This window comes from Peromyscus eremicus, chromosome 5 (assembly GCF_949786415.1).
Source record: "Peromyscus eremicus chromosome 5, PerEre_H2_v1, whole genome shotgun sequence".
NCBI lineage: Eukaryota > Metazoa > Chordata > Mammalia > Rodentia > Cricetidae > Peromyscus > Peromyscus eremicus.
The window spans coordinates 88,610,947-88,666,220 of NC_081420.1; the positions used below are offsets into that span (position 1 = coordinate 88,610,947).

Consider the following 55,274-nt stretch of genomic DNA (forward strand, 5'->3'; position numbering starts at 1 on the left):
AAATGGAAGGTCTGTTTCAAGTAGAGCATCATTGTTTTTAAAGGCAGGCAGCAGCACATGGGTTGACAGTGTCTGTCACATGAGCAGAGCAGCACAACCTCCATGAAGACCCCTGCCAGCCCCCAGGTCCACACTGATGTGCTCCTGCCTGGAAGGGGTGTGTGTGGAGGGGGAGCCGGGGCATCGCATCTTCCCTCCCAAGGGCAGAAGCTGCTTGCCAAACGTATCCCACCAGCTTTCCCGACACACTGACTCCTTCACGGCTCTCTCTGAGTCCTAGGAGACTGGACCCTGGGAACTCCACGGCCAAGCACTACACAAGCTTGCTTTCTGGTTGCACTTGATCAAGGCAGCCATAGCAAGAGGTTGAAGAACAGGATGGGAACGGCCAGGGCGGGAGGGGGGTGCTGGCAAGTGCTTAAGAATCAGCTTTTCAGGGCCAGCAAGATGGCTCAGGAGGCGAAGGTGCCTGTGTCCAAGCCTGATGACCTGAGTTTCATCCCTGGGACCCACATGGTGGAGGAGAGGACAGACTCCCCCACCTGATCTACACACACATGCCACTCCCCAACAATAAATAAAAGTCAATACAAAATTAGAAACGCAAGAACCAGCTTTGGGGGTGATTAGAAAACTGTACTGTGGGCTGCTTCCTGGGGTGCAACAGCCCCTCCACCGCCGATGTCACGGGACCAGAGTGACATCTGGGCCTTCTGAAGGGCACGAGTGGCTGGACACTGCTACTTCAAAGACACACAGCCCCGAGACCTGGAGACCACAGGCAGGGGCAAGGGGGTGTGGGGCCAGCCAGCCTGTCTCATGTTTATGAATGTGCTGATTTCTAGTTGGTACCATTTGACCTTTAATAGCAGGTGTACTCAACAACGGAGTCACAAAAATTCCTAGAAACTTAACAACAGGCCCTGGACGCTGGGCATGAACAGGCGGGCACTCCGTTGGGCCAGGGCACTGTTTCCTCACTTGGGCCTGTCAAGGCTCCCACTGGGGCCAGGCTCAGTGCCGTGGTTCTGTCGACTGTCCTCAGGGTTCATGGCACTTGTTGGACAACCACCCAGGGCAGCTCAAGCTTCCTGCGGCTGCTGTCTTTTGGAATGTCTGTGCCTCTGCCCCTGTTGGGCTTCTTTGAGGGAGCTTGCTGGGGAGCGGATGGATGGACGGACGGACGGACGCCCACCCAGCCTGTCAAACTGCAGCCACTTCCTCCGCAGGTCAGCCTTCCTTGTGAGGCTTCAGAATTTTCAAAATGAATGTCTCTGAGACCAAACAACAGGAAACCGCAGAGCAGGGTGAATTTGAGGACAGGAAGCTGCTGATCAAGGTGACATCAGCCCCCAGCATGGCTGGTAGGTATGACAGTCAGAGGCCCTCTTGGAGGTTACCAGTTAGCCAGGGGGCTCAGAGACAGCCAATCATAGCCTGTGTGCCTGGTTGGGCGTTTGACACACGGACAGACTTTTGGTGACGGCTGTGAGAAGCTATGCACTGTGTGGAGGCCCAATGTGGGCCTCAAGCCAGTGTCAATCATGGAGCCTCATTAAAGAAGCTCTGGCACGTCCTCCTGTTGGAGAATCCCTAAGGCAGGTGGGAAGGGTGCCCAAGGCTGCACGTGAACAGACTGGTGGGTAGAGTATGCCCACTGTGTGAAGGCAGATGATGGGGTGCAGGAGGGGGGCCAGAGGGGATCAAGGGGTCAGTGGCAGCAGATGGGATGGGTGGCCAAGGCTGGTTCATTTTCCAGATCTTTTTTTCTCTAGGTCTTATTACATGGCCCAGGCCGTCCCAACACACGCTCTGTCTGCAGCCTGAGCTAACTTAGACCTTGTGGAGGTTCTCCTGTGCGAGTATGGGAATGGACTTGACTCTCACTTATGCCCTGACCCAACAGTGACACACAGTTTAAACATGGATATTTGATCCCACAACAGGCTGGCTCGGTGGCTCCTTTCCTGGAGAGCCTGTGCAATTTCCACTGCCTGACAGAGGGCATTCCTGGCTTTGCCACTGCCAGCCCTCAGCCCCTACACATGGCTTGTCTGCGAAGCCAGCTTGGGTTCCAGTCTTTCTGCTGAGGGGTGAGTGTCAGGGTAGGAGTGCGAAGGGCTGAAGCTCCATGGGGTGGTGTGGGAGCAGCAACCATTACTTCATTTAACCACGATGAATGATCTCCAAGGTTACACGGGGAGACAAGCCAGCTTAAGGCATGCTTCAGGGAACTCCTGAATATTTATGAGCAGGGGGTAAGGAGAAGGGCCAGGGTAAGATGTGGGTAGATGCAGGCAATAGTGGCGGGGTTAGCGACCTGCCCTGTGGGATGGGTTCCCTGGTGTGCCTTGGTCAGTCCTCAAAGGCAACACTTCACGTGGGCCCCTGAATATAGTTATCAGGTGAACAAGATAGGCTCTAGTCTGGGGAGGATGGAAGGGAGGAGGGCTTTGCCCTGTGGCCTGGAGGACAGCGAAGTTCCAGGGGAGTGCTGGGAACCGCAGGGTGTGCAAAGGGCCTGGGGTAAAGGGGTGGGTATGAGGACCACAGCAGGGCCCCACGGTGAACTGCAGTGGGCTTAAGTGGCAGTGGTGATGACAGAGTTTTCCACTAAGCACGGTGGGGACCTGGGCCTGTCTATCCTGGAGAATCGGCCCAACTACTGTGAGTCTCGGTTTCTGTGTGCCCAGGGAGGAGCTGAGGAGAGGACTGGACGAGGCAAATGCATCAGCAGCCATCTTTATCAGCAGCAGGGAAGAGAGCTGGGTTGAATTCTAGGCCAACTGGGCTGGGTTTCTGGTCTTCTATCCAACTACACCCCCCTCCTGCCTGTACACCCCAGCTTTGGAAGGCACATCTGGCTAAGGCCCTGCCTTCCTATTCAAACCTTTTGTGGTGAGCTGGGTTTCTAGAGCGGGCTGTCTACTACCTTGGCCCAAGGGCTTGGGTCTGCCATCCCCACAGCTGGGTGTACTGCAGGATGCCATGTCCTACTCTGGATAGCAGTGAGATGAAGGAGGGTGGGCTGGGGATGACGAACTTTGCTGGGCTCTGAGGGCACTCAGGGACACAGTGTTCCCTTGATGATCCTACTGCCAGGGCTGCCGACGGCTGGGTATGGCTGGGTGCTGGCAGTGGCTGGTGCTCAGGGCAGATGGGAGGAGAGCAGCTAAGAGCAGAAGGTAGACCCCCAGGAGGCCCAGCAGCAAGCTCCTTCCTTGGGCTCAAACTGCTCAAGGTGTGAGGAAGCTCTAGCCACCTCCATGCCAAAGCGGCTCCCACCACTGAGTTTCCTCCCTCGAATGCTTCTCCTATCTCAGTGGCTCAAACAACTCCATGCTCACCCTGACCCACGGACTCCATGCTCACCCTGACCCACAGACTCCATGCTCACCCTGACCCACAGACTCCATACACACCCTGACCCACGAACTCCATGCACACTCTGACCCATGGGTTCCATGCTCACTCCAACTCCTCAGACTCCATGCTCACCCTGACCCACAGACTCCATGCTCACCCTGACCCACGGACTCCATGCTCACTCCAACTCCTCAGACTCCATGTTCACCCTGACCCACAGACTCCATGCTCACCCTGACCCACAGACTCCATGCTCACCCTGACCCACAGACTCCATGCTCACCCTGACCCACAGACTCCATGCACACCCTGACCCACGGACTCTGTGCACACTCTGACCCACAGACTCCATGCTCACCCTGACCCACGGACTCCATGCACACTCCAACTCCTCAGACTCCATGCTCACCCTGACCCACAGGTTTTCCTCCTGAAAACCCCTGTGGGAGTTGGTTTTGTTCCATGCCTGACAACCCTGTCGCAGAGGCTTGGTGTAGCTGTCCCCTAGGCATACAATGCTCTTCTCACTTCCTCAGTGTGCAGGCTTCCACTGTCTCCTCAGGGATAGCACAGCATCCTGTATATAACAGTGCTTTCTGGGGCTGGAGAGATGACTCAGTGGGTAAGCCCACTTGCTATGCAGGAGTTCAGAGGACCTGAATCTGAATTCATATAGAAGCCAGGCATGGCTGTGCATGCTTATCACTCAATTGTTAGGGGATGGAGACCCTAAACATATTGTGAGCTTCAGGTGTAGTGAGAAGTCTGAGTACAGTAGCAAATGCCTTTAAACCCAGCACTTGGGAGCCTGGTAAAAAATAAAATGGAGAGCGATAGAGGGAGACACCCAAGTCTTCCTTTGGCTTACACACACACACACACACACACACACACACACACACACACACACAGAGGTTTACCCATACACTGGACGGATCTGTGTTTTTTCCACAGAGTCCTCACTGCTCCTTCATGTGCTTTATTTACACTTACTTACCTGTTCGTTTGTTCGTGTGATCCTCCACACAGGGATGTGAGTTCCAGGGGGGGTGGGTAGGGTGTCTTCCCTTCTCTCCCTTTCAGGGGCGGATCTTTCTGACCCTGAAGAAACAAAACCAGATGGCCAGCTCTGGCAGGGTACCAGATTCGGGGCTACAAGCTGGAGTTGGGCTCTGAATGGTCTGGGGGGCCCAGGAGGGTGTGTTCTAAAGCCCTAGCTTGGGTCTGTCAGATGGTGGAGGAAGGGATGATCTGGCCAGCAGGAGGCTTTGGGAGCCAAAGGATGCTGGGCACATAGGGAGCCTCTAACCCTGTCTGGGAGCTAGGGAGTTCACAAGGCAAAAGCCAGGTATGATTAGCTGGGGGAGCCTGGGAGAAGGCACCTTCATGGAGGTTCCAAAGGGACTAGGTTTGGAAGGGCAGCACTCTGCTGTTGCTCAGGTACACAGATGAGCTTTGAGGGGTGCAGAGATCACAGGGCTACCTCCCCTTGCCTCTGGGGGAAGGCGAGATAGACAGGGACAAGACCCTATGGGTGGTGCAGGGCACCAGACTCGGGGAGGTCAGAAAACCCTAGGAGGAAGGGCTGAGAGGGTGGGGGAGGGCCAGGCTTGATGGTGTGCAGAGAAACAGGGAATTTAAGTGAGCGAGTAAGCCTTGCTCAAGAGCCCCAGCCTGGCCCAAGGTCTAACTCCATAAGCCAGCTGGCCAGCTTCTCCCCAAGCGGCTATCTAGAATATTCTGTTTCTTTGCATCTCTCCTATGACTATAAAGGGAAGAATGGGAAAAGGAAGACAGTGAGTGTGAAAGGGGAAAGGGGGAGGGGAGTGTGTGTGCATGTGTGCATGTGTGCGTGAGTGTGTGTGTGTGTGCGTGAGTGTGTGTGTGCATGTGTGTGTGAGTGTGTGTGCGTGAGTGTGTGTGTGTGTGTGTGTGTGTATGTGTGATGTCAGCAGCCTGTTACACCAGACTGCTCATGCATGTGAACAGTTGCAGCAGACCCACATCTATGCAAGACACCATCACCTCTGACGAGAGGGAGCAGGTGTCACAAAGCGTCGGTGGCTGACACATGCCCACGTCCTAACCCCAGGACCTGAGCGTGGGACTGTGTGGGGAAAGGGTCTTTACAGACGTATCAAAGACCTTGAAATGAGATCAACCTGGGCTGGTTAACCCTGAGCCTGATGTCCAGTGTGTTTCTAAGAAACAGGCTGGGAGATCTGACAGAAGTGGAGACAGGTCAGGGCTGAGGCAGCCTGAAGTACTGGGGATGGCAGAACCAGCAGGGGTAATCCTGGGACTGGGATGAGCTGACCTGTCGGGCTCTGGTCTTCATCTACCCGATAAGAGATTCTTCTGTGGTCTTAAGCCCCGGACTGTGACTACGGACTACACTAGCCACAGGACACTTACACAGGAGGAGGAGCAGGAGGAGGCAGGCGGCGGGAGACAAAGGGACAGTGAGGTGCAGAGCAGGGATGGTGCAGCCGGCCCTCCCCTCCCAGGCCGACCATGCCCAGTGGCACCTCTGCCTCTGCCAGCAGCTGAGTCTCACAAGGCACCGGGGACCCAGGGCCACATGAAAGGTGAAAGCCAGCTGCCTGCAGCTTCATTTGCCTGTGGCTGTGAACCTGAAGGCTTGGGAGTTGTGCTGTCAGCCTTGGAGGCCTTTTAAAAGTGGGGAGAGACTGTGTGGTGGGGAGGACCTGCAGATCCTGCGGTATGTGCATGGAGGGCTATGCTCAAGGGAAACTGAGGCAAGCCAACTTTCCTGAGGTCATTGCATCAGGAAGTAGCAGGGTGCCATGGAAGGCCAAGGGATCTCAGGCTGGGCCAAGTAGCTCCGGACTACCCTGAGCTGTGGAGGCCACTACCTCACAGGTTATCTGCTTCTGTGTGATCTAGGGATCTGTCCGTGGAATGGATGCTCATGTCTAAGAGCCTGGAATCATGACAGAGACAAGTCCCAGCACCGAGAACTGTGATCTGGGCTGAAGGTGCCCTGGGGGCCCCAGCAGGCAGGGCCAGGGAAGGCTGGGCAGCAGAGGCTGAGGGCCCAGGGGGCAAGCCAAGGAGGCAGGCCTGGACAGACACTGGACAGGGCATCTAGAGCTCAGTTGCAGTGTCTGCTGGGGGACAGGTAGAAGGACAAACCTGGTGGGCCTCACCCAGGACTCAGGGTGGCAGGGAGAGCCCCTACTGACTTTGAAGGACAGTCAGTGTTTAGTGGATAGGGGTGGGGCCAGCAGGACCCTGTGGGATCTCTGCAAAGACAGGGGAAGGTGAGGTCAGCCTATAAGCCAAGCCTTATAAGCAGGCCCAGGGAGATGAGGTTTCTGCCCGGACAGGACGAAGGGAGCTGGGAGGGCCATGGGCATCTGGGAGAATCCAGTGGCTCACTCCCCTAGGAGTTCCCTGCTGGGGTGTACTGTCATCCCTAGCACACCCATTTAGAATGAGCCTTGGCTAAATCAAGAAAACCCGAGGCTATTTCCATACTTTCTGGGCCCAAGCTGTCCTTGGGTCTAGACAAAAAGCCACTGAGGGCCACAAAAACCAGAACAGAGTCTGGGCAGCTGATCTGACATTCAGTGAGGGCATGTAAGATGAGGAGAACCTAGCCTGGCTAAGATGGGGGTGTCTGTAGTCAGTTCCAGGGTCTGAGGCCCTTGCCACATGTTTGAAGGCCATTCTTCCAAAGTGCCATTCCCATGGCAGAGAGCCAATAAACCCATTTTGATGGGAAGACTGAGGCTTGGGACTCTCAGGACTCTCTTGGGATTACCCAAGAAGAGCTGCTTTGGGGTCCAATTTAACCAACGGACTCCTTAAGGGGCTCAGCTACCACCTCCCTGGAGCCCCCTGACTCCAGACAGACCCCACTGGCCCTGCCTGCCTCAGGCCTCTTTACCTGATGAAGTGCTGGTGGCTGAGTTGCTGGAAGGGACTGCTGGTGGGGTGGGGGGAAGGCACAGTGCAGCTGGCCACCCCCCAGGGGACCCCCACCCCTGATGAGGCAACAGAGGATCTGGGGGTCAAGGATACAGGCGCCTCTTTGTTGCATCACCAAGTTCTGCCTGGTTTCCGACAGTGGGCAGCCGTTGAGAGGCTGGGACTGTGAGGCTAGACTGCCAAAGCTTCTGCCTGAGCTGGTCTGGGTGTCTGGGCAGCCTCAGCAGGGCACTGTAAGAACGAGGCACTCTGCTCCGTGAGCTGAGGCTGGTGGGAACTCTGGTGTGATCACCCCAGCCTCCCAGAGCTGCCTGGAGGGGGTAGGCATGTTCAGGAGTGGGTAGGACAAGGCAGGTTTGGAGGAAGACAGTGAAGGAGAGAAGAGAGAGGGGACCCACGGAGGATGTGAGAGGAGGGGAGGGAGAAAGAGGGGACAATGTGGGGCTAGAGAGAGGGAGGGAGGGAGGAGGAAGAGGAGGAACAGACAGAGAAGAGCGAAAGGAAGGGGAGAAGAGGAAGAGGGAGGAGGGGAAGGGGGAGCTGGGAGGGAGAGGGGGGAGGAGGAAGGAGAGAAAGGGAGAGGAAGCAGAGGGAAGAACTGGGAAGGGGAGAGAGGGGAATAGGGAGGAGAGAAGTGGGGTAAAGAGGGAGGAGATGGGGGAAGAGATGGAGGGAGAGAGAGCGGAAAGGAGGGAATAGAGGAGGGAGGGGAGGGAAGGAGGGAGTGTGGGGAAAGAAAGAAAAAGAGGGAAGGGAGAGAAGAGGGAAGGAGGGAGGAGGAGATGGAATGGAGAGGAAGAAAAGAGGTGGAAGAGGAGGAAGGGGGAGAGAAAGGAGATGGGAAGACATGAAAGAGGTAGGAGGAGACAGGAGGGAAAATGGAGAGAGAGGGAGAGAGGAAGAGGGGGGAGAGGGACATGGGAAGAGAGGGGGAGAGCAGAGGCTCGGAGAGGGAGACGGAAAGAAGAGGGGTTGACAAAGGAAGAGAAGTGTGGAAGGAGGAGGTGGGAAAGAGAAAAGGAGTTAGAGAAGTCGAGAAGAGAGGATGGTGTAGAGGAGGGAAGAGGAAGGAGGAAGGAGAGGGAAAGGGGGAGAAGAAGAGGTACAGGGGAGGAAGGGAGAGTGAGAGGGAAGGAAGGAGAAAGGAAAAGCGGAGGAAGGATGGGGAAGGGAAGAACAGGAAGAGGAGGAAGAAAAAATCCTGAAAAGAGAGAAACAGGAGAAGGGAGGAGAGGGGGAAGGTGGGAGAGAGAAAGGAAAGAAAGGGAGAAGGGGGAAAGTGGGAGGATGGGAAGTAGAGATGGAGTAGGTGGAGGAGAGGAAGTAGGAGGAGGGTGGGGGAGAGGGAGAGTGTGGGAGGAGGGAGGGCGTGGGAGGAGGGAGGCTGTGAGAGGAGGGAGGGTGTGGGAGGAGGGAGGGCGTGGGTGGAGGGGGGTGTAGGAGGAGGGAGGGTGTGGGAAGAGGGGGTTGTGGGAGGAGGGAGGGTTGTGGAGGAGGAAGTGGGAGGACTGGGTGATTGTGAGAGGAGTTGGGAGGAGGGAGAGAAGTGTGGGAGGGGGAAGAGGGAGGAGGTGTATAAAAGGAGTGGGAGGATGGAGGAGGGAGGGAAGGGATGGGGGAGTATTTGGCTGGGAAGTGGCTGTGCCTTGCTCTCTTCCTGGGATGGCCAAGAAAGGGTGACTGTGGAGCTGGGGCAGCGCAGGGCAGGCTGCTGTGTGGCTGCTGTTCTGAGCAGTGGCTCTTGAGGAAGGGGCTTTGCTAGTTCTCCTGAGGTGCCTGAGCCCCAGCTAGCAGGTGGAGGAGCTGGGGAGAGGGGGCACTGATGTGACTGCCTGCAAGTTGCCTTGGATCTCCGGGAAGAGGCGAGTCACCTACCCTTGCAGGTGGGAAGGGCTCTGAAGTCACCCCCTGTCCTGTGAGTATCTCCTTGCCTGTGCCCCTGGGACGGGGCAGAGGAGGAGGATTGGGGGCCGACTGGTCCTTCCCTGAGAGAGGCCCTTCACCACGACTCTATCCCACAGTCCGGTGTAGGCAGGCACCCTAAACTGTCTCCCAGTTGATCTGGTACAGGCCTGCTTCATGTGCAGGGGAGTCAGGCCCTCACCTTGTCTCTCGGTCCCCTTTCCCATGGTGCCGCCACCATAGCCACCCTAAGGACACTTCAGATGCGCAGTGAGCAAAGTCGCTGTTCCCTGGAGGACAGGCTGATAGTGTGAGGTCCGCAGCATGGCTGGCTAGGGGGAGGAGCACACTGGTATGGGGGAGCACGGCTCCTACTCAACTTGTGCTGCTCAGGTGTGCCTGTCTTTCAGCCCAGACATGGGTAGCTGGGATGGGGCTGTGGAAGAGGCAAGGACTCAGTTCCCTACAAGCCAACAGAACTCAGAAGCACCTGTCACCAGCCCAAGCACTGCCCCAAGAAGTGTGATGGGGACCAGGTCGTGCTGGCCAGGCTAGTCCCTCTGGAGTTGGAGTGTTATAATAATCCCTTCTCCTATAACTCCAAGTATGCTCCTGGTGCTTCACAGGGCGGGCTGTGATGGTCCTCTCTGTCTGGGGAGAAGGCACAGGCAGGGGACATGGCTCAGTGGGTGAAGACACGTGCTTCCACACCTGATGACCTGAGTTCAATCCCGGAGGACCTACCTGGTGGAAGGAGAGAACCGACTTCCACAAGGTGTCTTCTGACCTCCACATTGGTGCTTTGCACCCCTCCCAATAACTAAAAATGTAATTGAAAACTTTTTAAAAATCGTCATCTGTCTCCTTTATAACTGTAGAAAACACTGATTTCCATTCAGAGGTGAGAAAAACAGAGCTTCCTTACGATACAGGTCTGAGTCCTGGTATCTAAGACCCACGTGGAGTACAGTGTTAGGGAGCATGCATGTACTCACTCCCTGTATTAGTACACTGCAACATCCAACTAATTCTTCCATGAGGAAGGTCACCACTCAACTTCATCCCCACGCCAACAAGTATTACTTGGATATCCATCCTATGCCCAGCTCTAGGTGGCTCGCATCTGGCCATATAAGGAAAGAATATTAAACTAGGTGATATGTACACATATTTTAAAGAAAAATGTATCTTATATGGGATAAACGAACCTCTCTTCCCTATGCTATTGAAGGACCAGTTGCAACAGAACTATTTTTTTTTTTTATTTTTAAAAAGTATTTGAAGCTTTCCAGGCTCGCATAGGAACCCAACCTTTATTTGTACTCTTGTTTCTATTCCAAAAGGTATTGTAGGTTCCGAAAGGCCAAATGAAATACTTCAAGAACAGTGACTGCATGCTGATAGAAGTCAGTCACTGGCTAACTGACAATAAAGTAACAATGTAAGTAGTTACTTAATGTTGCTTCCTACACATTTCTCCTGTAGGTGAGCTCATGATCCAGGTAGGGTGTACCAGAAAATGTGCACACAAAGATGGGCAGCCGGAAAACACATCAGGGCACACGAGATGGCTCGCCTGTAAAGGCCCTGATACCAAGGCTCACTGCCTGAGTTCGATCCCTGGGATCCATGGTTGGGGACAGCTGACTCCTGCAAGTTGTCCTCTGACCTCCACATGAATGCCGTAGCGTATGAGTGCCCACACACACTCATAAATAGAAAAAATAAATGTAATAAAAAAAGAGAAAACATGAAAGCAGATGGATGATACAAACGCTCTAAAATTCTTGCTCCTGATTAAAAACTTAAAAAAAAAAATGGGGAAAATAATGCAACAGGATCCATGGTAGAGTTCTAATAAAACACATTCTAGTATCCCACCTTTGAAACCACCAAGCTGCAAACCTGGGCCAGGCTGTGACGTATGTCCACAGGTTGCAAGATCCACGGATAGCTGACATGGACTCCGTGGAGGACAGTGAGATCTGGATGAGATCAAGTGCAGGCGCCCGTCATTGACAAGCCCCACTGGGAGGACGTTCTGCTCTGTTCTGCGTCTCTGGGCTCCTGCCAAGGGTGCTGCTGGCTACAGGTGTACTTCCTCTTGAGGCTGCCCAGGCTTCACTCTGACGTCTTCCACTCTGAAGCAGGGTCTGCCTCTGTGAGTGGAGGCACAACCTCTGACTTTACAGTCAGCCTTCATTTCACAGACTAAGATGAAGGGCGGTTCAGGCTTGACTGGCCTTAGTGATGCTTCTTGTCTTCTGACGTGCTCACTTCCACCCCCCTTGTGTGTGTGAAGTGATGTGTGGACATGTGGAGGTCAGAGGCTGATGTCAGTGTCTTCCACTGGTGTCCTCCACTTTATCTTTAGAGGCTGCTCTGAAGTCAGAGCTTAGGGCCGGCTAGACAGCTGACTGGTGAGCTCCAGGGAATCCTGGGGTCCCTGCCTCCCCACTGCTAGGGTTAGACATGTATCATCATGCCCCATTTTCATGTGGGTCCTGGGGATCCAACTTCAGGCCCTTATGCCTACATGGCAGGCATTTTAGCCCCAGACAAATTCTCCAGCCCCCACCCCTTTCTGAGAGAAAAAGCAACTACCTAATAAGCCTTTAATATGATTGTTTTCAATCACCCATTTTTCAGTCTTATATTGAATTCAAGGACATGAAATACTGAATCCTTAGGCACAGAGGTGATATGGAAAAATTCTAACAATGGTTACCCAAGGGCTGATGCCTGAAACCTGGCCACTAGCGCACTGGGATTTGGATCTGCGATCTGGGCTCAGGCCTGAGGCTGCCGTTTAGTCAGCCTGAATGAGACTCATGGGAGGTAGAGGAGAGGGACTCTCTGCAACATGGGCAGACAGCCTTTGTTGGCAAAGCAGACCAGGGCTAAGAAGAGCCAGGGAGCTTTGGTGGGATGGGAAGTGGCACCTCCATGTCTCTAGCTCTGTTCCTCCACCATTATGTGTATCTCCAGCTCCATGCACTCCCAATTTCTGCTCCCCTACAGCCCTGTGGTCCCCCTCAGCTCTGAACCTTCAGCTCCCTGCCTGCCAGTAGCTCAGTATTCTGGAAACCTAGAGTTGGTTGTGCAGCCCAAGTTCAGGTTCAAGGTCTATGTGGGCTGTTACAGCTCTGGATAGACTACTTTGCATGCAAGGGAGCAGCTCAAACCCAAACCCCGCTCTTCTGCACCCTTTGGAAAAGGCAGGGGAATCACAGCAGTGCTATCTGACGGCAGTGGGGTGGACAGCACCTACCATGACTGGTCAGCCTGAGAAAGGACCAGAGATAACTACCATATCCCAGGCGCTGTGTTAATTCCAGTCCCGCATTCCCACCATCCTCATTTCATTTAGATTCCCCAAAGCCCTGGAGGGAGCTACCAGGAATGTCACTCAGGATGGAAGCAGCAGTGCCTGAGGCCACTACGAAATGTCTGGGGGATGTGGGAAGCAGCCTAGCTCCTGAGAAGGGAAGTGGGGTTGCAAGAAGTGTCCTTTTTAATTTCCCCTTTGTATGGACAGGAGCTCCCTGTGACCGGTCTTAGTGAGAATGGGGTTCCAGAGCTGCTGGAGGGCCCTGCAGACTGTAGGGCCAGTCACAGTGGGATCCCAGCAAGTCAGATGGCTCAGCACCGAGAACACACAGCAAAGGGAAGCCAGTGCTGGAGTGCTGGCAGCAGGTAAAGACCAGGGGAGGGAGGGGCTCTAGGACCACACTTCGAAGGGTAGTCAGCAAGCTGATGCAGAGAGCCAGGTGGTATGAGGGTGCTCTGCAGAGCAGGGTACTGAGTGCAGCTGGGGGATGGATGCCTCGGAGGTCTCCCTGTCTCAGGCACTCCCTGCCTCTAGTTGGGTGAAGACAGACACTAGCCCCTAATCCCAGCTGCTCCCAGGATCCCTCTGCAGTGGGACCCACAGTTCACCTGATGTTCTGTGTGTTACAGGCAGCCCTGTTTCTGTAAGCTGAAGCTAAACCAAGAAAAGCCTTTAATACATTGTTACAGACTTAACAAGGCAGGGATGGGACTCCCTGGTTGTGGAAAGTTGGAATGTTGCAGATCAGAGTCAAACTACCCTTTCCTTTTGAAAGTCTGACCTTAAGCATGTTCAATGCAACTCTTAGGTTTGACCTAGTAACCTTGTGACTGTTAAAACCTTTAAAATGTATTAAGAAGTATCATTACATTTTTATTTCTTTTGTGCATGTGCCATGGCATGTATGTGGAGGTCAGGGGACAACTTGTGGACTCAGGCTGTCACGATTAGATGCCCATGAAGCGACTTGCTGGCCCTAAAATGCTTCATAACACATCACTAGCTCCCATCAGTCAAAAGGCAAGAATGGCATTAGCACCTTAACAACCTTTACCAGGTTTCCTGCGTTACTGTAACCCGCCTATATGGTCCCTATATGCCTATATGCCAACATGTTTGGCAAATGCTTTACAACTTAGCTCTGTAATTAATAAAATCAAACAGAAATACTTTCATGATGGGACTGTCTTTTGGGGCAACCTGAAGCCATGTTCCTTGGGCCATGGTCACTTGCATTTGGCTCAAGTATAAATGGTCTTTAATTCTCAAGCTTTGAGGTGAGAGCTGTTTTCTGTTGACATTTCCACCTAGGCCAACATTGAGCCTGAGGCCATGGAATCCAGTCGATCTAGGGAGGCCAATTCGGGAAGGTCTAGAAGATGCAGTCAGGGACAGCAAAGGGACATGTGTGTCCAACCGAGAGCTGCAGCACTGTGCCTGCTGATGTGTGTCATGCCCACAGATGCACATGTACGGGTGTAGATGCATACAGATACACTCACAGACCGCCCCCCCCCCCCAAAGCATACACAAGCACACACACAGTCACACAAGCACACACACTGACACATAGTGTGTCACAGACCTTTTCTCACAGCCACGTAGACATGCTGAGATACAGACAACCACACATACACCACACATACTCGTCCTGCACCTCTGTCCTCATCCACACTCTGTTCCCAATGGGATGGCTGGGGAACATACGCTGTGGACATTTCAGGGCTGATCCTAAGCCTTGCCAGGACTCTAACCTGGAAGAAAAGCACACAGGGAAGTCCACTCAAAGAAAGGTGTACAATGAACAATCATGTTTAATGTTTACAGAACAAACTTGTTCCTTACTGTTCAGTTCATTATGAACTGGAATCTCATTTAAAACCTCTAAGGCAAACCTGGCCTCAAGCAGCAGCATCTTGAGGAGCTGGCTATGCCTTGTGCATGTCACAAAGCCTCCAGTCTGAGCTTCAGCTGCAGTAGCAGCCACGGCACAGACCTTAGCCCTCTCACTGCAGAGGACAGAAGACAAGACTGTCAGCTCTACAAGCTCTGCCCTGGGCAGCCTGTGGGTGATGCAGCAGAGCTTCCTGAAGGCACAGGCTGGGGGGCAGCAGTAAGGGCTTCTGGAGGAGCACAGGGATATTCCCAGGCATGTGTACCCACATCACCACCTTCTCCAAGCAGTGAGTCAGCCAGCACAGTGACAGCTGAGGTGGGGCCTCCTGAGTGCCTGCTGAGGTCAGGGGACACAGCACAGCTGTGGCTTCCCTGAAAAGGCTCCTGTGGTAAGTCAGTCTGGCCCATCAGAACGTAGCAGCTCCCGTTCTGAGCAGGAGCCCAGGCTTTGGGAGGATGTTGCTAGAGCTTGCTGTTATTCTGGAACTGGGCCACCAGGCTGAGGACCTGCTCAGAGGCTTTGATGTTCTTGGAGCCCAGGTAGCTGACGCTGTTGGTGCCTGTCTCCTCCAGGTAGTAGCGGTAGTTGACCATGAGGCCACAGGAGCTGGTGAGGCCTTTCAGGCTGCTGTCAGCCATCCAGTTGATACGCCACATCACAGCCCCATTCTGCAGATGGAAGTTGGCCACAGGGTTGAGGGCATAACCTCGGTGCTTCTCACCATACAGGTACCAGGCACACAGCCTCATCAGTGGCCCCTGCAGGGCCTGCACCAGCTTCTCCGATTTCACCCACTCACCACTGCTCAGGAAGCCCTTGAGGCTTTCGTGAACCGGGTCGCCTGTGACCTCTGAGATTTCTTTGCACTCTGAGTCTGTGAATAGCTCGTTCCTCCCATGCTCCTTTCCCTGCACATTCAGGAGGCCCAGAAGCCACTTGGTGAATCCAGGTATAGGTGATAGACTTGAGAAGGCCCCCAGGTGAGGAAACTCCTTCTGCACGGCAGGTAGGGAGAGGAGGGAAGGCAGAGAGCACACAGTTGTCAGGGGGGCACACACACGGGAATGCTCCCAACACACAGCCTATGTGTGCTGCCTCAGGCAGCAAAGCCAGCTGATGGCATCACCGTACTTTCTTTCAAGCCTTGTCCATGAGGACCCTGGTGAGGGTCAAGGCCTGGAGGCATCTTGCATTCTCAAGATGAGCCTATAACCATATTTCCAACCACACCATTGTCACAGTGGTGACACAGAGGTCAGGAGTGGGCAGCCTGCTTACAACCAGAGAGCTGGCCTTTAGGATGGGATGTAGTCTTTACCTTCTCTCTGCACCACACCTCTCCTACAAGTGTCCTAGAGCCAGCTCCTCCTGATGCTTGCTTGACATAAAGATGCCATGTTGTGTGACTGTCCAGCTCTAACCCAGTGGTGGCAGAGGGGTCAGCAGGGCCAGGCAAAGATGTATTACCACAGGGCATAGCTTAATCACCTCCATACAAATTACACATAGATTCTTACCAAGGGTCTTCACACATGAGCACTCCCTGGCTATAAACACAGTAAGCCCACTATGGGAAAATCCCACCGCTGTGGGAACACAGCTCTCTGGAGTCCAGCATGTCATGGTACCTTTGGTTTTTCTCTGCAGCTCTTGCACAGCTGAGGTTATTTTACATCTTGTATGGGAGTTTACACTGTGCACATGTCCTACTGATCATTTAGAAAACAGACCAGTACTGAATGGTCAGCCAGAGGGTTCCTACTTCTCCTCACCAGCACTAGGGCTCTCAAGTGTGCTGCCTCCAGAACCCTGGTGAGCCTTTGGTGCAGAATGGTGCCAGGCTTCTGCCAGCATTCAGGAGAGGACACTGAGAAGGACTTCTGGCTCACAAATGAGTATCAGAAGTGGCCACAGGTGGCTCCTGGTCAAGCTCTTGGGTGGCTCACCCAATCCTGGATCCTGTTCTCTCCCTGTCTTCCTTGTCCTCTGTGTCTCCTCTCCCTGCGGCACTCATGACAGCAGCAGCAGCAGAGAACGGAGAGGAGACGTGTTGTCCCTCTCTGGGGGGTGGAGGTAGAATGATGACAAAGCAGGTTCCCAACACTCAATTCTCCAGTCTGATTCCTGCCAGGCATGTTGGCACTACTAAGACCAGCCTGAAAACTTGGAGGTACTTTGTCTCAAAATAAAACGTTAAAACGGGGGGACGGGGAACAGGGGACTGTGTTTGCAGGTCAGTGATAGGTTGCTTGCCTTACATGATCAAACCAAATTCCTAGTGTCAGCCAGTGCAAAACCAGCATGGAATCAGTTTGACTGCCCTTGGCCGGGTGAGGCCACCACTGTGAGTCTGCCACTGTGTACCGTGCCTGGTAGAAAAACGTAGGGAGCAGGAAGCAGCTGGTGCAGAACGCTGTCAGCAGCCCCGAGTTAGACTCTCCTCACCTGGCCACCCGGCTCCCCATGGAGCAGCCGGAAAAGCTGAGCCCAGGGTAAACACAGCATTTTTGTCTCAGGACAGTAACGTGTCCCTCCCAGGCAGCAAAGACACGGAATCAGACCAACACGGCTAATGCATTTATCTTCATGCTGCCTGGCCTAACCGGGGAACTTCCCTCGCAAGGCCGAGGGCTGCAGGGAGGGAGTGTCTGGCCTGGCACAGTGGGGAGGGCTGCCAACCGTATTATATGGACCAGAGCAGCAGAGAGTGATGATAGGTGGCCATGCGAACATGTGTGCCCAGATGTGTGCCCCCAGGAGTGCAGAGCAAAGTCTCCCCAGACAGCTGGTGTCATGTGACACGTGTGCTGCGCAGCCAGTGAGATGCTAGGCTTCAGACACCTGCTCTTTGGGCTCCAGGCCTGGCCCAGCGGCCCCGATGCTGTTCTGTCTCCTTCCCTCTTCTCCAACCCTTCCTGTCTGGGTCCTTGTCCCCAGGGAAGTGGCAGACCTCACCTGCCATCACGACAGGGACTTACGGAGCAGGGGCCTACTTCAGCAGGCTTACCTGCAGCTCCTTGACCACTCGCTTTATGAGGAAGGTGCCGAGCTCCACCCCCTGCAGGCCCTGCTGGGTCAGGCTGATGGAGTAGAAGATGGCAGCCGAGATCCTGCTCCTCTCCTCGGCTTCAGAGGGAGGGCACTCCTTCACGATGCTCTGGAAAACACCCGCAGCAAGCCTCAGCAGGGCTCCATGACTGCTCACACCCAGTCACCCTGTCACTATTCACAGGACAAGCTCCAAGGAGACTTCAGTCCCCATCCCCACTCCCGGGTTCTGGTGGCTCAGGTTCAGGGCCTGTTTTGGGAACACTGGAGGACACAATTTCACACTGCCTGCCAGCTCCGCTGAAGAGCAGCGCCTTCGGTCTTTCCAGGCCCCTCTGGCATAAGCGGCTTCGCACACTGAGACTATGTAGAGGGCAATGGGCTACACGTGGAGATCCTTTCAACTCTCTGCCCAGTTCCGTCTCTGTTCCTCTGCTTAGCTTGCACTTGCGTTCCTCAGAGGGCCCCAGGCAGCCCACTGTAAGGTTTCCTTCTCAAAATGTACCCATTAGAGGATTTTCTATGCATTTCTTTAGCCTCATGCCAGCACCCTTATTTTCCCTAAAATAAGACACATTCACATAGACGCCTCCACACAGTAAGTTAAGAAACGACTTCTGCTGTGAAGTCTCTTAGCTGACTTTACTGGCTCTCATTTTTTACTAAATGTGTGGGTTTTTCTGTTTTGCTTTTGTCTTATACAAGGTCTCTCTGTGTAGCTCTCACTGTCCTGGAACTCACTCTGTAGACCAGGCTATCTTCAAACTCACAGAGATCTGCCTACCTTTGCCCTCTACCCATGCTGAGATTAAAGGTGTGTGCCACTACTGACAGCTTCATTTCTAATTTTTCTTTTCTTTTTTTTTCCCCCTGAGACAGGGTTTCTCTGTGTAGCCCTAGATGTCCTGGAACTCGCTCTGTAGACCAGGCTGGCCTTGAACTCACAGAGATTGGCCTGCCTCTGCCTCCCAAGTGCTGGGATTAAAGGTGTGCGCCACCATGTCCAGCTCACTACGGCGTTTTTAAGCCGATACTCTGAAGGTCACTTCATGGCAGGTGATGCTCTTGGTGCTGAATCAGGCACAGCTTGTCTTGGATGAACAAACAGGTTTACAAGTGCCCACCAGCGTGTGATCCCTGGAGCACCTTTTCTCCTGTACTACGGATATGAGGCCCCATCAGCCTCAGCACTGTCTAAAAGGAGGCCTACAGTAACCAGGTGTTCTGTGGACTGACATGCACGGAGCACACATTCAACAGGTGTTACGAAGTCACAAATGAGGCCATACCACATACACTCTTCTACAGTTTGGAGTCCAATCTTCAGGAAGTCAAGGTTGGCCTTCCACGCAAAACATGAACCCACAGCAACATTTCAATAGACACAGGTCAAAGGTTCCTGAAGCCACCCTCTGAAGGACACTTACACATGGCTGCTGCCTTCTAGTTATACACAGGAGCTGCACATATGAGCATCTGGACTTTCAGGCTGGACAAGAGCTGAGTTTTCAGATAAGAAGGAATACATTCTCAACTTTAACACACATGCCGAGCTGCCCCCAGACAAGCTCCAGCAACTGGTCTCCATGCCAGCGTGAAGGTGTGGGAACTTTGAGGGACTTTGTCTCTGCTCATCAAGAACATGTGCCCATTTGCCTGATGCTCATCCTGAGTCCCCAGCTGGGAAGCCGATGCCAGGGAGACCATCTCACGATGTGTCATCATTCATTCACCTCTGTAATGTCTATCCAGACCTGAGTCCGCCCCACATCTTCTAGCACTGGGCAAACCTGCTCTCCCCAGGGATCTCCCTTCCTTCATGGTCTGGAGGTCCTGTTGTGTGGCCATTCATCTACTGTCCCAAGTGTCACACACTTGTCCATACATTCCTGCCAGAGCCTGCGGAGGACCAGCTTTCACAGGAAGGGGCAAGTCAAGTCCTCACAACTTCACCTCCCCAGTGGCTCCCGGTTTGCAGCAGCACACAGAACCAAAGTCCATCTCTTGTCTGTCAAGTTGCCTCTCAATGTCTTAGCACATCTGCCCTGCACTCCTCTTCCATCACAGGGTCCTGTTAACGGACTTCAGATCTTCTCAACTCAAAACCACAGTCAGGTGAGAGCTTGTCCTTGTCCTGGCCCAAAACTATAAATCAGGAAATTTACCTACTCAGTCACACTATCCATGAGAGTTTAAAGCAGATTCTCTTAAAAAGGGAGAAAGCCACACTAAAAATCAACATTTAAAAAATACTTGGAAGCTGGGCATGGTCACATAGTATTCAGGAGGCAGAGGGAAACAGATCTCTGAGTTTGAAACTAGCCTGGTCTACACAGCGAGTTCCAGGCCAGCCAGGGCTACATAGTGAGAACTATTTGAAAAACAACACAAAAAGACACTGGGGTCAGACCAGAAGGATCAGAGGTACAGGCACTTGCTGCCAAGCTTTCAGGCCGAAATTTAGTCACTGGGACCTATGAAGTAGAAGAGTGCCACCATAAGCCTCGAGGTGGTGGCGCATGCCTTTAATCCCAGCACTTGGGAGGCAGAGCCACACCAATCTCTGTGACTTCGAGGCCAGCCTGGTCTATAGAGCGAGATCCAAGACTACACAGAGAAACCCTGTCTCAAAAAACAAAAGCAAAAAAAGGGTTCCAGCACACGCACACCACAGGGACAAGCCCATTTTGTCTTGAAAGGATCACCCCTAAGTACCTGGATGTTGTTGGAAATGTCACTGGTCAGAGCCACATGCAGGACAACCAGGGGCTCCTCAGGGGTGGAGCAATGGGAGAAGAAATAACATCTCCGGTACGGCCCCACACGCCGCTTCATGTCCATCCAGTTTTTCACAGGGTGCACAGCCTCACACCTGACCAAGTAACACAGAGATTAGACAGATGTGAGAACTACAAACCGACAAGTGCTGAGTTCTAGTCCTGCTAGCCACTTCCCCTCTGCATCTTCACACCAGTCTGTCTGATCTGAGACAGGGTCTTGCTTTATAGTCCTAGCTAGTCTGATACTATAACCCAGGCTGACCTTGAACTTTTGATGATCCTCCTGCTCCAGCCTTCCAAGTACTGGGATAACAGGTTCTGATGCCCCATTGAACACTAGTTTTCAGAGTACTTTGTGGGGCTCTCAGGTGCACTTATGCAGCAGTTTCATGCAAACCTACTGGAATTTCTTGCTGCTGAACACTTTATCTTTGCTTTGGGTCCCAGCAGATTGGAAGCAGATGTCCATGCTGCAAACATTGGTGGTTACACCTCTCTCCAGCCTCATCCCACATGTTCCTGCTTCCAGCGTGGGGAATAGTAGACATTACCAAGGTTTACATCCTGGGATGCTTTCCAGCCCTCGATTATACAGGCCAGCATGGAGTGTGGGCAGGACAGCAGGCCATGTACTGCACTGTGCCCTGAGCATGTGATTATGCTGACAGTGTATTTTAACAACTGGATGAAATAGCACCATTCTGACCTCTCAGGCCAACAATTGTTCAACTAGTCCCTACAGCTTTGGTGATCGGGCCATTTGCTTTAAATAACCTTGGGTAACTAACAGACTGGTTAGGGTCTTTATGGGGTGCACCCCAATCTCCACCCTCTCTGTGGTAATAGCCCAGCACCCACACATACGATGTGTTCATGCATCAGGTGAAATAAAACCCATGCAGGCCATGGCTGCCATACTCACTCACTGATCTTCTGAAGCACCTCACAGGGTGAGTGCCAGGTGACCCGCTCCAGGCTCAGGAAGCCAGAGGAGAACCACTCGGACAGCATGCTTTTTAGTACTCCATTCATTTCCTGGGCAGGAGAGAGGAAGGCAGCCTCAGAGGAGCAGGTGCCCATCCAGGAGCCTATCCACCCACTCACAGACATACACTTCCATATCCTGATGTCTTGGAGTCCATACCAACGCTTTCAGCTGGCTCATGGCTGCAGAATCAAGTTTGTACTGCACATGGCAGTGACCGTGGGCCTAACTTCTGGCCAATGAGTTGTAAACAGAGGAGTCTTATAATGGCTTTGGGAGCCTTAAATGACATCAGGGACATGGCTTTTGCTGACCTTTTTCTTTTGTCTTTTCCATGGTGAGATGGTAGTTGCTGGGACAGATAATTTTAGAGCAGCCACACTGGGCCAGGAGGTAACTGTGGTGGTTTTTCAGAGCAGAACAGTATGCCTCCAATCCAGGACACCAAAGAGCAGGTTCAGCCTGGGGCTTCTTCACTCCAGACTTTGACCCAAATGATCAACTTCTCTGCTATACAGACCTCTGTGACTCTGGGTCTATTACTCACAGATGGATTCCAACTGATAGAACGGTAAACATCCCAGGGCATCTAGGTAGGTGCACTGAGGTGACTTTCCACATACCCTGTAAGGTTCACTACATGTGTGATCTGTACCTATGGAGATTAGTTTTATCACAGCTATAAAAACTTTACAATGCGCCTTAATTCTCAATAAAAGATTAAAGGTCTCCAATTTGGGTGACCTGGGCATAAGCTGCAGGTAAGGGGTAGGTGGTGGTTCTAAAGAAGTCTTTACATAAATATGACTCTGCCATTCATGTAGTTAAGTACCAGGGCACAGAGGAGGCAGTTTTGTCGTGTGTGGCTTTACAGGGTGGGGAGGACAGACCCAGGACCAAGGTGTGAAAAAAGTGTTTGAATGTCAGGGCTGCACACAGCTTCAGGCCATGGGAGAGTGAGAGCGCTGGAAGTGACCGCTTGCAGGGTGCACGAGGAGAACTCAATGGACCTGTTCTGGAGGGAATGCAAGACTGGAAAAGTGGCCGGCTGGAAGCTATGCAGGCCCTTACCTTATGCTCCCAACCTCATTTTCTTTACTCGCTGAAGGCTCTACAGGGCAAAGTCCACCTCAGTCAGAGCATTCACCCACACACTAATACCCAAGAAGAAAGGGAAAGTGTTGACGATGCTGACGGGCAGCTGCAGGCCGGCAACACAGGACAGCTTTTATGAAACCTCATGCTCTGGCTGACGATAGATCAATGGGTAAAGCGCCTCCCACTCAAAAGTATGAGGATGAAGCTGGACACATGGCCTGTGTGCCTGCAGTCACAACACTCCTAAGGAGAGATGGGAGGTACAGTCAAGGGGATACTTGGACGACGTAGGCCTGTAGCACTCGTAGCAGTGAACAAGAGATCTGTCTCAAACAAGCTGGCAGACAAGGGCCAATACCCACGGCTGCCCTCTGATGGCAAATGAATTTTGCTCACAACACATACATAATGATTAAAAAAAAAAAAAAAAAAAAAAGCTAGGTAGAGTGGTGGTCCACACTAGCACTCAGGGGTAGAGGCAAGTTGATCTCTATGATTTTGAGGCCAGCCTGGTCTACACAGTGAGACCCTGTCTCCAAAACAAAGAAGCTTCTGTATACTCTGCACTGACTATGATTCGTCTTCATGGTCCTGAGATCCTCTCCATTTTTAAAGAGTAAGCTAGGTATCACTAACTCTTATCCCTAGGAAAAACTAACTCTATCCCTAGGAAAAACAGTCTCTAGAGCTTGTGGATCTGCTTCTGTGCCCCTCGCTGTGGGGCTAGCACAGGCTGGCTGTGCAGATGTGATGGGCTACATTTTGACACACACACGGCAGGAAAAGGCCAGGAACCCTGGCTCCACTGATGACGCCTCTCCTCTGGAAGCCTCTTCTATTTTGGGCTGCTGACAGCTGCGACATGTGATGCTGGACACAAGAGCAAGGAATGTAGGCTAAAGGTGAGAAGAATCACTGTCTGGTGCTGTAACAGCTGTTCCGGTGGGAAGTGACCATAGCGGGCCGGGTCACCAGGTCACACACAACAGTCTCCTGTGCTTTCTGCTCATTAGCACAGCAGTTATGAGGCACAGCAAAAGCTGAGGCGCCTGAGAGCCCCAAGAACCCCAGCAGGCTGCCAGCCTTCCCCGTGCCTGCTTGGGGCACTTAGCCCCAGTGCTGTGGAGGCTGCTATTTTCTCAGCGGAAAGCTCTCTGGTCTCTCTTCAGAGATGCTTGGCTTTCTAGTAACCTCTTTGGGGATTGTGAGGAAAAGTTGATTTGCCTTGTGCAGAACCCAGAGCTGGGAGGGAGGCAGAGCTATTGTCAGGGAAAAAGGGTGGGGCCAGAAAGAGTGCAGTTCCAACTCAAGGGCCAAAGGGGTGGGGTGGAGCACTTGATATTCTGGGATCTCTGTCTGTATCAAAACTAAACTTTGGTCTAACACAGAAAAGCACGAAATTAACACAGAACTTCTTAGAACACGGAATTTGCTAGAGCGCTTAGGAGGTACTCCATAGCCTAGCAGGCAGGAGGCTGTCCAGCAGCACCAAGCATGGTGGCTGTGAGGGGAAGGCGGGCGGTCTCCTTCTGCTTCTCATGCTGGCAAGGGTCACTCTCTCCTACCTGACTATGAATCCTGGCCCAAACTGCCTGTCCAAAATCCTTTAGGGCTGTAACTGCCAATTTTGGTCTGGTGCCTGCCAACTGCTAAACAGTACTAACTATCCTTCCCCAACCTGGGGGCAGTCCCCCTTCACTGCATTTTTACCTATAAGAAATGTAATTGATAACCACATGGGCTGCTGCAACTGTGTGGAGAAACCAAAAGCCTGCCCACGTCACCCAGTGGGAACTTCCCTGGCACCCTCCCATACACCCACAGACACAGCCTGAGGCAGGGGCCACCACACAGGGCTGGACCAGACGCTAGTCACTGTCCTCTGGTGAGGACTCAGCTCCTGCTAGGGAGCCCTGCCTGGCTGACATTGAGTATTACCTCTCAAATGGCTCCCAGGTCACCTAAGGGCATATTAGAGACAAAACTGAACACAGGAGGCCAAGCCCAACTGGCTCAGATCTGAACAGGTGCCTCTTTAAGCCCAAGCCCTCGGTGTCCATCTCCAGAAAGACCATCAAGCCACGCACAGCAAAGAGCCTTTGGACTCAGCAGCTGGTTTTTTTTTTTTTTTTTTTTTTTTAAACAACACTGTTTAACTTGTAACCAAAGGGAACTTTTCCTGGCATGGCAACACTGCTTTCAGGATTTTATATTACTCCCCACACTGAATAATCCATTCATGTTCTCTTTCCTATGGGCTAACATTCTGGTTCTTTTGGAAACGGGCTTATGTAGCCCAGCTTGGCTTCTTACTATCAGCTAACAGCTCACCTCAGTGGATAGCCCAAGAATTCCATAGGAATTGAGCTGCAATCATCTAGACCACACCCACCACCCATAGCAAGACAGGTAACAAGACAGGCTCATCTCCTCACTCAGAGCTTCTTCTACTCTGCCCTGGGAAAATCACAGAATCTGCACTGGGGGCTGCCATTTGCCACTTATTCTAACATGACAGCGTCAGCCAGGACTCAACACACAGAGACCTGAACCCACATGATGGGAGACCTTGGGAGCAAGCTCAGGGTAGCTTTCTGTCTATAACCAACTGTCCCGAAAATACAAAGGTCACATGGGCCAGGCAAGCAACAAACCTGTCAATCAGTAGTTCTAATGTTGGGGACACTCAGTGTGAGCACATTCTTGTCCTAGTTGTCAACCTGATACACTTTGGAAGAGGGAAAGTCCACTGAGGGGCTGCCTCCATCAGACTGCCCGTGGGGGGCATTTTCTGGATTGATAATTGACATGGGAGCACCCAGCCTGCTGTGGGTGGTGCTGCCCTCTGGGCAGGTTGGGCTTGGGCAGCATAGTAAAGGTGGCTGAGCAAGCCAGTAAGCAGCATCTCTCCACAGTCTCTGCTTCAGTTATCAGCTCCAGGTTCCTGCCTTGGCATCCCTCCATGATGGACTGTAACCTGTAAGCCAAATAAACACTTTTCTCCTCAAGTTGCTTTGGTCAGAATGTTGACACAGAAGAGGAAAGCAAACTGGGACACTTCCTAAGAAAACACTGCATTTAAGAAAGCTCTGGGAGTTCAGTGGTGACGGCACATGCCTTTAATCTCAGCACTCGGGAGGCAGAGCCAGGTGGATCTCTTGAGTTCAGGGCCAGCCTGATCTACAGAGCAAATTACAGGACAGTCAGGGTCACACAGAGAAACCCTGTCTCAAAAAACAAACAAACAAAACAAACCAAAAAGGCCCAAGGGTCTGCAGTCAGTTCTAAAGCCTTGTGAGACAAATTGGTGGTTTTGTCCTCACCCCAGTGGCCTGGCGAATGCAGGTATCTGCACACCAAGTTCACAAACACCTAGCAGTGGAACCCTCTGGGTGTGGTGGTAATGGAGAGGCTGTGCCTGTACAGTGCAGAGACTTGGAGAGTCTGAACCTTGCACTCAGGTTTACTGTGATCCTAAAACTGCTCTAAACAGTCTTTAAAATGGGACTGTTCAGGGCTGAGGAGATACCTCAGTCGATTAAGAGCTTTCCTGAGTCTGATCCCTAACACTAGTGTTTTAAAACTGGGGTGGGGCTGGAGAGATGGCTCCAAGGTTAAGAGCACCAACTGACCTTGCAGAGGATCTGGGTTTGGTTCCCAGCATCTACATGCCATGTCACAACTGGCTGTAACTTCATTTCCAGGGGATCTGATGCCTTCTTCTGGCCTCTGTAGACACTGTATGTACATGGTACACATACATACATGCAAGCAAAACACTGGTACACATAAAATAAAAAACCAGTACAGTGGTGCACTTTGTTAGCTGGCACTGGGAAGGTGAAAAAGGAATATTTCTGGGACTTACTAAGCAGTCCACCTAATCTAACTGGTGAGTCCCAAATCTCAGTGAGAGACCCTGTCTCAAAAACTAAGGTGGACAGCTTCTGAGGAGGACACTCAAGGTTGACCTCTGGCTCAGGCATGTACATACATACTCACACTCCAAGTTCTTCTGGTGACAGGTGACAATACCAAATCCTGACTGACAAATGCTAGGGAGAGGAATAAAATCTCTAATCTCAAAACAACTTAACTGATAAAATGTTATAGAACCATGTGAGGGATAAAGAAATTGATCAGCTTAACTATGTACAGTTAATCAGAGCAATTAGCCTAGGATCTAGGTGGAGAAACATACAGGACCTCCAAAGTGTGCACCATGTGGAAGGGAAAAGGTCAGGCTGTGGCTATTCCTTCTTTGCTGACAAATACCTCTCAGCCTCATTCATGACTCCTGGCCGGCAGGAGGCACTGTCTTTCTCCCTTACATGGAGGGCAGCCAAGGCTAAAAAGCAAGGGGACCTGTATGTAAGATATCTAAGTGTGGCTTGCTTCTGATTGCCAGATACAAGCTCCTCCCTAAAGTCAGTCTCAATGTTACAAGTGCCAGTGGCCATGATGAGCTATCGAGAGCTCTGGCTGGTAAAGGAACTCCTAGAATCAGAGAATTTGGAATTGGATGGGGCATTAGAAGCTATCTGAGGGCTGTGGTTTTTGCCTTGTATCTGGGTGTTTTTCAGGCCCTTCCTGACTTCCTTTCTAGTTCTGAACCCCAAAAACAAACAATGGGTTAACATCTGCCTCCCTGGAGCCTATCTCCAGGACTCTGCCATCACTTCACTATGCAGAAGGTTTAAGACAAGGTTCCAGTTTTCAAAGAACTGACCATATAGTTGTGGGGACATTCTGAATGCCACAGAGCACGGAATACAAAAGTTCACCCACTCTGACTGCGACAGAGCTTGGAACAGGGTATCACAGAAACCAAGACAGATTCTGCAATACCCACTGAACATCTGGGGCTTTCGGTCTGGCATGAAAGCTTACAGCCCTGGGTAACACTTAGCCTCGGAAATGAACCAGCTATCTTGAAAAATCTGATCATATGCACTGTTGTCACACATATTAATTCCTGAACTATACCCAAGATTAAGCAACGAAACTGAGAAGAAATTCCAGGGTTAACCCTCACAGAGCATGGTGCTGGGCAGTGCAAAGGAGCCTATGTTGGGGGAATGTATCAGAAATGAATGTCTTTGCTCTGAGGTCTGGGGCAACTCAACACCTGGCATGGATGCCCTTCACTTTTAAAGGAGATACATGTCACCCAAAATGAGGGACTGGAAGTAAAAAACTGTCCTGCTTGTCTTAGAGTTCTCAAGTGAGTCAGGACACAATCACTCCACTGTCTGACTTTGAAAAAGTAGATGAAGCTCTGAATGCCAAGAACTTCTGAAATGTTGGTATCGCTGTGCATGAACTCAGGGTCAGGCCAGTGTTGAGCTCTATTGAATATTAATGGTATAAAGGGCTGGGAGCAACCCTAGACAATCTGTTGGGTCGCAGCTATGTAAACCTCCGTTATTTGTAAGCTAGGTGATCTCGCTGGGTAAGCAGCTGACTGGTTCAAGTACTAAATCACTGCGTCTAGAGCTGAGCTAGGAGTCAAATCTCCTATCCAGAGTCGCACTGCAGAAAGAAGGCTGGAGGCTTTGGAGACTCATAAGGTGGTGACCTTCACTTCTGGCCATCTTTGTGCATGTCATATAACCTGTTTGGGCTATGTTGCGCTCGCGGTAGGCACTCAAACTTTGCCGTGCTCCATTCTTGCTCAGGTAAAGAGCAGTTAAAACCAGAGCTATTTTGGAGTGAGCACCATGAGTACCGCACCTGACAGTCGCCCCAAGTATAGCGCTACGTACTACGCAGTAAGCACTGTGTACCTGCGGCCGGCGGCAAGGTGGAGCTGCAGGGGCTTGGATATGGACCTGGGTAGCAGGGGAGGGAAGGGGCAGGGCCCCGGGGTGGTGGCGGGGGGCCCGGGTGGGGCCTTACCCGGACGTGTGGCCCCTCCACCAGCTTGAGGGCCTGCGCCTCCAGCAGATCGGCCCGCAGCTGCACCAGGAAGCGCACGCCGCCGTCCAGCTTGCTGATGTGGTGGAAGAGGCCGCGGTAGCGCGGCACGAGCGCATAGCGTAGCCGGTCCTCGGCCTGCAGCAGCACGGCCGCCTCGCGCGACTGCTGGCGCAGCTGCAGCACTCCGGCGCTCTGCTCGGCCACCTGGCCGTGGTCCACGCCGAAGCCCTGCGCTAGGCGGCCGAGCAGCTCGGCGCGCTGGGCCGTCTCGGCCAAGGAGCCGTAGAAGCTCACGAAGTCGGCGCACTGCCCCTCGGCGGGCGCCGGCGTCTTCTCGCGCAGCTCGTAGGCCGGCGTGGGTGGCACGGCTCGCCGCAGCAGCTCGTCCATGGCGCCGGCCGTGAGCCCGCTGCACAGCCGAGGCACCCGAGGCCCCGGCGGCCGCGGCGGGTACCGGGGTGGCAGCAGGCGCCGAGCCCTCAGGGTTGGCCCAAGGCCTCTCATGATAGCCTTACAACAGCTGCTAACGGGAGACGCAGCGGGACCCTGCCTCACTTCCTGTTCCGGCTTCCGGTGCCTCGCCGGTCCTATTGGTCAAGGCGGGACGACGGACGGGGCATCGGCCAATCGGGAGGCAGAGCTGTAGGGAGGGGCGAAAGAGTTCCCTCAGGCTGGAGGCCAAGTGCAGCTAAAGGTCCCGGGGGGAGTACTCTCCAGGCACCTGACTCGCCTCCTTGGCCTGCATCCTGACACTTGTCCTGAGAGTCACCCTCTCAGCCCCTTGCCTCTTTCCCTACCGACTACGCACGCGCTTCTTTTAATCTGTGTGCTTGCCATTTCAGCTCCTCCAGGGACCGCGCTGTGCACGCTGGTTCCTAGGCTACAGTTCGGATCCAGCGTGGTCAAGGAGCTGAGGAATTTGCATTTGCATGCTAAACGAGGATTCCTAAGGCTGGGGATAGCTCAGGTGATAAAGCATTGGAGGACTTGAGTTCATGTCTAGAATCCATGGGAAAACGTTTGTAACCCCAGCGTTGGGGAGATGGATACAGGAGGATCCCTGGGGCTGGGTGGCTGACCTGCCAGTTCAGCTTACATGGTGGGTGAATCCAGGCCTGCCAAAGACCCTATCTCCAAGCCAAACCAGGCAGCTAGCGCCCAACACCCAAGGCGTCCTCTGTGTGCATGTGTGCATTCGTGCACCCCCACTCGTGTGTACACGAAGTGTAATTTTCTGGCAAGACATTTTGTTTGACTCTGCCTAGGCCCTCTCCTGGGGTCCCACCCAGAGAGGACTGCCAGAGACCCAGCCCATGCCTCCTACTGCACCCTGGAGAGCTGGCCACACTGCAAATGGAGATCCTGGGAATCTTCCCTACCAGCCTCCTTGCTGGGCCTCATTCATTCATTTTTATTTGTTCATTCATTTAACAGACTGGTTCTCATCTGCCTGGTGTGGGCTAGGTCCCACATTAGGCTTGCATTTAAAATGGTCCTGCCCTTGTTCTCATTCAGTTTACAGTCCTGAGGAAGAGACATGTTAAAATAACTACAAGAAAAGAATCAGAATGCTGGAGTAGGCTCTGTATGGATTCAGCTTGATATGACCACAGCCATCTTGAATCCAGACTGACACGACTATCCTAGAGAAACCACAGTCCATTTTCAGTGTATAGTTTCACCTCACACTATAGGTAGACCAAATCCTGAGAATGAATGATGCATGGGGCCTTATAACCAGAGCCAGGCTCTAACCTGTGCCTGGTACTTTGATAAGAACTTAAGATGATCCACGTACATCCCAGCCAGGGTGAAGTCACTTCATCCTAACCCATATACATGACTCTCTTTCTGACCCGTATGGTGGGATCCAGTTGGTTTTGCTGTCTCCCAAGACTAATACATTTTTTAATAAGTCTGCCAATAAACTATGCTCTCCAGTTCTTCATCTGTCTGCATCTTCCTTCAGTCTTGCAGCACCTCAGGCTGGCCTGTGCACACTAGGAGATGCTGTTTTGAAAGAGTTTGCCATCGTGGATAGGACAGCCAGGAAAGGCTTATCAGAGGAGATGACATTTAAAGTCAGGGGCAGACACTGGTTATGGAATAGGAACAAAGAGAGCTGTCCAATCTATTCTTCTAGCTCAAACACATGACACATAACTGCTGCCCTGAGCTCCACTGCAGTATCTAAATGCCACTGATTTCTAGTTCTTTCTGGTCTCCTGCTCCTGTGGCTCCTGTCCTGTCTCACCGCTGCCCTTCTTTGCACCCACGCTCGCTCCCTGGAGCCCACCATCTGCTCCACCTGCTGAGTGTGTTTTTTTTCCCCTTGTCCATTTATTAACACCTGCTGTTTCTAACACACAGAGCTGGCTTCTATGCTCCCCCTGTGTCCTGCCCATCTTCTGTCTCTCCTTGCATCATGATGCCTCCTAAGCATAGAAAATTTGACTATCATGTGGGAGCCCATTTCCAGGTTCCTAGTGGCTTTACCCAGCAGGTCCGCATAGAGAGGATGATTGGACCACGGGCCAGAGTGCAGGTGTCTGAGATGGTCTGCACTTGGCTGTGCTGGGGGGAGGTCTTTTGCGCCACCCCTTGGCATTTCTATAAATACTTTAGGGCAGAGACAGTCAGGGCCCATTGGAATAGGTTCTAGGCCCTCTCGAGGTTATCCTGTGTTTTCTATCTGTTTATCTCTACACTCTAAATTCTTCTATCTAATATTTCCTGCTGCTCTTACTCAAGAAAACTCTGGGGAACTGGGGGGAATGTTAGGTAGCTGCCCCGCACTAGCAGTTTTGAAAAAGACTTTAAAACAGGGAGGGGAATGAATCTAGGATGGGAGGATGGGGTGGACAAGTGAGCTCCAAAGATGAGGCTTAGACCCGAGGAGGTGGATACAGAAGGATCTCTGGGTCTCATGGGGACAGGACCCCTAAAAGATCTGTGGGGTGCTAGAGGGTGGGCCCTTCTTTTCTGTAGTCACAATAGTTGTAACTTATGCCCCCCTTGAGCAGATCTGAAGAGGCAGATGTACAAAGCAGTCGAGCACTTTCTATACTTAAAATCACGAACCACTCCGTCACTTTAGCATGTTCTAGATGCGTGCCTTCCACAGTTCTTGCACATTTAAGGTCACAATAACTGTTATACAGTGACAACTGTTATTCCCATGTGATGAAGGTGGAACTGAAGCCCAGAGAGACACAGGGAAGGATTTTCATGAATGAAAGTCCAGCTGGCAGATGGCAGTCAGAATCCCTAGGCTGCTCTGAGCCTGGGGTGGGTGTGTTAGGAGGACTTGAACACAGGGCCGCCTCCCTCCAGCCTGTGCTTCTTCTATTCTGGGCTTTCTGTGCTGAAAAAAGCACTTTTTTTGCATTGTGAGGCTTGTTTTTGTGCTGTGGTGCTAAGGGAAACACCAAGAGTTGGGATGTAACAGACACCATATCCACCGTCAGGACAGTTCATGCTTTAGTTCCCATGTCCGTTACATCAGCCAGCAGATAAAGTGGAGACCTGATGGGGTCAGCTGACTTATGAAGGCAAATGTGTGAGTGAGAGGCAAAGCCTACATTTGACCCTTGTCCTGTGACTCTAAAGATCTTTCTTTATTCTACTCTTGGAAGTGAGGCTTCTAGAGTTTTCTTCCTAGAGGCCATAGGGGAATATTTTCCTTATTCCCCAGCTGGGTATCAGTGATGATGCATTCAGGAAGATGCTGGGAGAGGATATTCAACAGACTGATGGATCTAGCCAGATCTGGTGGTGCAAGCCTATGATCCAAGCTATTTGAGTGGCTGAGGCAAGAGGATCATTGGTTCAAGTCCAGCTTGGGCTACAGAATGAGGTCAAGACCAGTCTGGGCAATTTAGTAAGACCCTGTCTCAAAATAATAGACGAAAAGAAGGTGGGGGATGTAGCTCGGTGGTAAAGCACCTGCCCAGAGTGTGTGGGGCTCTGGGGGTTCAATCTCCAGTACAGGAACAAAACAAAATGGTGACAGTACAGTAATTAAAACTGTGAGCGAACAGCTGTAAGGCATAATTGAAGGCCCAGAAAGAGGCCCAGCAGTGTGGGGTATTTAGTGTGTAATGGATATGTTATGAGAAAAACCTTAAAGAAGCTGGCTGGCTTTGCTGAAGTGACCCCAGAGGCCAGAAGAAGGTAGAGCTAGAGCTACAGGTGATTGTACTCGGGTCCTCTACAAAAGCAGCAAGGGCTTTTTTAGTTATTTATTTTTGTATTTATTTGTTTGGTTGGTTTGTTTTTACATCCCGACCACAGTTTCTCCTCCCTCCTCTTCTCCCAGTCCCTCCCTGCCCACTCCTCTGTTACAGAAATTTTATTTATGTCATTGGCCCATTGGTTAATTGAAAAGAGGCAGAGTTTCCATTCAGCTGGGCGAAATGGATCAGCAAATAAGCCTTGGAGGACCCAGGAGAGGAGAGAGTGGCCCCCAGGGGAGGGATGAGGAGGGCCTGAAGATTGCAGGGCCGCTTTTGGGCTTTTGGATGTCAGGAATCGACCAGCCGAGGGATGCTCTCGCCGTAACTTGGATCCCTCTCAGGTTTTCCTTTTCCTTTAATATTTGTGCATGGGATTTGTTTATTAATAAATGATAAAAGAATTATTTTCACTCCTCTGTTTTTCTTCAGAAAAGGGTAGACCTCCTGTGGTTATCAACCAGCCATGGTATATCAAGTTGCAGTGAGACTAGGCACCTCTATTAAGGCTGGATGAGGCAACCCAGTAGGAGGAATAGGTCCCCAAAGCAACAGGATCAGGGACAACCCTTGCTCCCACTGTTAGGAGTCCCATATGAAGACCAAGATACACAACTGTAACATATATGTGGAAGACCTAGGTCAATCCCGTGCAGGCTCCCTAGCAACTACACTGAGCCATCTCTCCAGCCTCCCGCCTTTTGAATCTTAATAACTGCAGAATCAACTGTTTCTGGCAGAAGAGGAACTAAAAAGATGTATGTCATAAGACTTTTCTCACCAGTCGATTTCTTCCATTCATAGAACACAGAACATCCAAGATTTACAGAGACAGCAATCAGTGTGTCAGAAAAGCAGCCACTCCCCCCCTCCCCGCCCCCGCCAGCCTCCCCTTCAAACCCTCCCCCCACAGCCTCCCCCCACTCTCATATGTAGACTTTGAACCAGGAACCCTGAGGCAAGATGGTCTCTGCTAGTGCTAGCCTGTCTCTTTGGTTTTCCAGCTTTGCAATGACATCATTTTCTTATACTGGCTTGTCCTCCAGTCATTGACTTCTCTTGCCTTGGGTTCATGGTTACAGAAGCCTTGCACATTACTGGGGGGAAATAACTGTGTCTCCTGGGAGAAGGGACACAGTTGAGTGCCAAACTCGGACTGTACACACTAAAACTCAGACGCATGAAGCTTTCAGTGGTTTAAAATGAAATAAAAACAGAGCACTGTCTCCAAGTGACACACACACAATCCTGCAGGATTGGAGGTGGCTGATACATGCTGCCACCAGGGCCAGACTGATCTGGGTGGCCTGTGCTGCCACTGGGGCCATGTTTGGGTCTGTGATGATGTCCATGGCTGGTGTTAATACAGGGGTCATAGGAACCACACATGGGGAAATCTGAGGCTGCTCTCTGTCAGCCTTGCCCTTCACTGACCCTGATATAGATGGCCCTGCCTCTGGCTGGATACTACAGCAGGAGAGCTGGTCCAGTCTCTCAGGGAGAGCTGTCCCCACCACCACACACACTACACTTGGAAAAGATGGCTCCATCCCTCACCACAGGTGTGCAACTCACCTGGACAGCATGCTAGAGCCAGCCCTGAGGTCTTGAGAGCAGGAGAACCAATCCCACCCCCTTCATCTGCCATGTGGTGGCTTGTGTGAGAACGATGCCCTCCCCTACTCACCCATTGCCACTTGCAGCAGGTGAGAGCTGACCCTGGGGTCAAGAGAGAGAGAACTAGCCCTGCCCCTCATCAGCTGCAGCACACAGGAGAGCAGGCCCTGCACCCACCCTGGACAGCACACTAGAGCTGACCCTGTTGTCAGGTGACCCAACCCTGGGGGCATGAGGGGAGGAAAGTTGACACCCCTGCCCCCTCTTCACATCATATTCCCCCCTACAGCAATCAGGAGAGATGGTCCTGCACCTTGCCTGGGCAAAACAGGCAGAATTGGCCCTGGTGGTATGAGAGTGTGTGAGACGGATCTGAGGACCTAAGAACAGGAGACTGGCCTCGCCTCTTGCTGCAGGCTGCACTGGGCAAGCTAGCCGAGGCTGGGTAATGATGAGGGAAAGCTGGCAGGCTGACCAACCCAGCTACAAAGGCCCAGCACCAGGTCGAAGAGAGCCCACTCCACCACCCACTGCATCACATAAAGGGAACATATAAAGGGGCTGAATCTACAGATCCGAAACTGCAGGATCTCTGCGACACAGGGCAACAGCAGGATATCCAAGAGGAGCCCCAGTGAGAGCCCATTATCTACAATGTAGCAGAGACCAGAGGCCTCAAACCAGACCAATAAGTCATAGCATTGAACACGTGCAAGTAAAGATGAATGGACTAAAGGGTACACTGTGTGACTCAACAGGCCGCACTACAGCCTCCAGGACGAGATTCTTCTCCTTTTTTGCTTGTTTGATTTGGTTTTTCTTTTAAATTTGGTTTTGTTTTGGGGGCGGGGAGGTTGCATGGGCAGAGGGCAGAAGTGAGGGGATGGGGAGGTAAGTGGGATCGGGATGCATGATGTGATCCACAGAGAATCAATAAATATTAAAAAAAAAAGAATGTAACAAGCCAGGCAGTGGTGGTGCACGCCTTTAATCCCAGCACTCAGGAGGCAGAAGCAGGCAGATCTCTGAGTCTGAGGCCAGTGTGGTCTACAGAGCGAGTTCCAGGACAGCCAGGGCTACACAGAGAAATGCTGTCTCCATCAAAAAACCAGTAGGTATATACTACAGCATGTTTAAACAAAACTTTATTGTTAAAGCACAATTTTCAGCACCCATGACATAGCTTGAATTGATTTCCCTAGGACGTGGAGAGTGATAAAGCCCAAGGGAAAAAGACTCCGAACATAGGAAATGGGGAAAGGAGATGGCCGGATCATCCTCAGAAGAAGTAAGAGTGCTGCTTACAAGTGTGAGAACTGGGGCTGGCAAGAGGGCAAGTTGTCCTCTGACCTCCACATGTGTGCCATGGTTCACACATACATGTACATTCAACATCTGCACAGGCAAAGTGATACAATTTAAAAAATACTAAAACTGCTTAACTTGACCCATAATAAGAAAATGCAAATGAACACTCGGGTGGGCTGTCCATTTTATGTATTTGGTTGTAATGATTGAGAAGCCAGGCTGGGGCTGTAGCTCGGTGGGTAGAGTGTTCGCCCAGCATGGGAGAGGGGTTTGACTTCAGCACTATGGAAATAAAGCAAAATGAAAAAGTGGGCAATTGTCTGCACTTAAGAGACGGGGGTGGGGGGGGTGAGAACAAACTCCTTCTCCCTGCTGGTAGGATCTGAAGTGGTACAACCCCGTGGAGGTTGTACTTTTTGTAATATCTGTCAAAATTGCTAATGAACACAGCTAATGTTTTAATAAACAAATATCTGATCTGCTGCATGGGCTCATGATGCCTTGGAGGAGACCTAAGACACCCCATGACATGGGCGGCCCAGGCAAGCACAGATGTGGAGCTGAGCAGGGACACCCATTTCCAGCTCAGTTTTTTAAAAAAACTCTCCCAGGGTCTTCCTTGACTAACAGGAAACAGGAAAGTGAAGATGAAGGAGCTTGGCTGGAACAGCCACTTGTGCAGAGGGTGGTACGAGCAGGCATGCTGGCACTCTGTAACAGGGACATCACCAGACAGTCTTGGGTGTGCACAGTGCCGGCTGCAAGTGGCCTCAGTGACCTTGAATAGGTCTGGTCACCTTCTTTTTCTATTGTTTCTTTTTTTTGAGACCAGGTTTTCCTGTGTAGCCCTGGCTGTCCTGGAACTAGTTCTGTAGACCAGGCTGGCCTTGAACCCAGAGATCTACCAGCCTCTGCCTCCTGAGAGCTGGGTGTGTGCTACCATGCCTGGCCCTGGCCACCTTTTTCAGGAGAAGAGGATGGTGTGAATTCCTATCTCACAGGCTACAGAGAAGAAGAAACTGTTCCTGATCCTGAGGAGCTGGCGGAGAGGATGAGGTTCTTACTGTGTGAGCCTGAGGACCACAGTTCTGACCCCCACGGCTCACACAAATGCTGGGTGAGTATGATCGCCCCTTGTAATTTCAGCACTTATAATGCAGAGATGGGACCCCTAGAGCACGCAGGCTAGCTAACCAGCTGTCTCAGTGAGCTCTGGGTTCAAGCGAGAGCAATGTATGAGCGCCGTATATGTAAGGTGGAGAGTGATCAGGGAAGATGGCATTATTGGTCATCCTTTGTGGCATTTGGTGACTGACGTTAAGGAAATGTGTGTGTTAATTGTCCTATTGTTGTGAGAATATCCACCCTGGGGGAGACTAGGAATCAGATACACTTTCCCCAGGTCCCACTGACAAACCACAGTTTGATTCCACCAAAGTTCACCTGGGGTAGCCAATGAATTTATTAGGTTTAGTACACACAGTGGGTGGGGGTTACAGGCAGGAGTGTAGGTAGCCTTAAAGCAGCCACACTGGAAGGTCTTCACTCACCATGGATGAAGAGTCGCCCATGGCTGTGTAGAGAGGCCCCCATCCTTCAGTCTTTCCCAGCTTGTATAATATTCTAGGCCCTCCTTGAGACCCCAAAGCCATGTGCAATTGTGGCAGAATCACATAAAACTGGTTGGGAGGAATGTCTGGATACTCAGGTGAGGGTCCCATGACACCCCTGCCCACTCCTTCTATGAGGAAGTGTCAATGGTCAATAAACCCAGTTGTGAGGATCCTTTGCAAGTGGCCACAGATGGTCTCATGAAGATGGCAGCAGTGTTTGGATAGCGCTAAACAACATTTAGCAGATCTCATGGGACACATACATCTGTTAAACAAACAAACAAACAAAAAACCCTAACACCATTCTGGCATATTTTTACGTATCTGAGTGCCTAAGAGCCCATGTTAGATTTTTACTTAATACAAATTTGTAGCAAAATCCACAAGCTCCAGTAGATGGGGGTATTGTCCCGTGAAAAGAAAACACTGCCTAGAAAAGGATGTTCTGAGCAGGGAGTTGAAGATGCCACTCTGGGGAAGACTGTGGCCTGGAGAGAGGACTCCACCGTGAAGGTTGCATATCTCAGGAATACGGGGCGGCAAACCCCTTGTAGAGCACATTAGGGGGTTCAAATACTGATGAGGCCAGAGCCCTGAAGGCCCGATCGTGCCCCAAAGTTCATCATCTGGCAGCCAAGCCTCCAACCTTCTAACCTTTTGGAGGGTGTTTCAGATTCAAACCACATCATTGGGTCAGATTCAGTCGGGACATAGAGTGCCGAGCTGAGACCTGGATTTTTTTCTACTCAAGCCCATTAGAAAACAGAGTAGCCATCCTTGTCTTAGTACCTAGAATACGCAGTCTAAGAATTGTTTGAGTTTCATTTCTGTTGCTGTGATGAAATACACTGACAAAAATCAACTAGGAGAGAAACTGAGGGTTTATTTTAGCTCACAGTTCTAGTTACAGTTCATCACCATGGCAAAGTCATGGCAGCAGGACCTTGAAGCAGCTGGTCACATCACATCCATGGACAAGAGCAGAAAGAAGTACATACATGTATGCATGCTCGCTTGCTTATGCTCAGCTTAGTTCAGTTTTTCAGAACTCCGTGCCTAGGGAATGGTGCCACCCACAGTTGCCTGGGTCTTCCCACATCAATTAACAACAAGCTCACCGCTCTCGAACTTGCCCACAAGGCCAGCCACATATATAGAACCGTGAGGGTCTCTTCCCAGGCGCTTCTAGGTTGTATCTGTATAAACTGATATAAACTGATGACATGACTGCTCTATGGTATGGTTAAGGTTTTATTGTAGATGAGAGAGAGGGAGGAAGAGAGAGAGAGAGAGAGAGACCAGAGACAGAGAGAGATACAGAGAGAGAGACAGAGAGAGAGACAGAGAGAGAGAGACAGAGAGAGAGACACAGAGAGAGACAGAGAGAGAGAGAGACAGAGAGAGAGACACAGAGAGAGAGACACACAGAGAGAGAGAGACACACAGAGAGAGACACAGAGAGAGAGAGAGACACACACACACAGAGAGATACACAGAGAGAGAGACACACAGAGAGAGACACACACACACACACACAGAGACAGAGAGAGAGCAGGCATAGCTGAAATAACAGGGTTATTAGGAGAATGAGTAGTTGCGGGGAGGGAAGCCCATGGGCTGGAGGGAGTTTAGGGTAGGGTAGGAGGCTGCCTGGTTTTGCTCACATCCTGAGGAGTTGGGACAATGTGCAAGTACAGTGTGTGACTACATCACCAAGATCTTTGTCTCCAAGCGCCTTGGGGGGATTATTTTGCACATGGTCCATCACACCCTCCTGCTGGTTGCTAATTTTTGGTTTGTTTATGTCCATAGCCAGGCTTGGCACTCCTGAGGAAGCCAGGAATTGAGCTGTGTTCTTTCAGGCTAGGGTGCTGGCATGGACTTTGGAAAGTGTAACAGGTACATGTGATACTGAAGGAGCCTGGAGGCCAGGGGGTACTTTGGTATGCCAATAGGCACCAGTGGTAGGCATTTGTCCCTTTTGTCGGTGATAAGAGAAATAGCTCCTTTTGGTAGAGGGGAAGCAGCTTCACGAGTTCCTGAGGAAGGCTGACTTTTATCTAACAGCAGGCAATCCTCCATAGTCCAGGTTGAGCCCATTTCTGGATATTTGGACTGCTGTTTGGAATTTGGGGAAACAGAGTTTCCTTTGGATCTGGCAGTAGTAAGCTGAAAATTGAAGATAATCAACACAACGATAGAAATGAGATAACATATGTAATGGCTGAACTTGGTCCAGGAGCCCCTCAGTGTGTGTGTGTGTGTGTGTGTGTGTGTGTGTGTGTGTGTGTGTGTGTGTGTGCTGTGTGTGTCTGTGTCTCTGTGTGTGTATGTCTGTGTGTGTGTGTGTGTGCTGTGTGTCTATGTGTGTGTGTGTGTGTGTGTGTGTGTGTGTGTGTGTGTGTGTGTTGTGCAAATGTGGAAGCCACAACAAGATGTGAGGTTTGTCTACTATTGTTTTCCATCATGCTGTTATGAGACAGGGTTTGTCATTGGACTGGAACCTTGCTATTTGGGCTAGGCTAGCTAGCCAGTGAGTTCTTGGGATCCATCTTCACCTTGCAGTAGGAGGATTACAGTCATGTTCAACCACACCTGGCTTTTTATGTGGATGCTGGGGAATTCAAATTTAGGCCCTAATGCTTGTAGACCAAGAATACTTACCCACCGGGACATCTCCAGTTGCTAAGCAACCCTTTTAGTGGGCTGGATGTGTTTTACATCATTGTTTTATGATGGACCAGATGGTCTCCTGGGTGAATTTTACCCAACAATCAGAGATTAACATCAATCCTTCTTGAATTTTTTCCAAAACTAAAAGTACGAGTATTTCCAATCTCATTTTATAAACCAACACAACCCTGATAGCAAAGTCAGAGAACACTGCAGGAAAGAAGAGGCCAGTGTTTCCCAGGAACATAGAGTCAAACAGTTTCAATAAAATTCTTGCACACTGAATTGAATAGTGTGCATTGAGGGATAGCACACAAATACCAGGCAGGATTTACATCTGAAATGCAAGGATGGTTCAACACCTAAAAAATCAACACAGCATAACTTATCAACAGAATGAGAGATGACAAATGGTTGTATCAGCAGATTTGGAGATGGCACTTCACAAAACTCAGCATGAATCCATGATAACAGCTCTCTGTAAAACAGTTAAAAGGAGTTTACCTGAGCACAGGAAGGACTGTGCAAAAAAACTTCATAGCTAAAACACTAAACAGTGGGAAAAGTCAAGAATTTTCCTCTAAGATCTAGGTAGTACTAGGCAAGGGGACCTGCTCTTGTCACTCTGTTCAAAACAGAACTTGAAGTCCTGTCCAAAGCAATTAGACAAGAAAAGGAAATAAAAGTTACCCAAAATGGAAAGGAAAAGGTAAAGCTGTTCTTGTTTGCTATGCAAACAATTGCTTTAAATTTTTAAAAATTTAATAATTAACTAAGTGTGGTAGTGTCTACCTTTAATTCCAGTGCTTGGGAAGCAGAGGCAGGCAGATCTCTGATTTTGAGGCCTCACAGATACATAGTTGAGAATTATATGTTGAGTTCCAGGACAGTCAAAGCTATAAAAATAAAGAGACTCTGTCTCAAAAACACTAAAATTTAAAAAAATAATAATTACTTTTTATTTTGTGTGCATGGGTGTTTTGCTTGCATGTATGTTCTTATACCATGTGCGTGCCTGGTGCCTGCAGAAGACCCCCTGGGACTGGAGTTATAGATGGTTGTAAACCACCGTGTGGGTCCTGGGAACTGAACCTGGGTCCTCTGCAAGAGCAGCAGGTGTTCTGCACTACTTATCCATCTCTGTAGCGCTTGTGCTGTTCAGCTTTAACTATCAACATGACCAATGTAGAATCACCTGGGAAGAGACTTGGTGAGGGATTACCTAGATCGGGTTGACCAGTAGTCATGTCTATGTGGGGTTATCTTGACTGCTGATTGAGGTAGAAAGACCCAGCCCACTGTGGGCAGCTCCATTCTGTAGGCAGTATAAAGGAATAGTAAAAGAGAGGAGAAAGCTAACTGAGAGCCAACAAGCAAGGACCCGTGCATTTATTTTTTCTACTTTTTAAACTTAATTTTTTAAAGACAAGGTCTCTCTGTGTCCTGGCTGTCCTGGATCTCGCTATGTAGACCAGACTGACCTTGAACTCATAGAGATCCACCTGCCTCTGCCTCCTGAGTGCTGGGATTGAAGGTGTGAGCCACCACTGCCCAGCCTTATTCTCTCTGCTTTTGCTTTAGGTTCTTGCCTTGACTTCCCTCTAACCTGGAGTTGTAAGCCAAATAACCCATTTCCTCCCCAACCTGCTTTTTGTTAGGGTATTAGTCACAGCAACAGATATGAAACTAGGACATTTGCACACACACACACACACACACACACACACACATGCACACATACATGCTCTGGCTTAACCAAAATTGCTATAAAGTGGCAGGATACAAGTCAATACACAAAAAATATCTTTCCTTTATACAGACAGTGAACTTTCCAGAAAGGAAATTAAGAAAATAGTTCCATTTCCAATTGCAACAAAAGAATAAAATTCTTAGGAATAAATTTGACTAAAGAGGTGGAAATCTCACACAATAAAAATTAGAAAATGCCAATAAAGGCAATTTCCAAGAATATAGATAAACTGAGAGATGTCATGTGTACGTGGATTGGACTTAATACTGTTAAAATTCCCATAAGCTCCAATGTGATTCACAGATCAATGTGATCTGTACTGAAACCCCAAAGACATTCTTTGTAGAAATAAAGGAGTCCTAAAATTTATATGGAAATAGTATACCATGAAAAGCCAAAGCAATTTTGTGTAAGTAAAACAAAATTGAAAGAACTGTACTTCATCATTTCAAAAATTTCAGAGTTGGGGCTGGTGGTTCAGTGGCTAAAGGTACTTCCTGCAAAGGTCTGGAGACCTGAGTTCACTCTCTGGACCCACAAGAAGGTGGGAGGAGAGAACTGGTTGACACAGTGGTCCTCTACCTCCACACATGCACATTGCACTTGTGCCTTTCTGCATCCCATAATAAAAGCTACAGTAAGTATACAGTACAGCAATGGCATTGAAATAGACACACAGACCAAAGGAAGAGAATAGAGAGTGCCCAGGACTACAGGAGTCTCTTGTAGATGAATTTCTAAGCGGTCTTATTAAATAAAGAACATGGAGCCAAATATAGAGGTGAAAGCCTTAGAGATCAGGGAAATAGTGAGAGCCACCAACTACCTTACCTCACCAGCTCTGTAGCTTCCAAAATGCCTCAACTTCCTGTCTACCCAGGCTTTTATAGCCTTGCTCTTCTGCCCTCTCATTGGCTCTTAGGCCAGCTACCTCACTTCCTTGTTACTGCCTGTCTGTACAGACCTCCAGGTTTCTATGGTTGGCACTGGGATTAAAGGCATGTATCACCACGCTTGGCTCTGTTCCCTAGTATGACCTTGAACACACAGAGACCCTGCCTGCCAAGTGATCAGATTAAGGGCATGTGCTACCACTGCACTGCCTGACTTTCGTGTTAATGTCTTGCTATTTCCTCTGATCTCCAGGCAAACTTTATTTATTAACATACAAATAAAATATTACCACAGTATCTTTAAGAAGTGATGTTGACAAAACTTGATATCCATACAGAAGAATGAAATTGGACCCTTGACTCACAAAAATAAATTCAAAATGGATCAAAAACTTAAGTGTTAGATCTGAAGTCACAAAACGGTTAGATGGAAGCATAAAGGGAGAACACCTTGACTTTGCTCTTGGCAGTTTTTATTTTTTGGTTCTTTTATCAAAAATACAGACAATAAACAATGATAAGTAAGCCTACACCACATGAATGCAGGCTTGTGAACCTAGCTGGTTGGGATACTGTGGCAGAAGGACTGCAAGTTCAAAGACAGCCTGGGCAACTTAGAGATCTTGTTTAAAAATAATAGTAAAAGTTTTTTGGGCCATAGTTCAATGGTAGAGCACTTGCCTTGCCTAGCATGTGACAGACACTGGCTTCAACCCTCAGCATAAAAATAAAAGTCACCAGGCTATAGAGATGGCTTAGTGGTTAAGAGCACTGGCTGCTCTTGTAGAGGTCCTGGGTTCAGTTTTCAGCACCCACTTGGTGGCTTACAACCATCTGGAACTCCAGTTCCAAGGAATGCAATGCCCCCTTCTGGCCTCCATGAGTATGGCACACATATGGTGCACATACACACATGTTGATGAACACTCATGCTACGACAATGTATCATGTCCCATTTGTTAGAATTGCCACAACCTAAAAAAAAAATAACAGAACAAAACTTCCAGGTTGGTGAGGAAGTGGAGGAAAGAGAACTCTTGAAAAGTGTTGGTAAAAATGCATTCGTGCAGCCATCATGGAAAACCTTGTGACTCAGCACTGTTCTCTATCCAGATGGATGAAAATCAATGCACCAGGGTGATTTCTACTCCTGAGTCTACTGGGAGATTATTCACAACAGTTGAGACAGGGAAGCAATTCCTTTTTCCATCATCATTGGATAAATACACTGTGCTCTGCACACAAAGGAATATTCCTTAGCCTTAAGAAGAAAAGCCTGACATTTGCATTAATGTGGGAATACATTATGCTAGGTTAAATAAGCCAGACACAAAAAGACAAACACCGTGTAAACTCACTGATCTAAAGTGGGGATCTAAAGAAATCAAACACAGAGTCACAGAGAATAGGATAGTGGTTGGCAGGGGCTGGGTGGTGGAGAAGAATGAGGACGTTGGTCACAGGTACAAAGTACCAGTCATGCAGGGTGAATCCCCTCCAGAAATGTGAAGTCATTGCAGAGATTTTAAATTAACAATGTGACAAAGCATGCTCCAGACACACAGCGTGATGGCTCAAATTCCATTTCCGGTGAAAAGTGACGGTGTAGGCATTGGAGCCGTGGCTGTTTCAGTTTGTCAGTCTTCTGTTTCATCTTCCTTCTAGCTGTTTGTTTAAAATTAAGTTTTTTATTTGTGTGTGTGTGTGTGTGTGTGTGTGTGTGTGTGTGTGTGTGTGTGTATGTGCATGCATACATGTGCAGTACCTTCTGAGGCCAGAAGAGGGTTCTACCTTAGAACTGAGGTTATTAGTGATTGTTAGTTGCCTGTGGGTACAAAGAATTGAACTCGGATCCTCTGCAAGAGCAGCCAGTGCTCTTAACCACTGAGCCATCACTGGCCCCAGGTACATTTAAAAAATGCTTTCCTTGTGAGGTGCCACATTGATTCAGTACTTGTCCTCTTGCCTTTTGGTTTACGCTTTTGGAGAAAAATATTTTTTTAAGAATTTGTATGGAGCACAAAGATATCACCCTGTTTCTTCTATTAGCATCTCTCTGTCGTCTCACTTCATTTAGCTCAAATTCATCGGAGGTCACTTTTCTATAAGGTGGTTAGGCAGGAATCTTGTCTCGGTTAGGTGATCTAATACCATTTATTAAATAGCCTGCCTTTTATCCACCCATGTGACATGCTAACACACGTGTACACACATACACACACACACACACACCCATAGACACACATACCCATAAACACACACACACACACACACACACACACACACACACACACACACACTGAGCTTCCTATTTTAGTCTACCACTAGTTAACTCGGGCAAATTTCCTGGGAGCCTATTCTTATTAAAGAGGTAATGTACTATTGAGAATACATATTCCCTCAGATACCTTTCATTTAATGGCTCACAAAGTGGGTCTTTTGCATATTTCTTTACTGAAACAAAATCTAGCAAATACCATTAGCTATGACATGTTTTCTTCTGTAAGAAAGAAAAAGCCCAGCACACCCGAGGAGCTGTGCAGAAAAAACGCCCACGCCCCGCAGCTCTCCCATTCCTGCTTCTCCAGGCGGTTGACGCTTCCTGGGTCTTTTCCAATGGCAAAGCTGGCAAGAAAAATGCACATTCCATTCCCCGCTTTCTCCACACTCTTCACCCAGTTTTCCCCACAGCAGGAAGCCCTTCCCCCAACGACACCTGTGTCTTTTGTCCTTTACTAGGAAGTCTGAGAGGCTTTTCCACATTTTCAATGACATGTAGTAGAGCCCTGTAAAGTGCTGCCCCTGAGTATTGCCAGTGTTTAAAAACTACTGAAAACTCCAAGGGAGCTTTGATGTCACGCCCTGAGTGATCGCTTTTTACAAGTCCCGCTGATCATGACAGAACAGATGCTTACTAGCTAACGCATCCTGACATAATGTCAGGTGTGTGGAGATGGACGCTTGGTTGACATGGGGGGTTAATGTGTGACAGCTCAGCTCCTACACTGAAATGGGTGAGATCATGTCTGCACCTCTGGCACATGGAGTTCTTTGTTCAACTGTTGGAGTCTGAGCAAGAAATGTCCCTCAGAGACTCATATAATTAAACATATGGTCCTCAGCTGCTGGCACAGTTTGGGGAGGTAGAGCTGGAGAAAGTATGTCACCGAAAGTGCGCTTTGATGGTTTATAGCCTCACCCACCTCCATTCTTTCTTTCTGCTTCCTGTATGTGGATGAAGATGTGATCAGCCAGCTTCCGGCTCCTGCCACCAAGCCTTCCAAGCCTACCACTGTGATGGACTCTTGCCCTCTGGACCTGTATGCTAAATAAACTATTTTAACACAGCAAAAGCAAAGGAACCAATACCACTACCAGCAATCCTCTGAGCCAGAGATGAACACATGACCCAGGCCCAGCCAATCAGCCTATTCTACTCTCCTGGCCTCAGCTGTCTCCAGGATGGACTAAGGACCCAGGCCATGCCCAGGAGACTCTATCTCAGGGTTCTGTTATGTGACAGACTTGTTCTAGGGAGACACAACACTCAGGTCTCCTCAGACCAGCAGGGGAAGCCACACCAGACCAATGAAATAATTGCACCAAAGACCAACCTGGTCTAACAATGAGTTTATTGGGGGCTACTGACAGGAGGATGGGTGAGAGGTTATGTGTAGGATCACGGATGACTCAGGCAGCTGGATAACCAGAAGGTCCACCCCAACATAGGTGACAACCACAGCTCACAGAAACCGCAGCCCTGGTGTTCTCTGTGCAAGCTTGCAGCAGCTCAGAATGCACGAGGTGTCTTCCTTCTGCAGCTGGCCTGGCCAGCATCTTCTTCCCCAGAAGTTGTCTATTCCTTTTATAAAGCTGGGGAAGGGACTTCTAGAATGTTCCAAGGTTTTGTTTTGCTAGCTATGTGAACTTTGAGCCTTCTCCCCACCCCTCTTGAGGGAGTGTTTCAGAAGAATCCTCTACTCTATAGCTTCAGCTGGAATATTCTGAAAGAAACCCCTTCCCTTTTTCCTGAGATTGCTCTCCTGAACATGTCAGCCTGGACCACCCCAAGCAACGCAGCCAACAGAAGGAAGGGAGCTGGGACGAAGGCTGGGGGTGAAACACAAGTTTCTGTTTCCAGCCTGGACTGTCTTCAGTGATGCACAGACACTTGTTTAACCCGAGTCTCTTTTGTTGTAGCGGTGTGTGTTCTTTCTGGCCATTTCTAAGCTAGGGAGAATCCAGGGATCCACTGTGCCCTGTTGCTTGTGGTCTAGGTATCTCTCCATGGTCGTTGTCCTGGGCCTCAAGCCCCATTTCCCACTGAAAAGGATCTGTAGTCAAGGTAGGGACAAAGTGACTGCCCCCTCCTAAGATTTTTGGTATTACCAACATGCTCAATGGTGGCCAGCTGGGATGTTGTGAGGTAGGTACCAGAGAAGACTACTGGGACGTAAGTTTAAGCCACTAGAAAGCCTTTATTAATTGGTCAGTGATGATACTGGGTGTTCAGGACCCCAGTGTAGTCCTGAGCCTTTCTCAGGGTAAGCTTTTAAGCACCAAAACCATATCCTGGGGTGACACACCTCAGTTAGCATGAAGAGTTAGCCGGAAGCAGAACTACAGAAGCCAAAAAGCAAGGTTAGTAGATTTAGGGACTTTCCCAGAACTATGGACTCTGATGGAGTAGGTCTATGTCTTCATTTTGGCAGGTGGTGCTGCTGACGTGCTGGGTTCCATGACCCGAATGGTACTTCCATCACCGTGTCAGTTGTGCTAAGGCCTGGGGTCATGTTTCAGGGAAGACCATGTTCTGAGTTGGGTAGATGAACCCAGACCAGGCCCACTTGACACCTTCTGCACACCTCATGGCAGGGGACTGTTGTGTCTGGACACATGGGCCCAAGCACAGCAAGAGAAGCCCAGAAGCCTGGCCTAAGTAGGTTTGGGAGTGACCTTCCCTTGGCTACAGACAGCAGAAACCCAGTGCAAACACAGTCTAAAAGGTCAGCCTGTTTAGTGTATGCTATCAGAAACCGGGGACAAGGGTAGGAACAAAGGATCTCTCCTACTGTTCGTGGGCCCTGCCTCAGAGGTGCTGAGTTCAAAACCTGCCTAAGGTAACTCCCCCAGTCACTGGGCTGCACCTTCAGCTGGGAGAAGCCCTGCCCTAGGTGACTGCTCCTTCCAGAAGAGAAAGGTTCAGGGCAGAAGACAGCTCTTCTTACCCTTGATTGCGGAGCCTTTCTGGATTTAGCAGATGCCTTATAGCGTCAAGTCTCAGAGCTTGCTAGTCTCAGCTACAGAGTGTGACGACTTCACCAGGATAAGTGCACAGGGTGGGGCCCCCTCAGCCACCCCACCCCCACCAGGTACATTTTCAAGACAAGTGTCTGACCACCCCCCGACAGTCCAGCGGCCTTCCCATTCCCAGCCCTTCAAGATTATCCCATAATTAGCTGTCATTAGTTGCCAAGGAGGGCAAGTCAGTGGTAAAAATCAGGACTCAACTGTCCAGGATTCAACTGTCCCTTAGGAAGACACCCAGAAGTTGTTTTTGTGTTTGTTTTCCCCCTGATTTTGCAAACGAGGCAATCATAAACAAAACAGCCCCGTGGCAGCATCCTAATGTACTTCTCTCTCCCCTAGGATCTCGGGGTAGAGGCTGGGGCCTGTGTCTCTGCACCTCTCCCCACTAACACACGATTAGACACTAATTGCTCTTAACAGGGAAGCCCTTGCATTTTCAAAATTTAAAACCTACCAGAGTGATTTGTGTTGCTTAATAGCTACAAATTTGTTAGCTTGACTCCAGACCAGCTAAACCTGGGGCACCGTTGCGTAAATGCGGATACCGCCTCAGCAATGATAGTAACGGATGCGGCGAGAGGTCTGTGAGAGCAAACAGTGCAGTGCGGGGGTGCACAGAGAACCCCAGGGCACTTCCCCCACCTTGCACCCGAACAAGCTTCACTTATGGAGAGCCAAACACAGGGTGAAGCCCCACCCTGAGCAGACTGGCCTTGGCCATCCATCGTCACCCTTTTCTTCCCTCTGTGGGTCAGTTTCAAAGTGGATGCTGGGTCTGAGGTTGAGTGTGCTGATGTGTGTTACAGTCAGTGCCATTCAGGGTTATGTGGGGGCTGAGGTGGAGCTCAGTGGTAGAGCATGTGCTTAGCATGCTCAAGGTCCTGGGTTCGATTCCCAGCAGCAGAGAGAGATGGGGCTCGTGTACATGCTAAGCCCTGGGCACATGGGTGTCGGGTGCTTCCTGTACTGCTGGACCTGGAAGTTCTAACGCAGTGTTCAGAAATGGCTTCTTGACCCACTGATCTCACACTTGTGTTTTACGGAAGGGAACCCAGAGTTCCAATGAAAGGGAAGGATTCCTCAGCGTGAAGAAGCAGTAGGTGGACCTTCAAGTTGGCTAACCCGAGTTCATTCCCTGGGACCCATGTGGCTGAGGGAGAGAACTGACTTTTAGGAGTTGTCTTCTGGCTTCCACATGCACACAGTTACATGAGCATGAAGACACACACACACACACACACACACACACACACACACACACACCCTAAACAAACAAACAAACAAACAAACAAATAAGAAACAGTGATAGATGGAGCTCTTAGTGTGTGGCTGGTTTTTCTGGTCATTCCTGACCAACTACCGCTAAGGATTTTCAAGTGTGTTGGGTTTCTAGGTGCCGGGAGCCTAGAGTGATGAACTAAGATATGTCCTTGGCTTTCAGGAAGTGTTCAGTCCAACATGAAGATCAGATATGAGAATAAATCACCAGCAAGTTATGTCAGAATGTCTGTCTGTCCTGCTGGCCCAGGACCTTTGCACATGCTGTCTTCCCTGCTCGTTCACTCTGCCTCCCCACCCGACTCAGCTACCACCTTCCTGAAGCTCCCCCTTCCCCACTTCCAAGCTCCTTTCTTGCTGTCTCACTACACAGTGCCCCCCCCCCCATGAGTTCCTTGACATCTTCCCGGTTCACCTCTGCGCTCACCCACTGAGCATGTGAGCAAGCATGTTCTGTGCATGGGAAGCCTCTGTGCCAATGCCTTGGATGACGTGGGGGAGTGTTCCACCTTCACAGATTCCTGCTGGGATGACAAGGCCACACAGAACAGGGTCATTTGGTCTTCACTGTGCTTCATGCCCCTCCTCCAGGAGACCTAGCTTAAGAAAAGTTCATGTGAACAGTGTGTGTGTGTGTGTGTGTGGGGGTAATAGTCTTTCCAGAGCCTCAGTGGGACTTAGAAGTGGAAAAGTGATGTCATCCACTTGTTATATGAAGAAAGGCACTGGGTCCAGATGCAGGGAGGGGACAGGCCTGCCAGAGAGGCTGTTGTTCTTGACTTCTTGTACATTTCACTTACAAATCACACTGTTCCTGAGGCCCCCTTCTCCCCATTATTGGTGTTCCCATTCTGCAAGCATCTTGATGCCATGGAAACAAGGAGGCTTTAAGAAAATCTGGAATAAAATAGAATAGGAAGAAAGTGACCCCTCCAAACCAGATATTCGTGTGTGTGTGTGTGTGTGTGTGTGTGTGTGTGTGTGTGTGTATGTGTGTGTGCACACTTCTACATGTGCATGTGGAGTCCCAAGGTTGATGTTGAGTCATCCTCCATTGCTTTTCCATCACACTCACTGAAACAGGTCTCTCAATCAAAGCAGAACTCATCAATACGGCTAGTCTCGACAGCCAGCTTGCTGTGGAGATCCTGGCTCTGTCTTCCTAGCAATTCCCTAGAATTACATCCTCCTCGCTTCCCTCAAAAAGAAAAAAAAAGGGGGGGGGAATTGGGTCTTGTCTTAGCTAGGGTTTCTATTACTGTGAAGAGACATTATGACCATGGCAACTCTTATAAAGGAAAACATTTAAATGGGGCTGGCTTATAGTTTCAGAGGTTCAGTCCATTATCATCATGGCAGGAAACATGAAGGCATGCAGGACAACATGGTGCTGGAGAAGGAGCTGAGAGTTCAACATCTTGATCCAAAGGCAGTAGGAGTGAAAGTGACACTGGGTCTAGCTTGAGCACCTAAGACCTCAAAGCCAGCCTCCACAGTAACACACTTCCTCCAACAAATCCACACCTACTCCAACAAGGCCACACCTCCTAAGAGTGCCACTCCCTATGGGCCAAGCATGCAAACACATGAGTCTGTGGGGGCCATTCCTATCCTATCCAAACCAGCACAGGATTCTCTACAGTTCTTCTAATTTAACAGACCACAGGCTTGTGCTGGCTTTCTACCTTGGTCATTAACAATGTTGGTAGGTTGGTGGGAGGGGCCTTGCATCTATGACACATATTGTCATAGCTCTCTGGGTGGAGTGGGGCTTCATTTTTTTTTTTTTTCCGAAACAGGGTTTCTCTGTGTAGCTTTGCACCTTTCTTGGGATTCACTTGGTAGTCCAGGCTGGCCTTGAACTCACAGAGATCTGCCTGGCTCTGCCTCCTGAGTGCTGGGATTAAAGGCGTGTGCCACCACCACCCGGCGAGTGGGGCTTCTTGACCTTAGGGATGGCATTGATAACTTGAATCCTCTCTGTGTCTTAGATCCCTAATGGTTAGCTCTTCTGAATCACTACATGGGGTGGAATTTGCAAATGGTAAAAAGTGCACTATCTTGTGTTTTAATTCTCTGGCCATAGCAAGGGACAAGAGCTTGTCTTTGACTATTGATGTTGGAGTTCTTGCCTGAGAAGTGAAAAACAGTCCCCTATTTCAAATGGGGCTTTTATTGCAAGTATTCCCTTCCCCTCCTTCCTCCATGCTTGGGACCAATAGGATGCTGAGTTTTTGTTTTGTTTTGTTTGTCGAGACAAGGTTTCTCTGTGTAGCTCTGGCTGTCCTGGAACTCACTCTGTAGACCAACCAGGCTGGCCTCAAACTCACAGATACCCACCAGCCTCTGTTTCTTGAGTGCTGGAATTGAAGGTGTGCACCACTATTGCCTGGCTGACCAATGGGCTTCTTAGAAGTACATTGCTATATTCTATATTATAATCCCAGGGGGATTATACTAGGCATCCCCATGGTGATATTCCCCAGAATATTCCATCAACTTTTACTTAAAGGAGAGCCTGTGCTGGGTGGGGCTAGCCAGAGGAATAGCTGTGCTGTGCTGTGTAGAGTCAATTGCCAACTTGATAGACTTTAGAATCAGTTGAGAGCCAGCCTTTGGGCAGATTATCTCGAGCACATTGATTGAGGTAGGAAGACCTACCCACTATGGGTGGTGCCATTCCCTGGCCGAGGTCCTGGATTGTGCAAGTGTGAAAGTGAGCTGAGCAGAAGCATGCATTCATTGCTCTCTGCTTCTTGGCTGTGGATGTAATGTGACTGGCATACATGTCCACCTGTGGGAGAAAAGAGTTAGTGTACCAGCCTACTAAGGTCCGGTAGAGTGCACCATGTGCAGTGAATTGAATAGGTCAGAACCATGTCTAGGCTGTCACGGGAGGACAGAAGTGATGATGACAGGAAGAAGAATCCCGACAGGCAGCTCAGGTCAGGAACTCACAGCAGCATTCCAGGCTGTCCTTCCCTCTCTGCCCAAATGCTGAGGAGCCCTGGTTTCTTATCCCTCTCAATGAATTGCCTGGCATGAGGCCATATGTAACCATGAAGTTGAAACTCCAGCCTAATCCCTCCTGGGGGATCGCCTTCAATCCCAGGACTTGGAGGCAGAGGCAGGTGGATCTCTGAGTTTGAGGCCAGCCTGGTCTACAGAGCGAGTTCAAGGACACCTAGGACTACATAGAGAAACCTTGTCTCGAAAAACAAACAAAACAAAACAAAAAACTGGCCACAGTCTGGGCATATCTTCTAGACACTCTGGGCTTTCTCACACTTCTGAAGCTCATCAGCCCCGAATCTGTCCCACTTCTGCCGTGTGGTTGTCTGTCCAGCTTTCGTTGCTAACCTCCATGTGATTAACCCAAAGGCTGAAGCAGGAGAATCGCACGTTCAAAGAAAGCCTGGGCTACATCGTGAGACCCTGTCTCAAGAACAACCAATAAACATGGCAGGGGCTGTAGCTCAGTTGGCAGGGCACATGCTAGTGTGCCAGAGACCCTGGGTTTAATCCTAGCACTCTGATGTGGGAGTGGTGGTGCACTCCTGTAATTTCAGAGTTGGCCTGTAATGGAACTTTAGGAGTTCAAGGTCACCCTCAGCTACACACCAGGCTTTTTGAGTCAGTCTCTCAGGTGTCTCACTGCATCCTTTTCTGGCCTTTTTTTTTTTTTTCCCCCTGTTCTAAATCCAACACCAGTGAAGTCAGCTGCCTCACTGAATCTTCACAACACAATAAGTTGAATATAGCCACCGAAAATACTCATGCAAATATCTTCATTAGCGAAATCACGCAATTAACCTGAAATACGTGTTAAACGAAGCAGCTAAATTGTTGCATATTTTCCCAGCTCTTAATTATAATTTTGGTAATCAATTTTTCTTCTGATTAGCAAAAAGAAAAAAAAAAGAAAGAAAGAAAGCCAACCATTAGCTGGGGGCATCCTCAGAGGAGGAGATGGAGGGAGATGGAGCCGGATCCTGTGGGCTGAGAAGGCTGTTAACCTTCGCTGCATTTTGTTCACTGCCGTTGGTGTTTCTTGTTAATGTTCACTGCAGAAGCTGATTAGATTGACAAAAGCATCTTGGATGCAGCCTTAGCTGCGGACTACAGTATGTAAAAAATGTCTCCAAGTGAAAACTGATGTCCCAGCTCACAACCCTGAGGACCCAGGTGACCAAAGTGCCTGGAACTGCAGGTCGTTTTTGTTTTTGTTTTTTTAAAGCAGAGTGCATAACATGCTGTAACATAGATCTCCCATGCTCCTAGACTCTTGCATGTGAGCTGTTGAAGGTGGGAAGAACCTCACGATGCAGGGTTTCACTAGAAGGGGCTCCTGAGTCAGGAGGCTCAGTTTCTATACCCGTCAAACGTGGAAAGGGGCTGGGGTGTGGCTCTGTGGGTAGTGTTCACCTAGCATACATCATAAGGCCCTGGTTCCACCCCCAGCTCTTCATGAGCCAGATGTGGTGGTGCATGCCTATCATCTCATCACCAGGGAGGTGGAGGCAGGAGGATCAGAAGCTCAATGTCATCCTGGGCTAAATATTGAGTTTGAGGATGCCTTTGACTCCATTAGATCCTGTCTTTTAATTATAGGGGAAAGAATGAGCTCTCAGGGCCTGGGGCTGTGGTAATGAGCTGGTCCACCTGTGTGAAGGAGAGAACACATTTGTGAACATCTAGGTAAACCCCTCCATTCTCCTTTAGCACGTGTTCCTTGAGGCAGCTCGTCTCCTGAGCTAACCCAGGAATGTATCAGCCCTGAAGAGGAGAGAGTGAGTGCTTCATCTCTCTAACAAGATACTGGCTTTAGCCAGTTGACCCCAGAGCCCTCTCTAGGTGTGTCCCCAAATGCTTAGGGCTTAGGTGTGAGGATAGAGCGGGAAAGAACACACACATGATTTATCTAGGAAAGCACAGGAGTTCAGGCTGTGTGCTTCGAAAAGGTCCTGCCTAAGAGGTGGCTGTCATTCCTAGCAGACAATGTGGATTTATTCTGACAGTTTTCTGGATCCAAAATAAGTATATTATAGCAATTTTCTGTCAGGGCAGAGTGATGGATCTGAGGGAGAGGCACATCACTGTCTATTGCATCCAGATGCTGTCCAGACCAGGTGCTCTCTGGGGAGGCTCCTCTGCTGACTGCTGAACTTGGTAGGGAGAGAGGGAAACAGGCATGGGACAGTTGGGAGGGGCTGTCCAGAGGGTCCTTCTGGGTCTTTTGAGGGAGGGTCTCCTTAGGGAAATAGGAGGGAGGCTGAGGGTGGGGTTTGCTGCCCTGGGGGGGGGGCCACAGAAGAGGGACTGTGGTGACACTAAGAAGTCCCCCAAACCATACAGATGCCTGACAGGAACTATGGCTGCTCAAGCAGGAGCCTGAGACACAAGAGCAGGGTTCCCCCAAACCATGCAGACTCCTGACATCAATATGGCTGCTTGCAGGAGTCTGAGACACAAGAGCAGGGTATATAAAACTTAGGAAGAACACTGTGGGTCTGGACCAGGAGAGCCAGGAGTCCTCAGCCTGCTGGACTTGCAAGAGAGAGCAGCAGGTTAGGCAGCTGAGACCCTGGAGAGGGCCTGGCAGATGTTGGGTAACAACCCAGTCAGTCACCCACGTCCCTCCACTTGACCTTGGTAGGTACTGCCCGCTTGGCAAGTTCACTGCAGCCAGAGGCAAAGTTCTCCAGCAGCGTTGGGCCCAGGGTGGGCAGAAGAGGGAGGGTTCTGGAGGGCAGGTGGTCATCCAGCACGCTGATTAAGCCTTGCTGACTCTTCTCATTCCCAGGTAGAGAGGGATGCTGGAAATGCCTAAGTAACTGGTCATGGACTGTCTGGGGCAGTTAGGCAGACAGAGGCACTTCCAGGGTGTAAGAGGGTCCAGGGAAGCCCAGTCAGTTACAGGGTCTCCAGGGTCTTAAACAAGCACTCTGAAGTTACCCTGGTGGCATTTTACAGGGAGATGGCCAGCAGGACTTCCCATCCTCATGGCAGAGAGGCAACTTCCCTTGGCTGCTAGCCACCATAGAGATTTACCTCCACTCTTGACCTGATCTCTGAGAGGGGTTGCCAGGCAGAAATGGGAGGGAGGGGATTATGGCTAAGTGTCAGCTGCTTCAGGAAGCCTGGATCAAAGCTAACTCATGCAATCACTCCTCCGATGGGCCTTGAGGAGAAGGCCAGACAGGGCCCTGGGAAGAAAGGAGGAAGTGACAATCAGATGCGAAAGCTGGGAATCCTACATGAGCGTACGTCTGTAGTGTATGTCTTTATCCTGTGTGTGTGTGTGTGTCTTTATCCTGTGT

The 55,274-nt window shown here is 50.2% G+C and overlaps 1 protein-coding gene and 2 long non-coding RNA genes across 3 annotated transcripts; 1 reads left to right on the plus strand and 2 right to left on the minus strand.

The window, feature by feature from the left end:
- Positions 1-838: 838 nt before the first annotated feature.
- Positions 839-7,690, minus strand: LOC131911668 (uncharacterized). The gene is made up of 3 exons (XR_009379414.1): positions 7,280-7,690; positions 4,364-4,467; positions 839-1,274 (listed from the first exon to the last, which is right to left on the minus strand). It is a non-coding gene; the product is annotated as an uncharacterized LOC131911668 (long non-coding RNA).
- A 2,197-nt stretch (positions 7,691-9,887) lies between these two features.
- Positions 9,888-10,978, plus strand: LOC131910645 (uncharacterized). The gene is made up of 2 exons (XR_009379184.1): positions 9,888-10,050; positions 10,708-10,978. It is a non-coding gene; the product is annotated as an uncharacterized LOC131910645 (long non-coding RNA).
- Positions 10,979-14,349: 3,371 nt separating this feature from the next.
- Positions 14,350-28,818, minus strand: Mlycd (malonyl-CoA decarboxylase). The gene is made up of 5 exons (XM_059263936.1): positions 28,260-28,818; positions 21,201-21,313; positions 20,214-20,370; positions 17,458-17,607; positions 14,350-15,445 (listed from the first exon to the last, which is right to left on the minus strand). Exons 1-5 carry the CDS (start codon positions 28,782-28,784, stop codon positions 14,912-14,914), a joined length of 1,479 nt encoding a protein of 492 aa, XP_059119919.1. The 5' UTR covers positions 28,785-28,818; the 3' UTR covers positions 14,350-14,911.
- Between the last annotated feature and the right edge of the window lie 26,456 nt (positions 28,819-55,274).

Bases quoted from the DNA above. Each gene is read 5' to 3' on its own strand.
- Mlycd (XM_059263936.1), bottom strand. From the start codon at position 28,784: ATGAGAGGCCTTGGGCCAACCCTGAGGGCTCGGCGCCTGCTGCCACCC. The intron at 20,371-21,200 runs GTGAGTATGGCA...TTACTTGGTCAG, and splicing joins GTGCTTCAGAAGATCAGTGA to GTGTGAGGCTGTGCACCCTG. The intron at 17,608-20,213 runs GTACTTAGGGGT...GGTGTTTTCCAG, and splicing joins ACATTTCCAACAACATCCAG to AGCATCGTGAAGGAGTGCCC.